Here is a 72089-nt window from a genome sequence, read left to right as displayed (position 1 = left end):
GTCGGATAAAGGATGGTGGGGAGAAGGTGCAGAGAACTTCTGCAGGGAAACAAATCCTCTGTCTGATAATGCAAACAACAATCTATTCCTGAAAGAGTTTCGGTAGTCCAGAAAATTTCTCGAAAACAGTAGAAACGTACACGCTTGGAAACAAGAGTGGGCCGCTCAGACCTGTTCAGCTGGATATGCTGCCTGGGATAGATTTTACTTTGAGAATCATTCATTCAGTCCCTTCCCCTAGGTCACTTCACATCTGAAATCTCGTCGATCTCTCTAGCTTTAGATATTATTTTGATATTTCAAGTAAAGATGCACAGCTATATCTTGTTCGTAGTTGACATATCTTTGCTCTCTTATCTTGCTCATTCATTTATTCATCTACAGATTGAAATCACAAATAGCCGTTTGTTATTTCCGGGAAGGGCAAATTCACAAGAGTAGACCAAGCAACACACAGAAAATGTTGGTGGTAAACAGCAGGCCAGGCAACATCTATAGGAAGAAGTACAGTCGACGTTTCGGGCCGTGACCCTTCGTCAGGACAAACCGAAAAAAAGAGATAGCAAGAGATTTGGAAGTGGGAGGGAGACGGGGAGGTCGAAATGATAGGAGTAGACAGGAGGGGGAGGGATGACGTTAAGAGATAGTAAGTAATTGGCAAAAGGGTTACACAGCTGGACAAGGGAAAGGATCATCGGACAGGAGGCCTAGGGAGAAAGAAATAGGGAACGGGGCACCAGAGAGAGATGGAGTGGAGGCAAGGAGTGGTTGTGAGAGGGACAGCGAAGAAGAGAGAGAAAAAAATAAAAAAGGGAAAATAATGAATGAATAACAAATAAATAAATAAACAAACAAACAAACAAACAAACAAATACATACATACATACATACATACATGCACACATACATACATACATACATACATACATAAATAGATAGATAAGTGATGGGTTAAGAAGTGGAGGAGGGACATTAACGGAAGTTAGAGAAATCAGTGTTCATGCCATCAGGTTGGAGGCTACCCAGACGCAATATAAGTTGTTCCTCCGATCTGTGGTTTCATCTTGGCAGTAGAGGAAGCCATGGATAGACATATCAGAATGTGAATGGGACGTGGAATTAAGCGTCCAGTGCTCCCGGTTCGACCTTCTATATATTGGTGAGACACGACGCAGACCGGGAGACTGTTTCGCTGAACACCTACGCTCTGTCCGCCAGATAAAGCAGGATCTCCCAGTAGCCACACATTTTCATTCCACGTCCCATATCGTTTCAAGCTTGTATGATTATTTGCTCGCACTGGAGAATGCCCTGTGCAACAAAAAAAATAGTGCTCTCTAATACTGAAGCAAAAGGACATGTGTACTGCATTTATACGAGAAAATCAATACAGTCTAATGAACAAAGTAAATAAACACAATAATATGAACGATAACGGGTTCAGGGATTTTCAATATCTGCAAACTTAAAAATTTCTCTGAATCATCCCAATCAAGTGCATTCTGTCACCACAAGATGGCGCCATTTCTGATTGCTTCGATGTTACGACGATACCTACACACCGCCTCTCTGCCCCAATTCTATCGCTTTCAGCTATTATAATCTACTTAGAAACACCCATCTACTATCAAAGAATACAATAAACGATAAACTATATCTTATTCGCTAAACACCAGACCTGATTTTGAACCTCAGTTTCTCACTTGGGTTCATTTCAGAATTAGAGGACGAAATCTCGGTTTAAAATGCTCCGGAGAATCACTGAGGATGCATTACACGCAAAATGCGTTTTATTAAACATCTTAAATAACGGTCGCTTTGCACTGCCGACTGAGCACCATTAATCCCATGGTATCGTTTTCTTGGATGATAACGATTGGTCCCATTAACTGTTCAATAGATATCTTTTAATCCCTCTTAATAAAACATGTTTGTCTCGACAGTTATTATATGTCTTTACAGGAATCTGCAATGAGCAAATTGGATCAAATTCTTCTCGCTACGTTGCCAAACACTCCACCACTCCATTCCACTGTCACCAGGTTCGGATATGGCTCAAGTACGTGGTGAGAGACATGGAGGTGGGTCGATAGTTCACAATATTTTAACGCGAACAGTGTTAAAGGGAAAATAATACAATAAACGCTAGGCTAAACAGGGCCGTTAACTAAAGCTCTCAAACGGGAAACGAATCCTACACTGCGGCTGAGAAGAGCATCAGAATATTAAACGAAGACCGCTAGTCTTCAGAAACAGTTGACTCGAAAGTCCAATTTCTCAGGGAAGACCGAATGCCAACAGACAGCGAAGCATTGCTGTGCTCTGTCCGAGTCTCGACAAGCACTACGACGATAAGTATGGAGTAAAATACAATCACGATTAGATAATAATTAGCTGAAACCTGTATATTCACAAGCGCAATTGCCGTATCTACTGTGCTACTGAATCCGTGGTTGTGACACCCACGAGCTTAGTTCCATCTATCACGGGTCGCACACCTGCTTTACACATTTATATACTGCGCAGCTTCCATCCACAAGCTAAATTCCGAGTCTCCAGCTCAAAATATTAAACACCCTTATGCCTTTACCGGCATTGCTTGGCCCACCGGATTTGTCGAGTAATTTCCTTTCATTTGAATTGTTATCTGACATTTTCAATGATGCTTGTAAGTATTCCGAGGAACAATGAAGTTGATTCGTAATTTCATGCAAACACGGTATATTTTTCTCAAAAGCTTTACTATAAAGCTTTGGGAACTTCCGGTAAGATGGCGATTGTATAGCCGCTTCAAACTTTCACTCCGTTACATTTCTTACCTTTGCACTATGTACCTCCTTTTTTAAAATTTCAGTTTGTTAATTTATTTGTCTTCCTTATCTGCCTGCGAATACGTCTATTTCACAATGACTACTAAATTTCCTAAATCTGGGAAAAAAAAGAAGCTTCTACTTCTCTGTCTGCCGAGATTGTCTCTATTCTGGAACAGAATCGACAGGACATTTTAATTGATATTAAGACTGAATTTAGGGCTTCTATTAGTCATTTGGAGTCAAAATTGGATCAGATTAACGCCAGAGTGGATGACAAAGCCGAACAATTACTCGCATCCACCTAACTTCCGAAGATTTAAAGCGCCGCGTTCAGCAGCTGGAAAATCTGTGGTCCAACTTAACGGAGCAAAACAGCAAACTTACTTCCAAAATGGTGGATCTCGATAATCGGAGCAGACGTAATAATTTACGAATTCTCGGTTTGCCAGAGGCCACTGAAACGGGCTGTCCCGTTGATTTTTTCTCTTCTTTTCTATGTGAGATCTTCGGGAAAGAAATTCTTCCGACTCCACCTGAGTTAGAAGGAGCCCATAGAATATTTAATCCTCGAGCTGTTTTGGCCTCTCGAGCACGCCCAATCATCCTGCGTTTTCATCGCTATCAGGTGAAAAATCTTCTGAACATGGAGGCACGCCGGAGAGGTACCTCGACTTACCGAGGCAATACCATTCGTATCGTTCAAGACTTTGCCACCCAGGTTTTGAAGATGCGTGCCGAGTTCAAAGGCGTTATGAGAGAGCTCTTTAATCGTGGATTCAAACCTTCCCTCCATGATTCTGCCGATTTTCGAATTACTCTTACTACTGTGAACTATAAATGGTTTAAGTCGGTCAAGGAGGCCGAGAATTTTATTGAAGGTCTCCCAGCCATTTCGACTTCTTCGGACCTGGTTTGACTTTCTAAAATGTCCGATAAGTACTTGCCATATAAAAGCATTTTTGCGGACTCAGAATTTATCTGAGTATCTTTAAAAATCTTTTGAATATTTTTAGTTACTCAGAACCATAAATTGTTTCAGTCGGTTTCTTTTCGGACTTGGTGTGATTTTCTTAATTAGTCAATTAAAAAGCTTTCCTGTGAACTCAGATTTAATCTGTGTAACTTTGTTTACTTTTGAATAACGTTATCTGCTGAATCTATAATTCGTCTCAGTTTATTCAGGAGGCTTAGAGTTTTTACTGAAGGTCACCCTGTCAATTTATTGTATCTGACTTGTTTTTTTTTTCAAACGGCTGCTATGTACTTTCTTTATATATAAAAATTCCCTTCTCTTTTTTCCCCTTTGTTCTTTTTTCTCTTAAATTTACCCCTTTTTAATATATTTTCTTATATTTTCTCCAATGATATTGTTTTTGTTTGCAATTCTGATTCGTAGTGCATAAGTTAGCTAGTTTTTGCTATATTATTTAAACGGAGCTTATGTCAATGCATGGAACTGGAAGCTGGTTTTTGGGGTGTCTTTTTTTCTTGTAGAGCTAGCTGCCTTTTTCGGTAGCAATCTAGTTTGGGTTGCGAGGGTGGGGTGGGTTCTGCAGTACCAACATTATCTAATGTTTTTATTGATTTTCCCTGTTATTCAGGACTTGTCTGTGTCCTGGTCTTACTGATTTATGTTTCTATTTTTGCTCCCAAACTGTTATTTCAATGTCTGACCTTGTATATGCCCACTACCTTTTATGTTTTTACAATTGATAATGGCTAGTCCATTGAAATTTGTGAGCTGGGATGTAAAGGGATTGAATCATCGTGTTAAAAGAAGGAAGGTCTTCTCCCATATTAAGCAACTTAAAGCTGACATTACCTTCCTCCAAGAAACTCATATTCGTAGTTTCGCAATTCCTGTCTTATGTCAAGGTGGGTCAGCATTTTCATTCATCCTTCCCGGCTAAAGCTAAGGGAGTTTCTGTTCTTATTAAATCAAATGTTCCTTTTGAACTCCATAGTAAGATATCTGATACAAATGGCCGTTTTATTATTGTTTCTGGCAAATTATATAACGCTAAGGTAGTACTAGCTAACTTGTATACTCCTAATTCCGATGATGTTAACTTTTTTGAATGTTCTTGTTCTTCATTACCAAATCTGTATTTATACTGTCTTATACTGGGTGGTGACTTTAATTGCTGGTTAGATCCTGCTTTGGACCGATCGTCCTCTGTTCCTAGATTACCTACTAAATCTGATTTAGCTATTCATTCCTTTCTTTCTAACCATGGTATCTCCGGTATATGGCGTTTCCTTCATCCTACTGAGAGAGACTATTCTCTTTTTTCACATGTTCACCATACTTTTACTAGAATTGATTATTTTTAATCGATAATCAACTTATTTCATTTGTTCACTCTTGTGATTATCAGAGTATATTGATTTCCGATCATGCTCCAATCACTTTGTCTTTAAATCTTCCTGGTCTCCCTCAGAGGAATAAACATTGGCGTTTTAAATCGACTTTGTTATCGGATGATGACTTTGTAAAATTTATAAGGATCAGATAACTTTTTTCCTAAACACCAATACATCATCTGAAATTTCATCTCAGATTGTCTGGGATGTTAAGAAAGCATACTTGAGGGGTCAATTTATTTAATATACAACGAATCATAATAGAGAGTCCTGTTTAGAGCGATTAGCTTTGATGAATCAGATTAAAGTATTAGATCAACTATACGCCCAGACTAAAAACCCCGAATTGTACAAGAAGCGTGTAGAACTCCAAACTAAATTTGACCTTCTCTCTACTCAACCAGTCGAACGTCAATTTCTTGAAAGTAAGAGTCACTTTTATATACATGGTGAAAAATCTGGCAAGTTTCTATTTAATTAGTTGAGACGTTCTAAAGTTAAACAACATATTACAAAGATTCAGAAGGAGAATGGGGATAGTACATCGAATCATTCTGAAATTAATGACCTATTTAAGAATTTTTATTCTTGGCTTTATTCCTCTGAATTCCTAAATGATAATATTTCTGTTGAACTTTTTTGAAATAGCTTGAATATCCCTTCGTTTCCATCTGATTTTAAAGCAAAACTTAATGAGCCTATATCATTAGAAGAAGTATCTTTTGCTATTTCTGCACTGCCGACAGGTAAATCTCCCGGACCTGATGGGTTTCCTGTAGAATTTTATAAATCATTCTCCTCACTTCTTTCATCTTGGTTACTCTCAGTATTATCTGATCCGTTTAATCATGCCAAATTGCCACCTTCATTTAATGAGGCATATATTATTCTTCTGCCCAAAAAAAGGCAAAGACCCAACAGAGTGCTCCTCTTACAGGCCGATTTATTTCCTAAATGTTGATGTCAAAATTTTGGCCAAAGTCCTGGCCCATAGATTGGAAAATGTTATACCCTCTATTATTTCTGATAATCAAAACGGTTTTATTAAAAATTGTCTTCCCTTTTTTAATATACGGCTTTTATTCAATACCATATGCTCACCTTCAGTTTGGACTCCTGAATGCATTATTTCTCTTGAGGCGGAGAAAGGTGTTCGATCGTATAGAGTGGAATTAACTTTTTGCGGTTTTAGAAAATTTAACCTCGGTCAAAATTTTATCTCTTTGATTAAATTGTTGTATTTTTGTCCTATCGCCTCTTTTCTGACTAACTCTCAGCAATCCCAGTCGTTTAGCCTTAAGCGTGGCACCCGTCAAGGAAGCCCCTTAAGCCCCTTCCTTTTTGATTTGGCTGTAGTACCACTGGCTATTGCATTCCGAAGCTGTCCTGAACTGAAGGGGATCTGCAGGTGGGTGTTGAGCATAAAGTTTCTGTTTACGCTGACGATTTATTACTTTTTCTTTCAAATCCATCCGTGTCCTTACCCCCAATGTTTTCACTTCTTGATCAATTTAGACAGGTTTCTGGCTATAAACTTAACCTACATAAGAGTGAACTTTTTCCAATTAATAAAGAAGCACAAGCATTAGCATTGCGCGACCTCCCCTTTAAAGTAGTCAATAAGCAATTTATTTATCTTGGTATTACAGTTACAAGGAATTTTAAGGATCTTTTTTGTGAAAATGTTGCCAATCTTTTGAACTCTACTAAACAGAGTTTGTCACAATGGTCACCTTTATCTATGCCTTTGGTAGGCCGTGTAAATGTTATTAAAATGTATATCCTCCCGAAATTTTTATATTTATTTCAATCTATTCCAATTTTTATTCCTAAAACCTTCTTTGATTCCTTAGATTCTATTATTTTATCCTATCCATGCAAGGGTAAGCGTTCTAGACTTAATAAAGCTTATCTTTAAAAATCTAAAAAGAAGGTGGCATGGCTTTACTTAATTTTCGTCTATACTATTGGGCAGCTAATATTCGTTGTCTTATCTTCTGGTCCTATTTTCATAGGCAGTCTGACTGCTATAAATGGGTAGCAATGCAGCTGAACTTTTCTAAACATCTCTCTATTTCTGCACTTCTTGGATCTGCACTCCCTTGTAGTTTGCCGAGACTAATTGTTAACCCTCTTGTCAGACATACTCTGCGAATATGGGTCCAGTTTAGTAAATTTAATGGTTTGCGTGGATTTTCCCTTTCTAGTCCTATTTTACATAATCATGTTTTTTTTTAACCTTCTATACACGATTCAACATTTTATGATCGGTACAGAAAGGACATTAGGCATTTCGAAGACCTTTTCATTGATAATTGTTTTGCATTTTTTCAACAACTCTCTGCTAAGTTTAATCTACCTAATGCCCATTTCTTTAGGTATCTCCAAATCAGACACTTCATTAATCCTTTATTACCCAACTTTCCTGAGATGCCTGAGAATAAACACCGTGGACTTGTTTCTTTCTATTAATCCACTGGGTAAGGGCTTAATATATTTTATTCGTGATAAATTAGTGCCTTCACCCTTTGATAAAATTAGAATGGCCTGGGGGCATGACTTAAGTATTTCCTTATCCGATGTGGTCTGGGTCTCAATTCTCAAGTCAGTTAACTCAACTTCTCTTTGTGCTCGCCACTGTCTTTTACAGTTTAAGAGTGTACATAGGACTCACATGTCCAAATCTAAATTGTCCCGATTTTACTCTAACGTAAGTCCTGTTTGTGACAAGTGCAAAAGTGGCGAGACTTATATTATTCATATGTACTGGACCTGTACTAATCTAGAGAAGTTTTGAAGAGATGTTTTCCAAACCTTATCCCATATTCTGAATTGCCACCTAGAACCTAACCCTCTGATTGCTCTTTTTGGTTCCTTGGCTGAGACAATCTGGCTGCTGTTTATTATGTCCATATCTGGGTTAAAGCTTCAATGAATTCTGGAAATTACTGGTCTGATCAAAATCCAAACTGAGCACGGTTGAGCAATTTATTGCTGAGAAAGTGCAACACTATTAGTTCATATCAGCAAAACCTTCCACAATTTTCTGATACGAGTAGTCTGATTGAGCAATATTTGACCAGATTGGATTCGCCTAGTTAATTTGGACAAGGCATGCCCAAGCAGTTGTCCACTGTGTTGCAACTGTTTTACTTGAGGTGAATATACCTCTGGGGCAATGGTCTATAGCACTACAGTCAAGTCTTTGAAATTACTAGAGGTGAACATTCCTCTGGGGCAACACACACAAAATGCTGGTGGAACGCAGCAGACCAGGCAGCATCTATAGGGAGAAGCACTGTCGACGTTTCGGGCCGAGACACTTCGTCTGGACTAACTGAAAGGAAATATACTAAGAGATTTGAAAGTAGGAGGGGGAGGTGGAAATGCAAAATGGTAGGAGAAGACCGGAGGGGGTGGGGTGAAGCTGAGAGCTGGAAAGGTGATTGGCAAAAGTGATACAGAGCTGGAGAAGGGAAACGATCATCGGACGGGAGGCCTCGGGAGAAAGAAAGGGGGAGGGGAACACCAGAGGGAGATGGAGAACAGGGAGGGTGATGGGCAGAGAGAGAGAAAAAAAAATACAAACAGCTGAGTATGTCAGGGATGGAGTAAGAAGGGGAGGAGGGTCATTAACAGAAGTTAGGGAAGTCAATGTTCATGCCATCAGGTTGGAGGCTACCCAGCCGGTATATAAAGTGTTGTTGCTCCAACCTGAGTGTGGCTTCATCTTGACAGTAGAGGAGGCCATGGATAGACATATCAGAAAGGGAATGGGACGTGGATTTAAAATGTGTGGCCACTGGGAGATCCTGCTTTCTCTGGTGGACAGAGCGTAGGTATCCAGCGAAACGGTCTCTCAGTCTGCGTTGGGTCTCACCAGTATATAAAAGGCCACACTGGGAGCACCGGACGCAGTATATCACACCAGCCGATTCACAGGTGGAGTGTCGCCTCACCTGAAAGAACTGTCTGGGGCCCTGAATAGTGGTGAGGGAGGAAGTGTAAGGACAGGTGTAGCACTTGTTCCGCTTACCAGTCTAAGTGCCAGGAGGGAGATCGATGGGTAGGGATGGGGGGGGGGGGGACGAATAGATAAAGGAGTCGCGTAGGGAGGGATCCCTGCGGAAAGCAGAAAATGGAGGGAGGGAAAGATGTGCTTGGTAGTGGGATCAAGTTGGAGGTGGCGGAAGTTACGGAGAATTATACGTTGGACCTGGAGACTGGTGGGGTGGTAGGTGAGGACAAGGAGAACCTTATCCCAGGTGGGGTGGCGGGAGGATGGGGTGAGGGCAGATGTGCGGGAAATGGGAGAGATGCGTTTGAGAGCAGAGTTGATGGTGGAAGAAGGGAAGCCACTTTGTTTAAACAAAGGAAGACATCTCCTTCGTCCTGAAATGAAAAGCCTCTTCCTGAGAGCACATGCGGCGGAGACGGAGGAATTGTGAGAAGGGGATAGCATTTTTGCAAGAGACAGTGTGGGAAGAGGAATAGTCCAGGTATCTGTGAGAGTCGGTAGGCTTATAGTAGATATCAGTAGATAAGCTGTCTCCAGAGATGGAGACAGAAAGATCAAGAAAGGGGAGGGAGGTGTTGGAAATGGACCAGGTAAATTTGAGGGCAGTGTGAAAGTCGGAGGCAAGGTTAATGAAGTCAACGAACTCAGCATGCATTCAGGAGGCAGCGCAAATGCAGTCCTCGATGTAGCGAAAGAAACGAGGGGAACGGATACCTGTATAGACTTGGAACATGGAATGTTCCACAAAGCCAACAAAAAGGTAGGCATAACTGGGGCCCATGCGGGTGCCCATGGCTACACCTTTGGTTTGGAGGAAGTGGGTGGAGCCAAAGGAGAAATTATTGCGAGTAAACGGAGAACTTTGAGACCTTCCTGGTGGGGGATGGGGGCATATAGGGACTGGACGTCCATGGTTAAAATAAGGCGGTGGGGGCCAGGGAACTTAAAATCATTGAAAAAAGTCAATGTGTGAGAATTGTCACGAACATAGGTGGGAAAAGATTGAACGGGGGGGGGGGGGGATAAAACATTGTCAAGGTATGCAGAAATGAGTTCAGTGGGGCAGGAGCAAGCTGAGACAATGGGTCTACCTGGACAGGCAGGTTTGTGGATCCTGGGTAAGAGGTTGAAACGGGAAGTGCGGGGTGTGGGGTGGTAGTGGATGGGAGATCCCCAGAACTGATAAGGTTGATGATGGTATAGGAGACAGTGGCCTGGTGCTCCTTGATGGGGTCATGATCAAGGGTTAAATAAGAGGAGGTATCAGAGAGTTGTCGCTGTGCCTCGGCCAGGTAGAGATCAGTACGCCAGACAACAACAGCTCACACCTTATCAGCGGGCTTTATAGTGGGGTTGGGATTGGTGCGGAGGGAGCGGAGAGCAGAGCGTTGGGAAGAAGTGAGGCTGGAATTGGAACAGGGTGTGGTGAAGTCGAGACGGTTGATGTCCCGTCGGCAATTAGCAATAAAGAGATCCAGAGCAGCAGAAGACCACAGCGGGGTGTCCATGAAAAAGAGGAGGGTTGAAGACGGTAGAAGGGGTCATCGGTGGGGCTAGGAGAGACCTTCTCAAAGAAGTAAGCTCGGAGACGGAGCTGGTGGAAGAAGAGTTCGGCATCATGGCGTACGTGGAACTCGCTGAGGTGTGGGCGAAGGGGGACAAAGGTGAGGCCCTTACTGAGAACAGAGCGCTTTGCCTCAGAGAGTTGAAGGTCGGAGGGAATGGTAAAGATCCGGCACGGATGAGTGATGGGATCAGAGGGGGGCGTGAGGCTGGTTGTGTCGGTGGAGAGGGAAGGGTTGGGGTGAGAGGAAGATGGAGCTTCTGAGCGCCCAGGAGCTGACGATGGGATCTGAGGGAGAGGGGATTGCAGAGTGGTGGTGGAGGAAGGGGAGACGGGAGTCACAATCGCAGCATGTGAAGACCAGGCCTCGTGTTCAAGGCTGGAGTCGCAGTCGGTGGTTGCGCAATCGCTTTGAAGCTGTCCATGGTCGTTGGAACACGCGGTGATGGTGCTGTAGTCCGGGTTGTGAATATGCCCTGGGTTGCTGGGGCAGCCGAGATCGACGGCCGGGCCCGTGGCCGCGATACGAATTCCATACCTGCTAGTGGTGGAGCCAACAGGTTCTGTGGTCTGCAGATGGAAGATCTTGCGATACTTACAGGACGTGATAAAGTCAAAGAAACGGCGATTGCACGCATGGATCCGACGGAGGATGAAATAACGGACAAGTCCATTGCAAACGGAGAAAGAGGTGTCCTGGAGGCGTGGAAGGGATTGTGATAGGGACGCCAGGTACCTTTTCATGGCGGAGAATGTCGCCCTCAGAGCTGGACGGGAGAAACAACGGGAGGCAGAGTGAATTAATTGTGAGTACCTGGGATCCTCAGAATGTCCAAATTGAGAAGCTCGAAAACGGATTCCGAAGCCAACTGGAGTCAGCTGGCGGCAGAAACACGTTCCAAGGAAGGATATATGGCTGTAACAGTGGGTCTGGTCAAAATATGATCGAAAAGTTGAAGGGCCGAAGGAATTATAGATGGGGAGCAGCTAGAGAAGGATTCACTGAAATCCCGTCGAAGAGAAATTTTAAACTTTTTTAGTGTAGGTATCACTGGCAGAGGCTTCGCAATAGTGAATTTAAAGAGCAACCACGAGGAAATCTGCAGATGCTGGAAATTCAAACAACACACACAAAATGCTGGTGCAACGCAGCAGGCCAGGCAGCATCTACAGGGAGAAGCGCTGTCGACATTTCGTCAGGACTAACCGAATGAAAAGATACTAAGAGATTTAAAAGTAGGAGGGGTGGGGGAATTGCGAAATGATAGGAGAAGACCGGAGGGGGTGGAATAAAGCTAGGAGCAGGAAAGGTGATTGGTGAAAGTGATACAGAGCTGGAGAAGGGAAAGGATCATGGGATTGGAGGCCTAGGGAAAAAGAAAGGGGGAGGGGAGCAACAGAGGGAGATGGAGAACAGGCAGAGTGATGGGCACAGAGAGAGAGAGAGAGAAAGCAGGATCTCCCAATGGCTACACACTTTAATTTCACGACCCATTCCCATTCTGATATTTCTATCCATGGCCTCCTCTACTGTCAAGATGAAGCCACACTCAGGTTGGAGTAACAACACTTTATAAACTGGCTGGGTAGCCTCCAAGCTGATGGCATGAATATTGACTTCTCTAACTTCCGTTAATGCCCCTCCTCCCCTTCCTACCCCATCCATGACATATTTAGTTGTTTTTTTGTTTTTTTCCTCTCTCTCTAACCATTACTCTGCCTGTTCTCCATCTCCCTCTGGTGCTCCCCTCCCCCTTTCTTTCTCCCTAGGCCTCCCGTCCCATGATCCTTTCCCTTCTCCAGCTCTGTATCCCTTTTGCCAATCGCCTTTCTAGCTCTTAGCTTCATCCCACCACCTCCGGTCTTCTCCTATCATTTCGCATTTCCGCCTCCCCCTCCTACTTTCAAATCTTTTAGTATCTTTCCTTTCAGTTAGTCCTGACGTAGGGTCTCGGCCCGAAATGTCAACAGTACTTCTCCCTGTAGATGCTGCCTGGCATGTTGCGTTCCACCAGCATTTTGTGTGTGTTGTTTGAATTCCCAGCATCTGCAAATTTCCTCGCAATTCCTCGGGGGCAATGGTCTACAGCACCACAGTCAAGTCTTTGTTTTACTGGAGGTGAACGTTCCTCGGGGGAAATGGTCTACAGCTCCACAGTCAAGTCTTTGTTTTACTGGAGGCGAACGTTCCTCGAGAGCAATGGTCTACAGCACCACAGTCAAGTCTTTGCTATATCCAGTGCATCCAACTATTTCTTTCAACCAAACTGGATGAAGACCTGCTTTTGTGATAGCACAATCCTCAGGTAGAGGACAACCATATATCATCTAATTAAATGAAGAAGACTGCAAATCATTTTGGACTAGCCTTTTGTGTTCTGCCACTATTAAAGTTGATTATGTATAAGAAGTATTCTCCTCCCATCACCTATTCAGTTGTCCAGCACTGGGAAGAAAGATGTGGCTGGACAATGGAAATGTTCTCAATGCTTTATCTTTCTCAAGAAGAAACATTCATGTGGTTCTCTGCCAAGGCTGGTATTAACTCTAGCCTTATCTCAGTATTTCAGCTGCTAAAACCCTCTTCCTTGCCTTTGATTAGATTAAGGCTTGACTATTAAAGTGTTTTCCTTGATGTTCTACTCTCTGCCAAACTGAAGTAATCTGGAGGGGCTGCCCTCATCCTAACTTGTGCCTGGTGTCAGGCAGGCACCTTCCACCCTCCATGCAGCCAACAGGAGATACCAGTCATTCAATTCCAACTCATCACCTGCAGCCTATTTAAACTCAGCTCTCATCCACAGCCCTTATTCACTTGTCGAACCAGCCAGCTTCCACCAGTTGCTCCTAGTCTTCAGTTACTTTGTTACTTTGTTTGTGTTAAATGCCCATTCCCTTTTGTTTTGCAACCCTTGTGACTTGCTATTTTGCAGTTTATTACTAAAGAGATTGCTCACTGCTATGTCAGCTCCACTGCACTGCACTTGGATCAAGCCTCCTCTGCATTTCCTGACAGGTTGGACGAACCAATGACAGACTCAGCAGAGTTCTCTCGCCTAAAGGAAGTTGTCCGTTAACATGAGGACGCGATCCAAAAACGGAGGAAACTCACTGTCCATCTGTCTGCAACTCACAACCAACTCTGTGCCCGACAGCCTCCTCCCTCGGAGCCCCGGAGCCCAGTGACAGATTTCCAAGCTGTTGCTGCAGCACGCTGACCCAGTGCATCTTCCACTTCCAGCTCTGCCCATCCGTGTACTCTATGGACCGATCCAAGATTGCCTTCATCATCTCCCTCTTGACTAGACGAGCTCTGACCTGGGCTGCTGCTAACTGGGACAATAAAACCACCAGTTATAATAAATATGAGGAATTTACTGCGGGGATATACTGGATTTTTAGCCATCTGGGGAGTGGAAGGGAGGCAGCAGATTGTTTACTTGCCTGCATCAAGGCGTACTTTTGGTGCTGGGTTACACTGTGGAATTTAGGAACGTCGTGGTGGAGTGCAGCTAGAATGCACAAACTCTGTTGGGCCATTTTTATCACTACATCTGGAGAGCTTGAAAGACAAGCTTTCTACCTGAGCGCTGCCCACTGGCTTTGAAAACCTCATCACTCTGGTCCTCCATATTGACAAGAACCCCACGGAGTTAGGGAGAACTCCTTAATCCCCCCACCCCCCCCCCCCCCACACACACACATTGTTGGTGGGGAACCAATCTGTGCACTAACTGTGCAGCAGCAGATCACCCATGCATCAGATGCCCTCGGTTCCTCGGAAACAGCACCAGCAGGTAGAGATGATGGGCCTTCTATCTGGTAATCTTTCCCCAGCACCACAGCCTGACTCACTCTCTCTGTCCTTGCCCATGGCCCAGCAGCTCTACACACTCCAGAGGCTCTGATGGATTCCGGCGAAGAAGGCAACTTTCTGGACCGGGCTCTCTGTGTGCAGCCTGGACTCCCTACCAAGCCTATCTTTCTCCCTTTCTGTGTCATGGCCATTGATGAATATCCCTTGGGGTCTGGGATGGTCAGAGAGGACACACAGCCTGTGCACTGTAGAGTACTGCAAGTCTATCTAATCCCTCCTTCTCGACTCACCCAACACTCCTCTCGTCTTGGGTTACCCCAACTCTCCACTCATAACCCTCATTTTACCTGGGCATCTGGTTCACTACTGAGTTGGGAATCCATGTGCCAGACAACCTCAGCTGACTTCACCCTGTAAGTCCAAGGAGATGGAGGAAACCCTTGACCTCACCGAACTCCCACAGGAATAACAACCGAGCCATCACTTTCAGTAAAGGGGAAGCCAGTACCCTGTCACATCAGACCACATGACTGCATGATTGACCTCCTCCTAGGCATCACCCCTCCACGAGGTCATCTGTTCCCCCTCTCCCCTCTGAGACACAAGCCATCCCTGAAGTGTTACAGAATGGCTTCACTCAGCCATCCCAGTCTCCAGTGGTGCAGGATTCTTCTCCATCAAAAAAAAAAATAGAGCGTTCTGTCCCAACATTGAATACCGTTGACTCAACGAAATCACCGTTAAGAACAGCTACCCACTCCCCTTGATGCATTTGAAATACAACATAGGCCCAGATTTTCACCAAACTGGATCTACGAAATACCTACAACTTAATCCACATCCACTGGGGGAATAAGTGGAACAGAATGTTCATAACACTATGAATACTTGGTGATGCCTTTCAGGCTTTTGAATGCTCCAGCTGTTTTCCAAGCTTTCATTAAAGAAATCTTCCGAGACATGCTACAGAAGCCCGTGTTCACCTACATTGACAACATTCTCATCCTCTCCAGGGACCCCCAAGACCACATCTGTCACTTCTGTTCAGTCCTTCAGCATCTGCTCAAAAACCTACTCTACTGCAAGTTGGAGAAATTCCAGTTCCACACCCCAGTCATTTCCTTCCTAGGTTACGACCTTTCACCCAAAGGCCCAGAGAAATTGTGTGCCATTGTTGAATGGACCCGACCACACTCCCTCAAACAGCTACAGTACTTCCTGAGCTTCTCCAGCTTCTACTACCATTTCATCAGAACCTACAGCATTCCTCACACCTTCCTCACCAAATCACCTATCTGACAGACGACCTGGTCTACTGCCATGCACCACACTTTCAAGGAGCTCAAGAGATTCTGCACCACCGCTCCCAATCTCTGCCATCTGAACCCCTCTGGACCTTTCGTGGTAGAGCTGGACTCACCAGGTGTGAGCGCCGGAATCATCCTCTCCCAGCAACGACCCAACGGTAAGGCACACGCTTGTGCCTTCTTCTTGTGCAAGTTCAACCCTACACAACACCAATATGGAGTAGGAGACGGGGAGCTACTCACCATAAAATGGGTCTTGGAAGAATGGAGACATTGACTGATGGGAAACACCAACCTCTTCCTGATCTAGACTGACCACCAGAACCTCATATCCATACAACAGACCCACTATCTCCATCAACATCAGGCTTGGTGGGCCCCCTTCTTTGAGCAGTTCAATGTCCCTAGCTCCTACTGACTGGGCTCTAAGAATGCTAAGGTGGATACCCTGTCATGACAATGTGACCCAGCTGAAACAGATCATCCCTCAGCCCCTCATTCCATACTTGCCAGAATTGTCTGAGATCTTGAGAACTGCCAGTTCCTGCAGGTCTGGCCAATACACCTGACAACCGCCTATACAGGCTGGCAGCTGTGCTCACCCATCTTTGGCCATCCAGGCACATGGCGGTCTCTGGACTTTCTGCAACGCCAGTTCTGCTGCCTGACCATGATCGCAAAAGTTTCTCAGTTTGCCTCTGCCTGTCGTCAATGTGCTTAGTCCAATTCCTCCAAGCAGTGGCTCTGCAGGCACTACCAGTCCCTCGATACCCATGTCCCACATCACCATGGATTTCATCACAGGCTTGTCAACTTCCGATGGGACCACAGTGATATTGGAAGTGGTGGACCGGTTCTCTAAGGCAGCCCACTTTATTGCCTTCTCCAAACTTCTGTCAGCTGCTGAGACGGTGGACCTGGTTCTCCAACATGTAGTTCACCTTCACGGTTTCCCTCAGGACATTGTGTCAGACTAGGACCCACAAATCGTCTCCCACTTCTAGCCGGCCTTCTCCTCCCTCTTCAAGTTAAGTCAGCTTTTATTGTCATTTCGACCATAACTGCTATGTACAGTACATAATAAAAATAAGAGTTTTTCCGCACCTCAGTGAGATTGTCCTCTGACTATCATCTGCAGACCAACGCTCAGTCAGAAGGAGCAGTCAGGGAAGATTCTGAGATGCTTCACCGCTTCTGACTCTTCCACATGGAAGAAATAACTGCTGTGGGCTGAACTATCCCACAGATAACCTTCTTTGCCATGGGTTTGTCACCCTTTGAAGTGCTTCATGGCTGCCAACCCCTGTTTTTCTCCACAGAGTAGCCAATGGTGGAGGTCCCGTCCACCAGTGCTGTGGTTTGCCACTGTCAAAAAGCCTGGAAGAGGGCACAGAGAGCCATCCTAGCTTCTTAACTGCACCTACCGCTAGGAGTGCCCAGCCAGAACCCTCCGACCTGGGGAACAGTGTCTGGCTGTCCACCTGAAATCTGCCCCTGCATACCAACTCCCACCAGGTCTCGCACTAGTTCATCAGACCCTTCGGGATTCACCCACTGCATCAACCTCATCACTGTCTCCAGCTGCCACCCTCATGATCACACCTACCTTCCACATACCCTGCCTCAAGCTTGTTATCTGTGGACCACTCAATCCACCTGAGCCTGCACCTCTGGAACCTAGGATGGCCAAGGTAGTCCTGTGTACACGGTTCACCAGTTGATGGATTCTCGTCTTCGTGAACAGGGTGTGCAGTGCAGTCCAGAGGAGTGGTCTTGGATCCATCTCTCATTGAGGAGTTCCACTAGACCTATCTGGATCATCCTGAGCAACAAGGGGTCATCTATAGGAAGGGAAGTACTGTCAGACCTGCATAGACTGGCAGCTCCCAATGTCCACCCAGCTAGGAGGAGTCACCTGCCACTCATTTGCAACTTAACTCATCACCTGCAGCCTATTTTAACCCAGCTGTCATCCACAGTCCTTGTTCACTAGCCAGCCAGCCTCAGATCGGTGCTCCTAGCTTCAGTGACCTCATTGCCTGTGTGTTTACTAAGTGACAGTCCGCAGGATTGATCTACAATATTACAAGTGCTCTATAATCATAATTGTTGTTATTATCATTTTGCCATTTATAGTCAAAATGAATGTTATGATTGTTAGAACAATAATTATCCTTTTAAAATGTACTTCATTGACAGTATAGCATAATGGAATGACCAGAAGACATTAAAAAGCAATATATGAGCATGCATTCAGTGGCCACTTTACTAGGTACCTCCGAGTGTGTGTTTGTGGTCTTCTGCTGTGGTAGCTCACTCACTTCCATGTTTGACGTGTTGTGTGTTCAGAGATGTTCTTCTGCACACTACTGCTGGGACAGGTGGTTATTTGAGTTGCTGTCACCTTCCTGTCAGCTTGAACCAGTCTGGTGATTCTCCTCTGACCTCTCACATTAACAAAACATCTTCACCCACAGAGATGCTGCTCACTGGATTTTTAAAAACATTTTCGCACCATTATCTGTAATCCCTAGAGACTGTTGTGCATGAAAATCCCAGGAGATCAGCGGTTTCTGTAATACTCAAACCACCCTGCCTGGCATCATCAATCATTCCATGCTCAAAGTCACTGAGATCACATTCCTTCCCCATCCTGAAGTTTGGTCTGAACAACAACTGAACCTCTTGAACCTCTTGACCGTGTCTACATGCTTTATCCATTGATTTGCTGCAACATGATTGGCTGATTAGATAATTGCAATAACGAGCAGGTGTACAAATATACCTAATACAGTAGCCACTGATTGTAAGTCTTGTTTTTTTTTTTTTGACAAATCCTGATTGGTCAGAATTTCTTGCCAAAGTCAACGTTTTACATTTTTTTTTCTTTTTGAGCATTGACTAATCACAACACGTAATTAACCCCGTGACTGTGATTCTGCACCGCATTGTACAGTTACAGAAGGGTTCTCATTGCAACCTACACAAGCGTCTTTATGCCTGAAATTCCAAACTCTCAGCACATTAAGCACTGCTCTTTCCTCCTGAAAATTGTGCATGAAAGCATAAAATTGGGTACAAGTTGGCCTGTTTATGTAACAGTGAAGCAATTGCTGAAGAGGTTAATACTGGAAATGCTAAAAATGAATTGATTGACATCTTGGCAGAATATAAGTTAAAATATGTAAATGATATAGTATAAAGCTCCGAAAATAAAATACTATTTGATTACTAATTAAACTGAACTCCAAAGCAACATCAGTTTTTTGGAGCAATTTCTCTATTTTCGTTAGTCAGGCTGTGAGCTATTACAGTGAGCTTAGCTTTTGTTACCGTCTGACCATGGGAAACATTGTATCACTGACTTACTAAATTCAATTCTGTTCCTTTTAGAGTCATAAAGTTACACGGCTCAGAAATAGGTCCTTTGGTCCAGTTCATATATGCCGACCTGTGCTCATTACATTGGACCTGTATCCCTGTAAATCTTTGCTACCCATGTTCCTGTCCAAATATCATTTAAATGTTATTGCACCTACTTCTACCACTTCCTCCGGCAGCTCGATTCAGATAGCCACAACCCTCTGTGCAAAAAACCTGACCTTTGGGTCCTCTTTAAGTTTTTCCCCTCTCAATCTAAACCTATACCTTCCAGTTTTAGACTCTCCTAATCCTGGGAAAAAGTCAGTGACGATCAATTTTCTCTATGTCGCTCATGATGTTGTAAATCCCTATAAGGTCACCTCTCAGCCTCCTTCACTCCAGGAAAAACAGTCCTAGCTTCTCTAGTCTGTCTTTGTAACTTACACCCAGCAACATCCTTTTTAAACTTGTTCTCTTTCTCTCTCACTCTCTCTCCCCCTCTTCTCTCTCTCTCTCTCTGTCTCTCTCTCTCTCTGTACCTTGATTAAAGTCTTCCCACAAACATCTTCTCACCAACATCTTCTACAACTGTACCACGGTCTCAGCTCTGGTATTCCATTCCCTGATGTGAGCAGGGTATATGCCATCTTCACCTCCCACTCTAACTGTGTCACAGTACGTGTTACATTATTGAAGGATATGATAACATTATAATGAAATATTATGTGCTCAGTTAAGACAAGTTGTCCCATTTCATTGTGAGAGTTGTGCACAAAATGTCTATCCCAAATTGAATAGCACACACTCAAGTAGTGCTTCAGTGAATCAAGCGGAGGCGGGTTATCAGAGGGGAGAAGTAAGGTGAAGGGTCGGCTATTGTCCCATTGAGTAGGTGAATTGCCCTACTCCTGCCTTTATTTATGATGCTGTTATTCAGTCCTGTCATCATTTACCCAGTTATGGCCAAGCATCCCCTGTAGTTTCCTTTATTGCATTACTGCTCAGTTACTTCTGCTGTTGCTGCCAATTAACTGGACTGAAAACACATTCACACTTACTCCTCAATCGTACTTTATTTTACCTGTGCACAAGGAGAGCAGCATAGGCCTTGTCACCACACTGTTCTGAAAATAGGACAGGAAAATGCTATTTTTATATAAAATTGGCTTATCAGTTACAAATATTGCCCACCTGGTAAACTGTATATGTTTGAATTCCTTACTTGCAAAGATCAATTGCTATTCACAACAGAGGTGTTAAAAGTCAGTAGGAGCTATAAGCTGGCAACCACTGATATTTTGCAAATTGTCTTAGTTATTGGGTGTGTTTGTTATCCTTCTGTATATTCTTATTTTGTCAGTCTCCATCACCCTCTACTGTGTAGAGAAAAGTTATGTTCTTCAAGGATGTTTCTAGAAAAGGTTTCTCTTTTGTTTGCACACTGCCCCTGGCTATTCTTGGCTGGACATTGTCTTTTACCCTTGCCTTACTGTAACTCTGACACTGGTTCCCCACCTCCCCACCCCATGTCGCATATTTTGCCCCTTGCTGTTTATTTTAGCTACATGCTACCCTCATCTGCAGTACATGTTAAGAAGTTACTAATCCATTTAATGATCTGGATGTTGATTATTTATTTTCTAACCCTAAATGCCTTTGAGAAGATAAAAAGAAACTATAGATGCCAGTGATCTGAAGCATAAAAAAATACAGCAACATTAAAAAAGGTCAAGCCACATCTATGGAGTAAGAATGTGTAAACATTTCAGGTTGAAGCACCTGATCTTTCTGACAGAAGGCTCTCTCAACAGCAACAGAACAATTCCAAACAAGGTTGGAGGCGGAATCGGATGCACGTCATTTCTGGGAAGGTTTGCAGGCTATTACTTCCTACAAAGCAAAACACCAGTGGCAGTGATGTTTCACACCCTAATGAGCTCAATGCCCTTTATGCTCGCTTTGAAAGGGAGGATAAAACTACAGATGTGAGGATCTTTGTGGCACCCAGTGATCCTGTGATCTCCGTCTCAGAGGCTGAAGTCAGGCTGTCATTCAAGAGGGTGAACCATTATAAGTTGGCAGGACCTGGTAAGGCCCTAAAAACCTGTGCCAACAGCCGGCAGGGGTGTTCAAAGACATTTTCAATTTCTCGTTGCTACAGTTGGAAGTTCCCACCTGCTTCAAAAGGGCAGCAATTATACCAGTGGCCAAGAAGAGCGGGGAGATCTGCCTTAATGACTATCCTCCAGTAGCACTCACATCTACAGTGATGAGGTGCTTTGAGGAGTTGTTTATGGCTAGAATTAACTCCTGTCTCAGCAAGGTCCTGGACCCACTACAATTTGCCTTTCGCCACAATAGGTCTATGTTGGATGTGATCTCATTGGCTCTTCACGCGGCCTTGAATCACCTGGTCGATAACAATACCCACGTCAGGATGCAGGACCTGGCATTGACTACAACTCAACACCTAACACAACCAATCCTGCACTTCTGATCAAAAAGTTCCAAAAACTGGACCTCCATACCTCCCTCTGTTACTGTATCATCAACTTCCTAACTGGAAGACAACAAATTGTGATGATCGGAAATAGCATCTCAACCTCGCTGACAATCAGGGATGTGTGCTTAGCCCACGTTCTACAACAATGACTGTGTGGCTAGGCACAGCTCAAATGCTATCTACATATTTGTTGATGACACAACTATTATTGGCAGAATTTCAAATGGTGATGAGAGAGCATACGGGAGTGAGATGCTTCAGCTATTTGAGTGATGTCGCAGCAACAACCTTGCACTAAATGTCAGTAAACCTAAGAAATGATTATAAACTTCAGGGATGGTAACATGAGGGAACACACACCACTCCTCATAGAGGGATCAGAAGTGGAAAGAGTGAGGAATTTCAAATTTCTGGGTGTCAGTATCTCTGAGGATCTGTCCTAGGCCCAGCATATCGATGCAGCTACAAAGAAGACATGGCAGTGGCTATATTTCATTAGGAGTTTGAGGAGATATGGCATGAAATCAAAGACACTTGCAAATTTCTGCACATGCATTCTGGAGAGCATTCTAACTGGCTGCATCACTGTTTGCAAAGGGGTTGGGGTGGGGCTACTGCACACGATTGAAATAAATTGCAGAGTTGTAAACTTAGTCAGCTCCACAATGGGCAACTGACTCTGTAGTATCGAGGACATCTTCAAGGAGTGACGCCTCAGAAAGGCAGAGCCCATCATGAGGGACCCCCATCACCCAGGACAGGCCTTCTTCAAATTGCTATCATCAGGAAGGAGGTACAGAAACCTGAAGGCACACACTCAGCGATTTAGGAACAGTTTCTTCCCCTCTGCCATCCGATTCCCAAATGGACATTGATCACATTAACACTACTTTTCTACTTATTGATTTTGCACTGATTTAATTTAACTAGTTTATATATATATATATTATATATACACATACTTACTGTAATACACATTTCTTCTATTACTATATATTGCAATGTTCTGCTGCCTCAAAGACAACAAATTTCAAAACAAAAGCTGCTGATATTAAACCTGATTCTGATTCTGAAAGAAAGTCAGTTTGAAGTTGCAAAGAGGATAATGGCAGAGGGGACAAAATAATCTCTCTGGCCAGTTGAGGCCTAGGTAGGTGTGCTGATAAGCTGCTGAGAAAGTCGTCCAGTTGATGGGTTACTGAAGGAATGGGAGAAGTAAAACAAAGCAACATGGAGAAGCTAAGTCATGCAGGTCAGGGATTAGGAATTGCCCAGCAGGTCAGGCAGTGTCAGTGGAGGGAGAAGATCTGAGTCAATATTACAGCAATGTAACGCACAGCAGAACTGGTCATCTCTGCAGAAAGTGAGCTCCCTAAAACTCGATATTCAATATTAAGCCTGGAGGGCGTAACACTCCCCGTCATTGAGGACATCTTCAAGAGGCAGTGCCTCAAAAAGTGGCATCCATCATTGGAGATTCTCACTATGCAGATATACTCCCTTCTCATTATTACCATCAACATGGAGGTCCAGGAGCATGAAGACCCATGCTCTGGGTCTTTGACCAATCTGGACATCGGAAGCTTGAGGGCAGGAGGGCATTTCACACAGATCCACTGCCTAAGTAGAAAAAGGGAGCAATGGGTTGCAGCCGCGTAATAGATCTTTAACCAGTGACCAATCCACGTTTGAGATTGATTAACAAGAGCAAGTTAAAGGAAGGCAGGGCCGTCGTCTGAGCGGACAGAGTCAGAGTGGTGATCTTGAGGCTTTTGCTCTTCGAGGCTTCAGCCAGAGAAAACAAAGAAAAGGAAAGAGCTAGGTTAAGTTTTTTTTCCCTTCCCTTCTTTTTATCTGTTCAGCTAGGACAGTAGAAATGCCAGGCAGAATAGTGCAAAGCTCCTCTTATGATGTGGGGAGGCAGGGAGACATCCAGTGTCCCTTACAACTACAACTGTGAGAAGTTCATCCGGCTGCAGCTTCTGATAATCCATCTTAAGGATATAGAACTGGAATTGGATGAACTCTGTACCTTTTTCAAAGACTGAAGAGGTGATTGGACATATAGAGACGTAGTTACACCCAAGGTACAGGACACAGAAAATTGGGTGACAGTCAGGAAGGGGAAAGGGTTAAGGAGCCAGTGCAGAGTACCTGTGAGGCCATACCACTCAGCAAGAGGAACATCGCTATGGATACTGTTAGGCGGGTGGGTTTGACCTAACAAAGGAAAGTCACAGTAGTCAGGTCTCTGGCACTGGGTCTAGCTCCGTGACTTAGAAGGGAAAGGGGGAGAAGAGACACGGTCCGGTGAAAGGGAATTCATTAGTTAGGGGAACAGACAGGAGGTTCTGTGGGTGTGAATAAGATTCACTATTGATATATTGCCTCCCAGATGCCAGGGCCTGCGACATCTCGGACTCAGTCCTCAGCAATCTTAAGTGGGACGGTGAACAGCCAAAGGTCGTGGCCCATGTAGGTACCAATGACATGGGTAGGAGGAGTGACAAGGTTCTGCATAGGGAGTTCTAGGAGTTAGGTGCTAAGTTAAAGGGCAGGACCTCCAGGGTTGTCATCTCAGATTGCCACCCATGTCATGTGCTGGTGAAACCAGAAATAGGAAGACGATACAGTTTAACACGTGGCTAAGGATTTGGTGTAGGAGGGAGGGTGTCAGATTTTTGGATCACTGGGCTCTCTTCCAGGAAAGTAGTACCTGTACTGAAGAAATGGTTTGCACCTGAACTGCAAGGTGAATATGCTTGCGGGAAGGTTTTCTAGTGCTGCACGGAAAGGTTTAAACTAGAGTTTCCGAGGATAGGAACCAGTGTCAGAACAGATAGTGGAGTCCGATGTTGGTAAGACATCAGATAAAGTCAGGAATCAAAAGATTGAACCCAGTGTGACTAATATCCTGTGTTACATAGATTTCAATGCAAGAGGTATCGTAGGAAAGGCAGATGAGCTCAGGCCGTGGATTAACACAAGGAATTATGATGCTGTAACCATTAGTGGGGCTGGGATGCAGGAGGGCCAGGGCTAGCAGCTCAATTTTCTGGAGTTCTGTTGTTTTAGATGTGACCGAGAGGGAGGGATTAAAGGAGGAGAGGTGACGTTATTCGGCAGGGAAAATGTCACCGCAGTGCTCAGTCATGACAGACTGGAGAACTTGTCTTATGAGGCATTATAGGTGGAGCTGAGGAATATTAAACGTATGACCACAATAATGGGGCTATATTATTAAGCACCCAATAGTCCACGGGATTTAGAGGAACATATTTATAGAGAGCTCGCAGACTGTTGCAAGATCCATAAGGTTGTGACAGTAGGTGATTTTAACTTCCCACATGCTGACTGGGAATTCCAAACTGCTAAAGGACTAGAGGAGATAGTGTCTATCAGATGAAGATCAGGAAAGTTTCCTTCATCAGTATGTTGAAGTCCCGATAAGAGTGCATGCAATACTGGATCTGCTATTAGGGAATGAGACAGGGCAGGTGACGGAGGATTTTTGGTAGGGAGCACTTGGCAGCCAGTGACCATAAAGCTGTTTCTTTCAAAGTAAATATGGAAAGAGATAGGTCTGGCCAGCTGCTTGAGATTCTAAATTGGAGAAAGGTCAATTTTGATGGATCAGAAATGAGCTGGCAAGTATGGAATGGGACCAACTGTTTTCTGGCAATGGTGTACTTGGTCTTCAAAGGTGAAATTTTGAGAGTACAAAGCTTGTATGTGCCTGTCAGAATAAAAGGTAAAGATAACAAGTGAAGAGATCCTTGGTTTTCAAGAGATATTGACGCCCAGGCAAAGAGAGAAAAGGAGATGCTTGGCAAGTGTAGGCAAGATCGGAACAAATTAAACACAAAGTACACTGCAGATGCTGTGGTCAAATCAACACGTACAAAAGCTGGATGAACTCAGCAGTTCGGGCAGCATCCGTTGAAATGAGCAGTCAATGTTTCAGGCCGAGACCCTTCATCAGGACTGATGATGGAGGGGGCAGGGGCCCTATAAAGAAGGTGGGGGGAGGGTGGAAAACGAATCAGAGGAAAGTTCAAGGGGTGGGGGAGTGGAAGGAGGGAGGGGATAAGCCGGAGAGGTGAAGAAGGAATGTAAGGGGAAAGCACTATGGGTAGTAGAAGAAGGCAGAATCACGAGAGAGGTGATAGGCAGCTAGAAGAGGAGGCAGAGAGAAAGTAGGATGGTGTAAGGGAGAGGGAGGGAATTATCGGAAATTGGAGAATTCAATGTTCATACCAAGGAGCTGCCCGACCTCCTGAGTTATCCAGCTTTTGTACGGAACAAATTAAATGCTTATGGACTACAGAAAGTGCAAGACAACACTTAAGAAAGAAACCAGGAAGGTTAAAAGAAGGCATGAAGTTGCTGCAGCAGACAAGGTGAAGGAGAATCCCAAGAGATTCTACAGATACAATAAGAGCAAAAGGATTGCTCGGGGCAGAATTGGTCCTCTCGAAGACCAGAATGGAAATCCATGTTTAATGCTAAAACAGATGGGGGAGATCTTAAATGAGTTTCTTTCAACAGTATTTACTTGGAAGACGGATATATTGTCTTTAGAAGTGAGGTAAAGCAGCATCAAATACATGGAAGAAGAAAAGAACATCTGCAGATTCTGGAAATCCAAGCAACATACGCAAAATGCTGGAGGAACTCAGCAGGCCAGGCAGCATCGATGGAAATGGGTACAGTCATTGTTTAGGGCCGAGACCCTTCATCAAAATTGGAGAAAAAAAAGATGAATGAGCGGTAGAAGGTTGGGAGAGGGGAGAAAGAAACACGAGGTGATAGGTGAAACGGAGAGGGGAGAGGAGTGAGGTAGTGTTACGGTTTCAGGCAACAATAAATATATGAGTTAGGCAGGGGTTTTTATAACAAATAACACGTTTATTAAACACTGAAAACAAACCCCCCAAAAGTAAACAAATCACTAACGTAACCGGAAATCAGCTGCTGTGCGGCAGCTTAAACAGTTCTTAAAGCAATTAAACTTAGACAGTTCTTTAAGCGATGTTGCAAAAACAGTTCTTCAAAGTAGTATTTCCAAAAGTTCAAAATGCTCACAGTCCATTTAAGGGAGAGACTTTTTAAGACGATTTAAATTCTCTTTCACGTCGTGTTGTTTCGGTTCCCAAGATCGAACTTTTTCCCAGGAAGAATTTATGAAACGAAACGGCTTAAAGGCACTGACCTTTCCTTTACAGAACTATTCCCAATTCTTTCTGCTATTTCGCAGGGATTAACACGAGAACAGTCAACGAATTCCTTCCGAATAAGGATCAAACAAGGTCGAACATGTTTCACCGTCGAAATCGATTTTCCTCGATCTTTAACTCCCGAACTCCGATCTTCACTCTCCACTGATTCTCAACTAGCAGTATTGTAAAGAAACTGCTGGCAATGACCTTTTAAACTTTAGGCATTAGATAAAACTTCATCTTTCAACTAAACTGCGTCATAACATTAAATCACGCAGTGGCATGAAGTCAACATGGCAAATCCAGCCACGAACTGCCCGTCCTCACAGGGAGGGGTCCTCCTTTTATACCCTGTGAAAAAAACCTGTCACATGACCTCTACTGGCGGGAAAATGACGTCACTCCACCATCACAAGACCATTACCTCAAGTCCAGTATAGCTTCAACCCCAGTCACGGGACAAGGGTACCACTGTCACGTGTCACGGGTACGTAACAGGTAGAGTGCTGGGAAGTTGATCGGTGAAAGAGATACAGGGCTGGCGAAGCGGGAATCTGATAGGAGATGACAGAAGACCATGGAAGAACGAAAAGGGAGTGGAACACAAGATGGAGGTGATGGGCAGGAAAGGAGATAAGGTGAGAGCGGGAAAGGGGAATAGGAAATGGTGAAGGGGTGGGGGGGCTGGTGGTATTACACGAAGCTCGAGAAATCGATGTTCAGGCCATCAGGTTGGAGGGTACGCAGATGTAATTAAAGGTGTTGCTCCTCCAGCCTGAGTGCGGCCTCATCACAACCGTGGAGGAGGCCATGGGTTTACATTTCAGGAGAGGGAATAGGAAGTGGAATTAAAATGGGTGGCCAGCGGGAGATCCTGTTCTTTCTGGTGGATGGAGCATAGGCGCTTGGCAAAGTGGTCTTCCAATCTACCTCGGGTCTCACCGATGTGCAGGAAGCCACACCGGGAGCACCGAACACGGTAAATGACCACAACAGGCTCACAGGTGAATTGTCACCTCACCCAAAAGCACTGTTTGAGGCACTGAATGGTAGTGAGGGAGGAGGTGTAGGGGTAGTTGTAGCACTTGTTCTGTTTGCAAGGGTAAGTCGCAGAAGGGAGATCAGTGGGAAGGGACAAATGGACAAGGGAGTCGCATAGGGAGCGATCCATCAGAAAGCAGAAAGTTGGAGGAGGGAAACATGTGTTTTGTGGTGGGATCCCATTGGAGATGGCAGAAGGTACAGAGAGTTATGTTCTCGACACAGAGGCTGTTGGGGTGGTAAGAGAGAACAAGAGGAACCCTATCCCTGGAATGGTGGTGGGAGGATGGGGTGAGGGCAGACGTGCATGAAATGGAAGAGATGCAGTTGAGGGCAGCATTGATGGTAGACCCTGTACAGATTACAGAGGAAGATATATTTGCTACCCTGAGCAAATCAGGGTGGATAAATCCCCAGGGCCTGACAAGGTGTTCCCTCAGACCCTACTGGATGTAAATGCAGGAATTCTGGGCCCCTAGCAGAGATATTTAAAACATTTAGTGACAGATGAGGTATCAGAGGATTGGAGGATACCCAATGTTGTTCATCTTTTTAAAAAGGACTCTAAACAGAAACCAGGAAACTATAGGCCGGTGAGCATGACATCAGTTGTAGGAAAGTCATTGGAAAGTATTCTAAGTGACCGGATATGAACTGATTAATGATAGCTAGCATGTCTTCGTGCATAGTAGGTCATGTCTAACCCAATCTTAGAGTTTTTCAAGGAAGTTACCTGGAGAGTGGAGAAAGGCAAGGCACGCTGTCTACATGGGCTTTAGTAAGACATTGGACAAGGTCCCGCATGGGAGGCTGGCCAAGAATGTTCAGTCGCTTGGCATTCAGGATGAGGTAGGAAATTGGATTAGACATTGACTTTGTGGGAGAAGCCAGAGACTGGTAGTAAAGGGTGGCCTCTCTGACTGGAAATCTGTGGCTAGTGGTGTGCTGCAGGAATCGGTGCTGGGTCCTTTGTTGTTTGTCATCTATATCATTGATCTGGATGACAATGAGGTAAACTGGATCAGTGAATTGTGGATGACACCAAGTTTGGGGGTGCAGTGGACAGCAACGAGGATTATCATGGCTTGCAGAGGTATCTGCAACAGCTGGAAAATGGGCTAAAATGGCAGATGGAATTTAATACAGACAATGGTAGGTTTTGCAGTTCAGTAGGACCAACCAGGTTAGGTCATACACAGTGAACAGACGGGAGCTGAGGAATGTGGTAGAACAAAGGGATCTGGGAATACAGGTCCATAATTCACTGACAGTGTCATCACATGTAGATAGGTTCATAAAGAAAGCTTTTGGCACATTGGTCTTTATAAATCAATGTATTGAGTACAGGAGATGGGATGTTATGTTGAAGTTGTATAAGACGTTTGTGAAGCCTAATTTGGAGTATTGTGTGCAGTTTTGGTCTCCTACCTACAGGAAAGGTGTAAACAATTTCGAAAGAGTACAGAGAAAATTTACAAATATGTCAGCCGGGTCTGGAGGACCTGAGTTATAGGGGAAGATTGAACAGGTTAGGACCGTATTCTTTAGAACGTAGACAATTGAGAGGAAATTTGATAGAGGTATACAATATTATGAGGGCTATAGATAGGGTAGATGTAAGCAGACTTTTTCTACTGAGGTTCGGTGGGACTACAACCAGAGGATATGGCTTAAGGGTAAAAGATGAGAAGTTTAAGGGGAACATGTGGGGAAACTTCTTTACTAAGAGGGATGTAGGAGTGTGAAATGAGCTGCAATTTTAATCGTTCGGAGAAGTTTAGATAGCTACGTAGATAGTAGAGGTATGGAAGGCTATGGTCCGGGTGAAGGACAATGGGAATGGCCATTTACAGCATGGACTAGATTGGCCAAATGGCCGTTTCTGTGCTGTATACTTCTCTATGATTCTGTGACTTCCCTTTGAATTTTAAAGTTATGTAAAAAACTTTGTGATTTAATTCAGCTATGACGGAGAACCAGTAACACATTTCCAAGTTAGCTAGATGTGCTACTTGAAGGAGAGATTGCGAATGGTGTTTCTCTCTTCCTGGCGGTGGAGGTCACAGGTTTGTCGGGAGCTGTCAGGGTAGAGAAGGTGAAAAACGACAGTGCGTTTTGCAGGCGGCATGTTCTGAGGACGCTGCTGAGTTTAAAGTGTCGGGTGCGGCTCTAGGAAACACCTTGATCTGTCACCTCAATCATTGCTTGCCTGGCAGCACCGGAGAAGCGTTGTTTCTCGAGTGAAGGTGTGCAGGAGGAAGTCACCAGCTTAAGGGTGAACAGCACTCGACGGATTGATTTCAAAATAACAGAATACTTCTAAAACTACTTCTTAGCCAGAACAAAATCAAAACTTGCTTTTAACTCTTTGTACAACACACACAAAATGCTGGTGGAACACAGCAGGCCAGGCAGCATCTATAGGGAGAAGCACTGTCGACGTTTCGGGCCAAGACCCTTCGTCAGGACTTTTTAACTCTTTGGAAAGCCATGATCTAACTTTTGAAAAATGAGTTTGCAGTGTGAAACTTCCCAGACTGTGGGGCCCAGTGGAGTCATGCTCCCAGCCGAGCAATACCTTTACTGCCATTCTGACACAGCTCCGTAAATTCATTCCAGTATTCTCCCCTTTGATTGTTCCGCCGCTGTACTTCCTTCAACATTTACAATCTTTCACACAAGTTGTGATTTTAATTATCTCAGTCACGTTACAGGGTTTCTGGCTGGTAAAATGTTATCCCGGCGTGTCTGCACGAGAGTTCTGTGAGTTTCATGTTTAACCGTGTCGTGACCCTGCTGCTTTCATTCCCCGAGAAACAACAACAAAATCCCAATGTATTTTTCTATAGTATTTTAATCAGATGCAGCTCAATGCATCCAGAACAAAGTACAAAAGAGAAATTATTAACATTCTTGATTATACCCCCCCCCCCCCCCAGTGAATAATCATACAAAAGTCCACGTTACAAAGCAAGGCGTGTTGGCTGGTCCCGGATGATGAGCTTCACTGACAGCAGCTGCACTTGTCCCCTTCTCCTTTGCACACGCAGCCCTGGGCGCACTTGCTGCAGCCGACCGGGCAACAGGCGCAGCAGCCTAGACGAAAGAAAGCAAGGGACGAGGTTAGCTTGCAACATCCTACCGACACGGACTCCTGGTACAGTACAGGTTGCAGGCTCTAACGTTACATTACTAACAAGCAGTTGCCATGGTGGGTGGGGGGAGGGTTCGGAGTCAGCTCGCAAGAAAACAGGCCACACATGGCAGTGTTACTGTGGGGAAAAGTACTAGCTAGACAAGGGGAATGTGAAAACGAAATAAATGGCACTGCAGGAAGCCCTCCAGCAACCGGGTTCCAACCTGACCTCAGGTGCTGCCCGTGTGGAGTTTGCACGTTCTCCCTGCGAGAACTCCGCTGGGGTTCCTCGGGGTGCTCTGGGCTCCTCTGACAGCCCAAAAGAAGCGGGTTAGGAGGTTAGCGGTAAACACAAGATATTCTGCAATGCTGGAAGTCCAGAGCAACACATATAAAAGGCTGACGGGACCCAGCAGGTCAGGCGGCATCTATTGAGAGGGACGTTTCGGGCCGAGACCCGTCACCAAGAGGTTAAGTGACCACTGCAATTTGTCCAGAAGTAAAACAAAGTAGGTAAGCGGCGAAAGAATCGGGTGGCAGTAAATAGCACGCGAGCTTGACAATGTTTTGGAGGTACGGGGGAATAAGGGCTGGGAATAATACTCTGATAGCAGACGGTTTGGTCCCGGTGAGCCAACCGGTCGTTATACGTAATTAAAAAAACTTGTCCTTCCTCCCCCCATAAAGTCTTTAAAGCCGGTCTCTAAATTCTGTATACTCACTCTTCTTACACGAGGTGCATTTGCAGTTCTGACACTTGCAGTTGGCTCCGCAGCTACAAGAACCGCCTGTTCAATTATAAGGAAAACAGAATTACTGAAAAGTTCCGTTAGACATTACAAGTAGGGTCCGAGCTCCGTTCGTTAGTTCCCACAACTTACTCTGGAAGCACGTGCACGGGGTGTCAGACATCCTTAATGCTTCCCTCCTTCTTCTCCGCTTCTCAGGTAGTTCGCTTCTATTTGCTCCGAGTTGCTGAATGTGCTCACGGTCGGGGGCACCATACTTATAGAGCAGCGATCGGGATCGAGTGCAGACGGGAGCGGAGTGGGGCGGTGTGCTACTCTTCGGCGCTGAGTGCAAATCAGGGCAGGGTGCCAAGGACAGACTGTATCATGTGTTCCCGGGGCGGATTGATTACAGTACTGGGTGACGGGAACACACGTTAATTCTCACACAGTGACCCCCCCCCCCCCTCCCCGCAGCCACTATAGCTGTCGATAGCGGGGTTTCAGTAAAGATAAACACACCACACGCACATTATCGTCTTGCCAGCCCAGGGACTGATCCGTGATTAGACAGGAGGTGACGGGAGACGGAAATTTTCCACTTGCTCTAAATATCACGACAAAAAGTGTTGAAAACTCTCGACAGCGTCTGTGGACTGTTGCGGACTCTAATATTACTTTAATAACGTGTACGTTAATGTATATATACTGTATAGTAAAGTGTTGGGCGGGTAATCGTGGCTCATTAAAAACCAGGTAGCTGCCCCGAGAGCATCTCTATACCGCGGGGAAACTCCTCAAATGCCCCATATTAGTGACAATGTTATACACCTGTATAGCGTTTAAAATGCGCGAAATTAATCAAATGATATCAACGCCTCGCGTATATATCGTATCAGATATATATTGTGAATAAAGCAGAGCTTTGAAAAACAGCTAGCCAAGGTTCAGGAGGCGGTCCAATCTGCACACGGTGTTGTATACACTGCGAGCAGACTTCGACATTTCAGGCTGAGCGCAATCAGAAACTCCCTTTCAACACGGCCGCGGATTTTCACACCGCCCGGTTACATAGCTTGTGACTCATCTGTGCCTCTGCCTTCGCGGCCGGGAAGCAGTGTTTTTGAACACGGCTTGTCGGACTCGAACAGCAGGCAGCGTCAGCATTTCGCAACTGAAGGGGAACGCTACGTGCAGAATTGTGAATGAAATGAGTGCAAATGGTTTGCAAAGGGCTTCAGCTCTTAAGACAAGCACGCGGGACAGGGCTTTGTGAAAAATTATTTTGCCAGTCTGCAATTCTTAACACTGTCCCTCGCGGGAAACGGGCAAAAATTGAAAAACCTACTGAAAGTCTGAATCGCAAATATATACTATTGAATCAGTTAGGTCAGGATGTAAGAATGAAGGGAGGGAGAAAGCGGGAGAGGGAGAGAGAGAGGGTTGATAAATATATGGTACGTATGTATGTAACAGAGAGATTAATAAAAGATGATCAGTCATCCCTAACATGTGGGCGCTCTTCCGTACGTTGTTCAACAGGTCGCCCCACTTTTACCCAGTGAATTATTTCATTCAGTCCAGAAAAGAAAGAGATGTGAGCGGGAGTTGCCCCCCCCCCACCCCCAGTGTCCGCTCTGCCATTTATCAAAACCATGGCTGAGTTCTACCTCGAGGGAGTGGACCACTGCGTGGAGTTCTTCCGCTACTGGAGGGAGGTGGGTGAGGAAGCCCCTTAACTATCGTAGTCGGGTATCACCCCAGGAGACCATATGTGTAACAATCGTGCAACTGTTTTTAAGCAGTGTAATAGAACACTACGTGCTGCATTGACTATGAAGGGAAGAGTGAAAGGCATCACACGGTTTCTTCTTATAATTATTTTTATTATGAATAAAATTTAATTTTAATATAAAACATCATTTCCCTGTTCGATCCCCACATCCCTTGATTTTGCAACAATCCATAGATCCAGCAACCAGAATATTCCGATGTTCTGCGGCAATAACAGTAACATCGCGTTTTGATCATTTTAAAACCACTCCCTTATTTCTCAGAGACACAAGACTGCTGATGCTGTAAAATTGGAGACATGCGAAATTACTGGAGGAAATTCGTGGGTCAGGCAACGTCTATGGACTGTCGACGTTTTGAGTCGAGACCTTCATCAGAAGTGGAAAGAGTGGAGATAGCTATGATACTATAATAAACTGGGAGGTAGTAGGAATAAGTGACAAAGGACTGAAGATGGTGTCTGTTAGGAAAAGACAGTTTGCAATAAAGGGAAGGAGGTGAGGTGGGGAAGCGGAGGAAGGAATGTGTGAGTGATGGATGGATCGGGAAAGCAGGGGAGGAGAAAGAGAAGGAGTGATGAAATCGGTGTTGTGATTGTACTTTGGGGTACTACAAAACGAAAACATGACATAATTTTCCAGCTGAGTGAGTGATTGTGATTTTCCGACAGTGAATGAGTGGCTCTGGTCTGGCTTTCAGACAGCGATTATAGTGTCACCTGCTGGTCGAAGCCCCATATTACATGATCAAAAATAAATAATCAACTGAAAATATAGAATCGCGGAAACAGGCCCTTTCGCCACAGTGTATACCTATACTAATCCCAATTGCCCACATTAGGGCTCGACCCCTCTATGCCGTTTCAAGTCCAAAAACCTTTTAAATATAGTAAAGTTCATCTGCCTCCAGCACGTTGCCGACACCATCTTTTGTGTAAGGAAAACTTACTGCTCAAAACTCCTTTAACACCCCCCCCCCAATTAAAACTTGTTCCCTCCAGTTCCGCGGGCGAAAACGCCTTGTTAAAGACAGAGGTCAAAGATGAACGGCCAGACTGGATCAAGCTGACAGTAACTCAAATTAACCACACGTTACAACAGTAGTGTGCTAAAGAGCACCTCTGTACGAACAACACCGAGCACTTTGAAGTGGATGGGCTACAGCAGCAGAAGGTCAGCAGAACACTAAGTGCACTTTGTTAGATAGAGGAGGCACCTAATAAAGGGAGTGACCTTTATGTATTTTTTTCTCTACGTAAGCTTCATGCGAGCAAGGAATTTCCTTGCACCCGGGTGTATTTGAAAATATACTATCGATTTTCCCTCAGTTCCTGTGCTGTATCTTTCTGAACTGGTTTCCAAAGCTGAGTATGGCTGAGTATGCATTTAAGAATGTAACTTCAAGTAAACATAAGCTTTATTTGTGGCAAAATTACAAATGTGATGCAAACATTGCAACAGGATTTAATAACGATATAACGCCTTCAAATAATAGACAATAGATAATACTTACTGAACATTTTTAAGTTCACTGAGCAATAATCGCGTTCTGGACTCGAGGGTTCCGGGACAAAGGTTACTATCTATCCTGTCCATGCGCCTCAATATAAACCTTGTCCATAAGAAAAATACCAAGAATAAACGGTTCAATGCCGTTGAATACTTTACATTCATAGTCAATGTTTTCTGTACTGTTCTATTACCGTACATCAATAGCATTTCTGCTCCTCATGTGGGTGGTATACTTCAATAATTAATCACCCAACCAATCAATAGGTACACTTAATGTCAGAGATGTACGGTCAATGCTTTTCATACTGTTCGAACACTGCCGCAGTTCAAGGTTTTTATATTAAATACTGCAGTAATTGAAGGGCGAAGAACCCTACACTGTGGTCCTTCCTCATCGAACCCTTGCGGTGGCTGCACCAAGCTCCTGTGCGCCCCTCACTACGCAACCCTGGCAGCCTGGGATGTGCCAGTCGGCAGCATACTTCCACGGACATCTCGATGAGCTGGTAGACCAAGTTTCGGGCGCGACCAAAGAACGTCTTTCACCGAGTTGATCTGCCAGCAGCACCAGATGTTTGTCTTCGTGTGCGTCCCCGGGCACAGCCCGCAGATCGGGGTCCTCTGCCATGCAGCTGCTCGGGACGAAACGCGACACAAGCCCGTTCATCCTCTTCCGCAAACCCACGGCGTGCGAAGAGGAGGGTTACTGCTTCTTCCCACTGTCTGTTCTCGCACCACTCCTACACGTACAAGCTCAGGTCTCAGCCGCAATTCTTGCCAGGAGTTTAAACCATTGCACTAGCCCGTATCACCCATCCTCCCTCTTTCCCTCCTCCCCTCCTCTTCCTCCTCCTCCAGAGGAAACCCGTCTCCAATGAGGTGGAGGGAGCGCGCAGTGGCTGCTGGGAGTTCCTGCCGGCCAATCGGAGTTGGCGAAGGCGCCTTGCTGTCCACTGAGAGGGCGGCGTGCAGTGGCTGCTGTGTCTGCGCGGGGTTGTGCAGCTGGATAGAGGAGTCGCCTGGTGCCGAGGTAACCATAGCTGCTGTGTTACTTGTGGGACCGGCCGTGCCGGTGGCGGGGGAGAGTTGGGTCCGGCCGGGCTGGTGGCGGAGGAGTGTTGGGTCCGGCCGGGCCGGTGGCGGGGGAATTTTGGGTCCAGCCCGGCCGGTGGGGTGGGGTGGGGGGTGGGGGAGTGTCGCTGGTACACTCGCTAGCACATGGGAAAGCAGACGTAAATATTATAACGAAACGGGGGAATATTTAAAGCCTTATTCGAGTACAGAAGGATCTCTTAACAGTATTAAAACCGAGTTAGAAAAAAAAAGAAAAATTCCGTTAAGTGTTGAATAGTTCATATATGGAATAGCTGATGGATATGGCTTAACATTTTCTACGATATATCATAACGTGATGCATCTCAAGTGTGCCTAAAATTCACTAATTCCTGTTGGTATTTGCTATCTGGTGCAGTGTTTAAGAACAAGGAAAATAGTGGTAATGATGATTGGCAAATGCAGGAGCAGATGACTGCTGAAATTGGTGTATGATGAGAGAAAGTGAAAAGTTTGTCTTATAAGCAACACACAGACAATGCCAGAGCAACTCAGCAGACCAGGCAGTAGCCTGAAACAGCGATTGTAAGACTTGCCAAAGGGTTTTGGCCTGAAATGTCGACTGTACTCTTTTCCTAGATGCTGCCTTGCTCCACGATTTTGTGTGTGTTGTTCAGATTTCCAGTATCTGCAGGTTTTCTCTTGTTCAATCTTGTCTTGCATCCAGCTCATTCTGATAAAGTCCTTACATAATGCATTGAGGTAGAGCAAGATAAAGTAATAATGCAGAAAATAGTGAACAGCTACAGAGAAAGTGTGGTTCAGGTAAATAAAGTGCAAGGTCATAAGATCGATTGTAAGTTTGATTCCATCATCTTATTTTACTGGGGAAAATTTCATAGTCTTATACCTGGGGTAGAAGGTCCTTGAGATTGTTGGTACGAGCTTTTAGACTTTTGCATCTTGGGCCCAATGAAGAGAGAATGTCCATGGTGGAAGTGGTCTCCCTGCTTCAGTCTAAGATCCACTCATGTTTTAAGAAGGTAACGATAATCTCGGTGCCGAAGAAAAGCAAAGTGGCATGCCTGAATGACTATCGACCCGTGGCTCTGACATCAATTGCTATGAAGTGCTTCGAGCGATTGGTTACGGCACACATCAACAATAGCCTACTGGTCAACCTTGACGCTTTGCAATTTGCCTACTGGAGCAACAGGTCAACTGCAGATGCCATCTCTCTGGCACTACATTCCTCCTTAGAACACCTGGAGAATAAAGACGCATATGTAAGGCTCCTTTTCATTGACTACAGTTCTGCCTTTAATACCATCATTCCAAATAAACTGATTCCTTAGCTCCGGAACCTGGGTCTTGGCACACAGATCTGCAGCTGGATCTTCAACTTCCTCACAGACAGGACGCAGGCTGTATAAATAGGGGACAAGCTCTCCTCTATGATTAGTTTGAGCACTGGTGCCTCACAAGGCTGTGTACTCAGCCCCCTGCTGTACTCACTGTACACCCATGATTGTGTAGCCAAGTTTCCATGAAATTCAATATATAAGTTTGCTGATGACACCACAATTGTAGGCCGTATCTTGGGTAATGATGAGTTTGAGTACAGAGAGGAAATTAAGAACCTGGTGTCATGGTGCGAAGACAATAACCTATCCCACAACGTCAGCAAGACAAAGGAATTGGTTGTTGACTTCAGAAGGAGTAGCGGACTGCATGACCCCATCTACATCGGTGGTGTGCAGGTGGAACAGGTCAAAAGCTTTAAGTTCCTCAGGGTCAATATCACAAATGACCTGACTTGGTCTAACCAAGCGGAGTCCACTGCCAAGAAGGCCCACCAGTGCCTTTACTTGCTGAGAAAGCTGAAGAAATTTGGCCTGTCCCTTAAAACCCTCACTAATTTTTATAGATGCACCGTAGAAAGCATTCTTCTAGGGTACATCACAACCTGGTATGGAAGTTGTCCTGTCCAAGACCGGAAGCAGCTGCAGAAGATCGTGAACACAGCCCAGCACATCACACAAACCAATCTTCTGTTCTTGGACTCACTTTACACTGCACGTTGTCAGAGCAGTGCTGCCAGGATAATCAAGGACACAATCCACCCAGCCAACACACTTTTTGTCCTTCTTCCCTCCGGGAGATGGTTCAGGAGCTTGAAGACTCGTACAGTCTGATTTGGGAGCAGCTTCTTTCCAACTGTGATAAGACTGCTGAACGGATCCGGATCTGGGCCGTACCTTCCAAGTATCTGGACCTGTCTCTTGGTTTTATTTTTGTACTACCTTACTTTCTGTTTTCTATTTTTTATTTTTGATTTATAATTTAAATTTTTATTATATTTACTATTGATTTGTACTCCAGGGAGTGCAAAGCACAGAATCAAATATCGCTTTGATGATTGTACACTCTAGTATCAATTGTTTGGTGACAATAAAGTCATAAAGTAAAGTACTGAGATGCTTTACTGAGGCAGCAAGATGTACGGAGTTCCTACAGGGGAGGCTGGTCTCCATGATGTGCTGAGCTATTTGCACAACTCACTCACTTGAGAAAACAGAAAACCTACAGCACAATACTGTACAATACAATACAATACAGCCCACAAAGCTGTGCCCACAAATTACCTAGGGTTACCCATAGCCCTCTATTTTTCTAAACTTAATATACCTATCCAGCAGTCTCACAAAAGTCCCTATAGTATCCGTCTCCACCACCATCTCCGGCAGCCCATTCCATGTACTCACCACTCTCTGCGTTTTACCCCTGACATCTTCTCTGTACCTTCTTCCAAGCACCTTAAAACTGTGCTCTCTCGTGCTAGCCATTTCAGCCCTGGGGAAAAAGCCTCTGACTATCCACATGATCAATGCCTCTCATCATATTATACACCTCTATCAGGTCACCTTTCTAAGCTCCAGGTATCCAACCAGAAGTCCCTTAAAAGACCCTATTGTTTCCACCTCCACCTCCACCACTCGCAGCCCATTCCACACACACACCACTCTGCATTTATTTAAAAAAAATTAAAAAAAACTTACCTCTGGCTTCTCCTCTGCACCTACTTCCAAGCACTTTAAAAATATGCCCTCTCCTGTTAGCTATTTCAGCCCTGGGAAAAAGGAATCGTGTTACTGATATCTACTGTAAGCCCACTGACTCTCACAGCTATCTGGACTATTCCTCTTCCCACCCTATCTCTTGCAAAAATGCCATCCCTTTCTCTCAATTCCTCCATCTCCACCGGATCTGCTCTCAGGATGAGGCTTTTCATTCCAGGATGAAGGAGAAGTCTTCCTTTATTTAAGCAAAGGGGCTTCCGTTCTTCCACCATCAACTCTGCTCTCAAACGCATCTCTCCCATTTCCCGCACATCTGCCCTCACCCCATCCACCCGCCACCCCACTCGGGAAGAATTCCCCTTGTCCTCACCTACCACCCCACCAGCCTCCGTGTTCAACGTATAATTCTCCATAACTTCCGCCACCTCCAATGGGATCCCACTATCAAGCACATCTTTCCCTCCCCCTTCTTTCTGCTTTCTGCTGGGATCACTCCCTACACGACTCCCTGGTCCATATGACCCCCCATCCCTTCCCACCGATCTCCCTCCTGGCACTTATCCTTGTAAGCAGAGCAAGTGCTACACCTGCCCTGACACTTCCTCCCTCACCACCATTCAGGGCCCCAGACAGTCCTTCCAGGTGAGGTGACACTTCACCTGTGAGTCGGCTGGTTTGGTATTCTGTGTCCAGTGCTCCCGGTTGGGCCTTCTATATATTGTGAGAATTGACACAGACTGGCAGACCGTTTTGCTGAACACCTACGCTCTGTCCACCAGAGAAAGCAGGATCTCCCAGTGGCCACACATTTTAATTCCACGTCCCATTCCCATTCTGATATGTCTATCCATGGCCTCCTCTACTGTCAAGATGAAGCCATGCTCAGGTTGGAGGAACTCCTTGTATACCATCTGGGTTGCCTCCTACCTGATGGCATGAACATCGACTTCTCTAACTTCCATTAATGCCCCTCCTCCCCTTCTTACCCCATCCCTGATTTATTTATTTCCCCCCTCCCCTTTTTATTCTCTCACTGTCCATTACTCTGCCTCTTCTCCATCTCCCTCTGGTGCTCCCCTCCCCCTTTCTTTCTCCCTAGGCCTCCTGTCCCATGATCCTTTCCCTTCTCCAGTTCTGTATCCCTTTTGCCAATCACCTTTCTGATCTCAGCTTCACCCCTCCCCCTCCGGTCTTCTCCTATCATTTCCCATTCCCCCCCCCCCCCCCACTTTCAAATCTTTTACTATCTTTCCTTTAAGTTAGTCCTGATGAAGGGTCTCAGCCCAAAACGTTGACAGTGCTTCTTCGTATAAATGCTACCTGGCTTGCTGCGTCCCACCAGCATTTTGTGTGTGTTGCAACGATAAAAAATGGTTTTTGTTTTGAAGCTCCTATCAGAATATATTATTGTGTAAGTTAACAGGCCAGTGTCTTGGCCGGAACTGTCAACTGCTGACTTCCTCATAGTGTTTATGTTCAGTATCTTAAAAGTTTCAATAAAATAACCATCTCTTTACCTATACTGTAATAAGTATAGGCCTTGTTCAACAGTTCTTCAAATCTTAATCCCTGTAATCATGCCCTTGAATCTTTCCTACATTACTTCTAATGCAAGCACATCTTTTCTTAAATATCATTGCAAAAACTATGCATAGATCTGTAGCTGAGATTTCATCTATGCCCTGTAAATTTATAGCAAATTTTTCCTGATTTTTATGCTCAATACCTCTTACAATAAAGGTCATTAATGCAATACCTGTAAAGTATGAAGAGAATAAAAATATGTGGGTGCTGTGTGACCAAAAAACGGTCATCAATCGTTGCAACGCAGTTTCAGTGATTCAGTTTGATCCTGCCTGAAATGTTGTTTTCATGGAGTTCTCCCTGTGACCTGGATCCTTGCTGGTAAGTTAACAGGCTCCTATAAATTGCTATTGGTTGTAGGTTATGGCAGAAGAACAGGACAGTAAATGGGTATGAGAGAGAAATTAGGTTACTGGAGATTTACTTACCACTGTTAAAATACAATGTTAAGAAATCGTTTAAGGCATTCCAGAATCTCTTCCTAATGGTCATATATTAGGTCAGTCTGTGTACTGCATTTTATATCGCTGATAACACCTTCCCTGAGATTTAACTGTTCCATTTTCCTGATATTTGTATTTCCCACCTTGACAGCTTTGCCCATTTTCGTCCCATTGTTGAAATGCAATGTTAGGAAATACTTTAATCTATTTGTGCCTTAAAACAGTTACCTACAATGCACAGAGAATGTCGAACCATAAATTCAATAAACCCATTAAAATCCATAGTGAAAAACACTTGGTATGTTCTCAAATTCAGTGCATGGTTTGTAGCTCACACAATACTAGAGGAACTCAGCAGGTCAGGCAGCATCTGTGGAAAATATCAAACAGTTAATGTTTCTGGCCGAGACACCCCCATCTGGACTGCAGGTTTATAACTGAGATTTCTCTAAGCCATGTGCAATTAGCCCAAATTCTCTACAGGTTTGTGAATTTCTTTTACCATCAGTTTTGATGATAATTTCATAAATTTGGTCAGTATTTTCTTTTGTAATTTACTGTGAATCGTTGGGTGCAAATTAACAATGCACCAAATTATGCAACAAGCTCTTGAGTAATGTGCAAATTGGTCCACATTATAATTAAAATTGGCAGCTGGTTTTGATTGTTTTGTAACAAAAGTATCAGAAATTTCAGTTGTAATAATGAATATTAGATAATTAAATGATAGAAATGTGTGAATTTGAGAAACCATAGTAATAAAAATTATGTCAGTTAGGAACAAAGTAGTTAAGTGCAAGTGTTGCCCATTCAGCCTACACAACCATTTAATAAGATTATACCTGATCAAATTGTAACTTCAATTCTGCAACCTTAAACCTCTTTGTTTATCAAAAAGAATCAGTCTTAAAATATTTAAAAAAAAAACTACTTCCATGGTTCTTTTCAGGAAGAGAGTTCTAAAGAATCATGGTCCTCTAAGAGAGAAAAATATCAGTGTATCTCTCATATGGCCCCTCATTTTTATACCCTCTCCCACAAGAGGACACAGTTTTTGCATTTCCTCTGTCTTCTCGTATATTGTTTATTTTAATCACATTGATTCTCACTCTTCTAAATTACAGCCGATGAAATCTTAGCTTATCCAATCTTTTCCTCATTACCCTATCTGGCCTTTATGGATATTAGTCTGGTATGCTTTCTATGAACTGTTATCATTACATTTATTTCGTAAAGTAAGGAGATCAGTATTGTACCTAACATCCCGGATGGCCTGTATAACCTTAGACCTCTTTTGTATTCCATTCCATAGAAATAAACAATGGGATTTTGTTAACATTCCTATCCATTTGGTGTATCTCTACATTCGGGAAGACAGATCCCTGTATATTTGAGTTTTATAATTTATCAATTTATAATCTTACATAATTTCAGTTTCAGATTTTCTCCACACTGTGTTCCCATTAGCCAGATCCTAGCCTACTCAAACCCCATGCTATTCGATGCTGTCTCTGAGAGTTGATTTCTATGCCATGAGCTTTGATTATCCGTAACACCTCTTTTTTTAAATAAAGCTAATATGATTTTTTTTCCCCAATCTAATGGGACTTCTTCACCAGGGAGTTCTTTTAAGACACTAAGATGAAGTTCCTTAGGATCCAAGGATTTGTCATCCTACAGATCCGATAATTTTTCTCAGTATTATTGCTGTGATAATTAATATTCCTGAGGTTTTCACCTTCATTTTCTTTTTGATGGATGTTTCTAGCATCCTCTTTAGTGAAGGCTGATGCAAAGTGCCTGCTCAATTAATTTTGTGTGCTATTCATATTTATTACAACCACTTAACATATCCATTTTTGGTTTGTGTTAATGCTATTAGAACTTAGATGAATTGCCATCTTCTCGAGTACCTCTGTCTCCACACTCGTGATTGTATCTGAGACCAGCTCAAACATCAGCTATAAATTCACAGATGATGCCGCTGTTATTGTTAATATCTCATGGTGACGAGGAGGCATACAGGATGAGATGGATCAGGTGATTGACTGGTTGCAACAGAATCTCTCACTCAGCACCAACAAGAACAAGGATTTGATTGTGAACTTCACAAAGCAGAAGTTGGGTGGATACACACCAGTTTTCATTGAGGAGTCAGTGCTGAAAGGGTGAACAGCTTCAGTTGCTGGGCATGCAAATCTTAGAAGATCTGTCTTGGTCCCAACATGCACACGGGTTTCTGTAATTCATTAGGAGTTTCAAGTGATTTGGTATGTCACCAAATACTCTAGCAACTTTCTACAGATTTACAGTGGAGTGCTTTGACTGGTTGCATCACCCACCTGGATATGGAATCTCCTATGCATGGGATTGTAAGAGACTTCAGACGATTGTAGAATCAGCAGCACTGTCATGGTCACGGGATCCCACCTTCTTTAAAATGTGATGCCTCAAGAAGGCAGCATCCATCTTTAAGGACCCTTGCCATCCAGCATCCAGGCATGCCCTCTTGATACTGCCATTAGGAATGAGGTACAGGTGCCTCAAACACCCACTCTTCATGGTTCCAAAATTGTTCTTCCCCTCTGCTCTCAGATATTCTGAACTGTCCATGAACAATACCTCTTTATTCTTGTTTTTGGCACTGATTTATTGAATAATTTATAGTAATGTTGTCTTTGCTCTGTGCTGCTGCCACAAAACAACTTAATTTTGTGTCTTATGAGTCACATGTGATAATAACCTTGATTCAGATGTCTAAATGCAGGGTTCCACACTTCACTATTTGATTTTGTATGAGTAATTTAAAAGAATTGCATGTATTTTTGTCTGATTATAAGAATGATGTAGGGCTGTGTATTTTAAAATAGAAAATGCTGCAAATACTCAGGCCTGATGGACAGCATACTTCAGGTTGTTTCCAACTATATATTTGATAACTTCTAACAATGGAACTTGGGACTGTAGCTGCCAAGTGTCAATCTTCCATTGAGCATTCCTGAAGCTTAACTAAGGGACTAATCTTTTTGAGGTAAATAGAAGGTATTAACTAACTCCTTGCCAGCAGTATGTTTGAGGTATATTGTACAAGGTAACCTTTCAGTTTGGAGATTGATTTGTGGTTTCTGGTGAAGTAAGTATATTTAGACTGGTTAAAACCCATAATTGTTGAAGTGGATCACATTAATAGTTTAATAAGCAACTTGTTTTAAGAGTGAGTTGGAAAGAAGGAATTTAAGGCAAGGCAGTTATGGATTTTTATGGAAACAAACAGTACTTTATGATTGACGTGCGGGCTTCAGCACTGGACTTAAGGGTGAGCGGTCTTGAATCTGGCCAGTTCCCTCGCATGCTGTCCATGCACTCCTGGGTTGAGTGTCGAGCTAGCAACTTGACCTCGTAAAAAAAAACCTGGAGATGCATGGGCTTCGTCAGGTTTCAGATTCCCAAGACATACCATACGATGAACATAACACACACGCACGCACGCACACACACACACACACACACCCCTCCCCCCCCCAACTGTTAATTCAGTAGTAGTACAACTGTTCACTGCTCATTGCTTTTACTGGAAGTGTTCATGCCATCTGGGTTGGAGACTACCCAAATGGAATATAAGTTGTTGTTCCTCCAACCAGTGTGTGGCCTCATCACGACAGTGGAGGAGGCCATGAGTAGTCATATCAGAATGAGAAATGGAATTAAAATGGGTGGACACTGGAGGATCCCGCTTTTCTGGTGGAGGGAGCGTAGGTGTTTGGCGAAAGGGTCTCCCAATCTATGTCGGGTCTCACCGATATACAGGAGGCCACAGCAGGAGTGCTGAACACAGTATATAACCCCAACAGACTCACAGGTGGTACCCCTCACCCGGAAGGACTGTTTGGGGCCCGGAATGGTAGTGAGGGGCGAGTGTATGATGTGTTCCCCTTACAAGGATTAGTGCCAGGAGGGAGATCAGTGCGGAAGGCGTTCAGCACATAATTCTTCACAACTTCCACCATTTCCAACGGGATCCCACCACCAAGCACATCTTTCCCTCCCCTCATTTTATGCTTTCCACAGGGATCACTTCCTACATGAATCTCTTGTCCATTTGTCCATTTCCATTGAGCAATGAAATGTTGTATGAAGCACGCAAACCATTACTATTTTGTTGTGAAATGTTGCCAAACATGTATTGAAGTGTTATTTGCTTCTGAACAGTTTCACAAAGTGATTAAAATAAGTAAAGTTCTTGTTTGCTTTATCAAAGTATATTCTGTTCAAATGTTCAAGGAGCCTGGACAGTTTCATTACCTCATTTGGGGGACAAAAAACTTTTTCTCACAACGAACACATTGGCTGCTTTTGGTTGCTTGGTGCTGGAATAATGGACATTTAAGATACCCCGCACTATAGTGTCTACATTCATTTTTGCCTGGTCTGCTTCTGCCATTTCACTCAGGATTAACAACCATGGTCAATTGTGCAATAAGTCCAACCTGAAGTACAGCGATGAATAAACGGGAATGTTGTAATGTCATCATAGCTCAGGCTAAACTCTACCTGAAAATATGCAAAGTGGGACAGCGATCTCTCACTTGAGCTGTGGGTGAGAGAAATGTGATCAAGACTGTTTGGAAGGGCAGGTTATGGACTTTACCCATTGAATCCCGTACCCTAATTTACAGGAATCATGACACTGTGATTAGAGTATGAGAGTTGTACTAGCTAACACTACTAAGACATGAATGGCAATAATGCACGGGCTAGGCCCAGAAATAACACCATATCTATAGTCCAGATTTCTCATGATACACCAAGTAAAGCAGTGTCATGTTGCTTTTCAACAACTATAATGCGCTTTGAGCAAAGTCTAAGGGAACAGGGGTCAGGAAGAGATGAGGTGATCACATGATCATTGTAATCAATGATGAGGCATTGAGAATCAAATGCTTAAAATAAGTAATTTAATTTAAGCCTGTATTCCCTCAGCTGAGTTCCTTCCTTTGAAGCTAACCATTCCCCCCACTGGCCCCTCTACCTTTATCGTCTCTGTGCTGCCTTTATGGCAGTTATTTAGTTTATAATATTTTCGCGTAGTAATTTGTTAGCATTTTTTTTAGTTAAAGTTAGGATTGTTTAAATCAATTGATTTGTCTGTAATACATCGCAGCTGCGATGACGTCACATCCAGGTTCGCCGCGTCTTGTGGGGAATTACCGGTTTGAGATTCACGCAAGGGTGGGGGTCACTCACATGTGCCACCATAACGCCGGCTGGGGTTTCTCTATGCACCAAAGACACAGTGAAAGCAACGCTGTAAGTCATTAGATAATCGATATTTTGAGTTAAAATGTTAACGCCGATTCTGTTAAAAGTAACGACGGTCGGTAAGGTTTACCTTTTCGTCAGTTAAAGAGTCGGGATAGTTTGTATTGAAGTGTATCTAAAGCAGCCAATGGAGCAGCTAGATTCTGACTGTATGCTGCACTTTAATGTAATGTAGTTATTGTAGTTTTACCTTTGCAAGTATTCACAATGTAAATGTGATATTTAGAAGGAAACAAACACTGTACCAATCTTGTATTGTTTTTCAACAGTTTTCACCATGCGTTAATGTGAAGAGTGAACAGTAAATGGTTAATCTTACTGCGGCCTCATTTGCATTGATTCTGGTTTATCTCGACGTTTACCTCGGCGTTACGTCACACCCGAGTGAGAACGTTACAGTCTCCTTAGAAACTCTAACTGCCCCCAGGGGAGTGATAATGCTCACTTTGGAATCAACTGCTTTAAATCTTTCTCATCAAAGTGTCTTTTTAACCACTGTAACTGATTACCTCTCTTGCTCTATGAACTCACTATCCTCTGTTTATCATTTTCTCTATCAAAACCCATCCTGATCTTGATTCACTCTTAGATCTCCAAACACCAAAGATAACTTTTATTTTTCCCATCTTTTCACGTTACTCTAATGCTCATTCCCTGAGCAATTATAATAGATTTCTGCTGCTCCTTTTCAGAGAAGACATTGTTTGGTAAGCTTTTAAAGCCAGAAACTTGTCATCTCATTTGAAATGTCAGCTCAGCAATTTTACTGAGTATTCAGGAAATTACCTGGCAAGATGGGGTAGGATTAATCTGATGAATAGCAGTTGAGATGTAGAATTAAGACATCATTGCAACATGTCTTGCTTATCAGAAAAAAAACACCAAGATTTATGAGCACAATTACAAGTTTGAAAGCTGTTTTTCTTGGAGCAATAGGAGAGGATCATGGTGTACAGCTGTTAGGTGAATGGATCACTTAAGTGCTTTAAAAGTTTCTTCATTCAAATGTGACTTCTGAGATTGGGTGAAGGAAACATGGATGCAGAAAATGCTGGTTGACATGAGCAGGATGTAGAGGGTAGGGGCTGAGTTAATGGACGGGGGAGGCTCAGTTAATTAGGGTGGCCAAGCTTTACAAAAATTTAAACATGAGAATTTGAATTCAAAGTATTGGTAAACTGAAACTAATGAAGATCAAGGGTAGATTCCAGAAATAGGTCATGTGAAGTCTATTCTCTTTTTCATACCTCTTGCTTTTATAATTGACACATCTTTTATTAGTTTTGTCAAGCCTTTATATCTCTGGTCTCATTACTTTTATAGGGTTTTCATACGTATAATTTTAAACCTGTCTGATGAAGCTTGTTTTCTAAGATCAGGATCTTCAGTGGTATATGCAGAAAATTGGATACAATAATATTTTTAATAGTCTGCACCATGGTTAAAATAGGAATGGTTCAGAACTAGTTGCTTTTGTGTTTTTACATTCAGTCAGTTACAATTTCATAATATTCCTGGTAAATGTAGTGTGACAAATGGATCAGTCTTCTACAAATGGCAGTCACAGAGATAAATAGTGGATTCTGGTTAATTGGAGCAGCTGCTTATTTGCGGAAACTCCTAAATATCAAAAACTAAATTGAGAAAATAGCTTGGATTCCCTTTCTTTATTTGGGACACTGTGCTACTTAATTAGGGCAGGAAACTTGCTGAACAGTTTCTCTAGTGACAATTGCATGTGTTTGTGTTCAAAATGCAGTGAGTTTGTCACTGATAGTGAGATATAAGCTGTGAGACAGTTTGGAACTGTCTTGCTCACTTCAGTTTCAAGCATTCAGGTTTGGAGATGCCAGAAATGGCCAGAAGTGAAAATGAAATGATTTTACTACTTCAAGTTAAGAACTATGAAGAATTTGAACTATCGACAATCATCTTGAGTGTTACAATTAAAATGAAGATTTGGAGAATGGAGTCATTGAAAGCATTGTGTGAATGCAGTCCATTATGTATAGTAGAAGAGCTGACTTTTGTTCATTTACAATTAATCATAAGAACATGGCAGATGAGCTCAGTATTAGGAACTAATACACAGGTGTTGTAGTAGAGGTATTAGTAGTGTTCTGATTTGTTTTGTATTTCATTTACATACATAACTTGCATGCTGACAGTATTTTCTGCTCTTGAGTTGTGGATAAAGTGACTAGAAATCTGTCCATTTCTACTTGTCTTTTAATTTCTTGATACATTTTACAAGATTGCCATATGAAATATGAATTAGGACAAATGAAATGCTTGACATTTAAAAGGCGAAATTTGCAGCAGAATTTCTTGCAAATCATATTATCTTATAGAAATGTCTAAATAAGCAAGGACAATTCTTTCATAAGGGTAACCTCAGAGTAAAATAGAAATTTACTGCATTTGTAGCAGCTCTAAAATTCCTAGTCTCTGAGTTCTGTGACTGAAGTGTGCAAGATTCCATGACTTCATTTGTAGCAGGAACAGTCTTTGATTAGTCCACTATACTTTTTGAATCTTTCTATAATCCCATGGTTTTTACTTGTTGTTTTTTGCATTGATCTGTTAATGTACAGTAAAGAAAGATCATTTAATTTTTTGGTTAAAGGGATTTTAGCAAAGATGGTGGAATGGGATCGTCCCTGGCATGAACCCCGTGGGTGATAGAGCCTCCCATGTTGTGATGTGAGATAACACGTGCAATTTCTTACATTTTTATAAGGTATTCCTGAAGATAAGAGAATAATTGGCTTGCTATTCCATATCCCTTTATGCAGCCTTCTAAATTTCCTGTCTGGCTGCTTTAATTTCTTTCTACTTCCCCCCTCCCCCCCCCCCCCACCCCCCCCAGCCTTATATTGATTTTTGTGACCTGGGCAATACAGCAAAGTGAGCATTTATTGCCCATTTTAATTCCTTGAGAAGACAATGGTATGTTGAGAAGACAACATACACCAAGGAGCAGATCAGGAGGCACATTTTGGCAGTGTGCAAAATAACAAGAATGTTGTCATGGATCATTTCAACTTCCCTAATATTGATCAGTATCTCCTTAGTGCAAAAGGTTGAGAAGGTCTGAAATTTGTTAGGCGTGTGTCCAGGAACGATTTCTGACACAGTATGTAAACCGACCCATGAGAGGAGAGGGTGAATTATGATGCTATGAGGCAAGAACTTGGGAGTGTAAATTGGGTACAGATGTTCCCAGGGACATGTACAATGGAAATGTGGAGGTTGTTAAGGGAGCACTTGGATTGGGGTACTGGATAGGTTTGTCCCATTAAGGCAAGGTAAGGATGGTAGAGTGAAGTAACTATGGTGATAAGAGATCTGAAGCATCTAGTCAAGAGGGGAAAACGAAGCATACTTATGACTAGAAAGCGAGGATTGGACACAGTCCTAGAGAGTTGCAAGGTAGCCAGATAGGAGCTGAAAATAGGCCAGAAGGGGTCAAGAGAAGGTCTTGATGAATAGGATTAAGGAAAACCCCAAGGCATTCCAGATGTCTGAATAACTGGAGGATGACCTGAGTGAGGGTAGGACTGGAGTAGGAGGAGGTTGGGAAAGTCCTTAATGAATACTTTGCTTCAGTATTCACCAATGAAAGGGATCTTGACAAATGTAAGGACAGCATAAAACAGGATGATATGCTGGAACATAATGATATTAAAAAATAGGAAGAGGCTGGGACACATTAGAAAAACATTTGGATAGATAAATCCATAAGTGTTGCCATGCTTCTGGTGCCAACATAACCTGTACATCTTTAGAATATGGAGGAAACTGGAACACCTAGAGGAAGGCTATAATGTGTTGGGAGAACATACAAACTCTATACAGACAGCAATGGGTCGCTGCCTTTGTAATGGTGTTACACGAACAGCTACGTATACTACTGTGCTGCTATGGGTATTCACCCCCAATCATTGTGTAAGTGATAACCCACAGCATTTTGTCAAAACTTCTCTGATCGTACCTCACAAACCCAGAAGCTCATCTGTACAGCCAGCCAAGTTTATCAGGTGAATGGAGATATCACCACTCACAAGTTTATTTCTAAGTATATTGGTTTATTGTCACATGTATAAAGATACAGTGAAAAGCTTGTGCATGCTGTCTGTACAGATCGGTAAAAATGCAGAATGAAGTGTGAAAGCTACTGAAGTGCCACACATGATCATAATGAGATTGATCATTCAAAGTAAATTAATTATCAAAGTACATATGTGCCACCATATACAACCCTGAGATTAACCTTCTTGTGGGTGTACTCAGTAAATCCGTAATAGGATCAATGAAAGTCCACACCAACTTGGGTGTTCAACCAGCGTGCAAAGGTGTCAGAAACGTCCTGCCTTGAGTAATGGCAAAGGACAAATTCAAGGAAACAAAGTTTATCAGAACAGGTCTGCAGAGCTGGGTGCCTTTAAAAAAAAAAAGGACCCCGAGCCTTACACAGTTCCAACTTTTATATGTCTCTCTTAACTCCTCCCCTCCCAGCTCAGAAGAGCTGGGAAGTGCACATTCTTGAGCTTAGTACTCAGTACTTTTCCATTCCCTAATTTGAGTTGTCTTTCTTTTACACCCTGCAGTCCACCGTTACATCCTCCATGTTATTATCAGTAGCTTATTTCACAATCTCCATGGTTACACACCTGCAGCTTTAGCGACTACCCCCCTCCCCCTTAGTCATCCTTGCATTAGCAGTTTAGCAGAAGCTCAATATTTAACCCCTTCGGGTCACTGCACATCTTAATAACGTAATTACCTCTCACAAATCCAACCTTTTTCTTTTAAGATGTGCATAGCTCTCATAGGGTTTCCTCCTATGGGATCTGTCGTTCTCCCTCCTCTAGTAGCAACTCAGTATTCCCGTGTAGCAGCATTATTTTTAGCTCGTTAGTGCCGTGCTGAGGTATTGCTTTTGCCTGAAGTTGTGACACACTTCGTCTTATTAGTGCTTGTACACAGGGAATGAGGCAGGGTATAAGCATCAAACTCATTAATCCACCTCCCACCATCCAGAGTGCTGTTCGCCACCAACTGCCTTTATTATAGACCTGATAGTACGGCTTACCATTTTCCCAACACTCTTCTCTTCTGCTTTTATCATAACAACGATCATTTACATATGAGTGGGATACGAAGGATCCAGGGAAGACCCGACTTCCCACCCGCACTGTTGTTCCACACTTATCTTCCCTCCATCCTCCCAACACATAATATACACAGTATAATACAAATTGTCCATATTACTGCACTCTTCATGCAACGCATCTCTGTTGCCTCTTTAGTTTCACCACCAATGGTTTTTCTCCTGGTTCACAGGTCCACTCGTCACCGCTCTCAGGCTTCACAGGCCCCTTTATTCTTGACGCGTGTGTCCACCCTTTTTCTTTTGTCCTAACTGCAGCTTCAGTCATGAGCAGGACCTGGAAGGGGCCTTCCCACTGCGGTTGGTGCTTCTCTGGCTTCCAAGTTTTCACCAGAACCCAATCCCCTGGGGTTACTTGGTGTAGAGCGAAGTCAAGTGGCGGCGTCTGGGCGAGCAGACCTTTCTGGCGTAGCTCTGCAAAGGAACGGGACAAGGCCAGTAAATAGTCCTTTACAAATAAATCACCCACCTGTAGAGTGGGATACCCCTCTATTTTATTCCAATATGGCAGTCCAAAGAGCATCTCATAAGGAGATACTCCTATGTCCTTCCGGGGCGCTGTACGTATTCTCAAGAGAGCGATCGGCAAACACTTGGTCCATGGTAGCTTGGTTTCCAACATCAACTTGGTTAGCTGTGCCTTCAGGGTGCTGTTCATTCGTTCTACTCTTCCTGAACTCTGGGGATGCCACGGGGTATGGTACTTCCATTCGATATCAAGTGCATCGCAAATTAACTGGTGCGTCTTGGAGGCGAAGTGTGTCCCCCGGTCAGAGTCTATGGACCCCACAATTCCATATCTGGGGATTATGTTCTCAAGTAGTATAGTTGGGTATGCTTCCACCCAGCGTGTAAAGTGATCCACAATTACCAATAAGTATTTCCATCTCTGCACTGGGGGCAGCTCGGTGAAGTCGATTTGGATCCTATGGAAGGGTCTCATGGGCAGGGGTTGGCCGCCTCTTAGGATGGATCGCATCACTTTCTAGTTTATTCGCTGGCACGTTGGACATCCAGTTACCTTTTGTTGGGCCAAAGTGTAGATTCCCTTGCATGCATATTCTCTCAGAATTGTGTCACACATGGCCTGCACTCCCCAATGGATTTGTTGGTGCAATCGTTGGAGGATACTCCGGGTAACCTCTTTATTTAGGAGCTGCCTGCCATCGGGGATCTTCCACCTTCCATCTGGGTCCTGTTGGGCTCCCAGCTGATTCATCTTGTCGATTTCAATTTGGGAGAAGACTGGGGGCTTGATGATCCCTTCTTGCATTGGGATCAAAGTCAGGAGTCTTATCGGTTCCTCAAGGGCTGCCCGTCTTGCCTCTTTGTCTGCCAGCCTGTTCCCTACCACCTCAGGGGTTGATCCTCTCTGGTGTCCGGGTACATGCACAACGGCAATCTCTGCTGGCAACCTGAGTGCCTCCAGGGTGGTCTCTATCATTTGCTCATGTGCCAGCCCCTTCCCTCTTGCTGTAATCAGACCCCTTTCTTACCAGATCTTCCCAAATGTATGCACTATTCCATAGGCGTATTTGGAGTCGGTGTATATTGTACCAACTTGTTCTTTTAATAGCGTTAATGCTCTCTGCAACGCATACAATTCGCAAGACTGGGCAGACCAATTTCCTGGGAGTCTCCCTGCCTCCACTACTTCTCCTTTTCTTCCGTCGATGACAGCGTACCCACTGTATCGGGTTCCGTTGATACATCGGGATGATCCATCTATGTACAGGTCCTGTCCTTCCCCTAATGGAACCTCCTGCAAGTCTTCCCTGCTTTTGGTTTGTAAGTCGACAATCTCGATACAGTCGTGCTCCGGTTCCTCATTATCTGAACCTCCATATAGGAATTGGGCTGGGTTACAACTGGAGTCCTTAGTAAAGTTCAAATCTTCACCTACCATCAGGATTGTTTCATACTTTAGGATGCGAGAGTCAGTCAACCAGCGATGTGCTTTCTGGGCTAACAAGGCACTGACAGAATGCGGGGAGTGTATTGTGATCCTTCCCCCAAAAGACATACACTCTTCCAAAAGTCCATCTGCGATCAGTCCTTCTATTACCGGTTGCAGGCCTTCCCTCCCTTCCATTGAAATAGGGTACTGTTTTCTCCGTACTGGTGAACTGTTAGGTAATAGTGAGATTTGCAAGGGGGGACGTTCAACCCCCCCGGTTCCCTTCCATGTACCATTCCTCCAGGCTTATTTTCCTATCGTCTTCTTCCCTGACGACAAACAGCTGTACCATTATCTTCCCGTTCCTGGGCACAGTCCCGATGCCTAGCTTGACTTGCAGATCCCGCCCGAGTAGGTTGAATCCCGCAGAGGGTAACAAAAGTAGGTCCTGTCCCGTTACCCTATCCTCATGTTCAATTTTCATGTTTTCTGTAACAGGTACTTGTATTCTTTTCCCTCCAATACCGGATACTCCCATCCATTTTGCTCTGGTCTGGGTCCCTGATGGTATCTCTATTATACTCGATCTTTCTTCTCCTGAGTCAACCATGAAGGTTGTGTCACACCCTTGGGGACCTAATTTCAAATTTACCAGGGGTTCCTGCCGATGATTTTTCTTCCCCAAGGGTTGGAACCCCCGACCCCCCTAGTACTGTTCTTCCATCATGGCGTACGAGCGCACTTCCCATCGGTATTTGGGGCACTCGCGCCTGAAGTGTCCCTCTTCGTCGCAGTGAAAACATCTAGGGGCCCTCTTGTGTCCCCTACTTCGATCTCGGCTGCCACTTCGTCCCGGCCATGGGTCTCTTCTTTCTATTTTGTCTGCGGTCACCTGTTGGACCGTCTGGACCATTATCCTGGCTGCTTTCTTTGGCTTCTCTTCATCCCTTCTTACAAACACTTTCTGTGCCTCCCTAAGCAGTTCACTTAAGGGTTTAGTATTCCAATCTTCTAGTTTTTCCAGTTTTTTTCCTTATATCTGGCCATGCCTTCGATACAAATCCAACACGAATCAGCTGTTGGCCAACCTCCGTCTCAGGGTCTATTCCCGTGTATTGTTGCATGTTCCTCTGGATTCTATCTAGGAAGTCGGATGGGGTCTCCTCGGGATTTTGGTGGCTCCCAAATGCCTTGGTAAAGTGGTGTCCCTTCGGAACCGCCTATCTTATTCCCTTTATCAGGAATTCTCGCAGACCACTCATATTCTTTCAGCCCCCTTCCGATTGCTTATCCCAGCCTGGGTCCACAAGAGGGAATTTCTGTTGCGCCTCTGCTTCGTGCGGCCTTTCCTTTTCCCACATTACTATGGCCGCCTGTCTTATCATTTGTCTTTCTTGGGTGGAAAACAAGGTTCCCATAATTGAGTACATTTCATCCCAGGTATAAGTGTTGGGCCCTAGGAATTGATCCAACTGTTCGGCCAGGCCCATGGGGTCTTCTAATAGGCCTTTCATTTCCTTTTTAAAATTCCGTACCTCAGCGTTAGTCAGGGGAACATTAACATACCCCGTCCCTCCATTTGCTCCTCCCATAGGCACTTCTCTCAGAGGATATAGTCTGGCGGTCTGTTCGACTTCCTCTTTGTGAGTTTTAGCTGCTTGTGACCTGGTTTCCCTCCTCCTGGCTCCTATACTCTGCGGTTTTGCACGCTCCGTTTCCTCTTCACCCTGGTCTGCATCTTCTCCAGCTGCAGCTGCTGACTCATTTTCACTTTCCCTTGCCTCAAGGTCATCGATTTGCGGAGCGGTAGGGGGCACATATGGGGGCGGCAGGTGGTTGAGCACCTCCCATGTATTCTTTTTCTGTCCCCCTTCATTTATCATTTTCAATTTATAACTATTTGTCGTTGGTAACCAGCATAGGGCATAATCACTTTCTTCGGGTTTAACGTTAGGTTTTAAATTCACGTACAGATTAAGGGCTTGTTGTACCCAATCCTCGCTAGACCCGAACTTAGGCCACCACACAGCCGACCCTTGGATCGGTTGGCGGGACCAGAATTCACAGTACTGTATCATTTTTTTTCCTTTGACTTCCCTTTTCGCCTCCCGTAATCCCAATTTTCTAACATCCGTCCCAACGGACTATCAGGGGGTACCCCGGGGTATTTTTCATCATTGGCGCCTGGATTTCCTTTACCCTTTTCTCCCTTAGACCACTTATTCCCCATCTCGAGGACTTGCCCGGTTCCTATCCACCCGCAGGCTACCCCATGGTTCCGCACTCCTTGCGCACCACGTCACTGCAGGATTTAATTTCTTACCTGGGTCCTGTGCACAGGAATTACTCGATCGCTCACTGCCTCGACAACCCCTCTTTGTTTCCTTGAGTCCGCCGGATATCACTCGCTCAAGCCGCGCGGGGCGACGAGCAAGGAATCAGGGACTGCCGAACTCGGCAGGGTGCACCTTCTCCGATGTCCTTCCTTGCCCCCCCTCACGGCCGGAGTGTGGATCCCGGACGAGACTCCAGGTTGTCAGAAACGTCCTGCCCCTGAATAATGGCAAAGGACAAATTCAAGGAAACAAAGTTTATTAGAACAGGTCTGCAGAGCTGGGTGCCTTTTTAAAAAAAAAGGACCCCGAGCCTTACACAGTTCCAACTTTTATATGTCTCCCTTAACTCCTCCCCTCCCAGCTCAGAAGAGCTGGGAAGTGCACATTCTTGAGCTTAGTACTCAATACTTTTCCATTCCCTAATTCGAGTTGTCTTTCTTTTACAACCTGCAGTCCACCGTTACATCCTCCATGTTATTATCAGTAGCTTATTTCACAATCTCCATGGTTACACACCTGCAGCTTTAGTGACTACCCCCCTCCCCCTTAGTCATCCTTGCATTAGCAGTTTAGCAGAAGCTCAATATTTAACCCCTTCGGGTCACTGCACATCTTAATAACGTAATTACCTCTCACAAAAGGACAACAAACTGTGCAAATACAAAGAGAAAAAAATGATAAGTAAATAAGCAATAAATATCAAGCGTATGAGATGAAGAGTCCTTGAAAGTGATCCCTAGGTTGTGGGAACATTGCAAAGATGGGGAAATGAAGTTTAGTGAAGTTAACCCCTTTGACTCAAGAGCCTGATGGTTGAGGGCTAATAACTGTTCCTAAACCTGGTGGTGTGAGTTCTGATGCTCCTATACCATCTTCCTGATGACAGCAGCGTGACCTGGCTGATGGGGGTCCCTGATGATGGATGCTGTCTCCATGCAACAACGCTTTGTGTAGATGTGCTTAATGATGAGGAGTATGATGATCTGGGCTGTGTCTACTACTTTTAGTAGGATTATCCATTCAAGGACATTGGTGTTTACATACCAGGCTATGATGCAGCCAGTCAATATATTCTCCACCGCACATCTACAGACAATTTAGATGTCATGCTGAATCTTCACAAAATTCTAAGGAAGCAAAAGTGTTTCCATGCTTTCTTCATATTTATACTTGCGTACTGGGTCCGGAACAGGTCCTACAAAATGATAACAGAGGAATGTAAAGTTGCTGAACCTCTTCACCTCTGCTGCTCCTCCTGAAGTCAATAATCAGCTCCTTGGCTGATTTTCCATCTCCCTCTATATGATTATTTGCCCTGCAACAGTGGATGTTGTCAGCAAACGTGAAGATGGCATTGGAGTTGTGCTAAGCCACATAGTCATAAGTCTGAAGTGGGTATAGAGCAGGGTGCTAGGCATACACCTGTGTTGATGGATATTGTAGAGGAGATGTTGCTAATCTGAACTGGCTGGGGTCTGCAAGGATGAAATTAGGATCCAATTGCACAAGGAGGTATTGTGGCCATTGTCTTGAAACTTATTGGTTAGTTTTGAGGGGATGATAGTATTGAATGCCAAGCTGTAATAAATAAAGAACATCCTGATGTATGTATCTTTGTTGTCCAGATGTTCCAAGGTTGAGTGAAGAGCCAATAAGTGCCATCTACTGTGGACCTGTAGTGTTAGTAGGCAAATTTGAGTGGATCCAAGTCACTTCTCAAGCAGGAGTTGATGTTTCATTACCAACCTCCCAAGATACTTCATCACAGTGGATGTAAGTTCAACTGGTGATGGTCACTGAGGCAGGTCACCATGTTTTTCTCCATCGTATATTGAATGTCCGGATATATACTGTTCAGTTGGTTGTGGAACTGTTGGGAGTGCCTGGAGTCTATGAGGCCACACTACGCAGGTGTTTTCAATGTATCTGAAGAAGCAAGGGTGAGGAACTCAGAGCACTCTCAAAGTCTTCCATGTAGAAATTAGCAATAGCTGGTAACAAGGGCAATCCCATGGCCACTCCATCCATTTGTTCATTCAGTTTACGATTGAGGTGGAGAAGAATGGTTGCCTCCCATTCTGGGACATTCTAATATGCAAAGCGGATGGTAGTCTGTTGGAAACCCACTCACATGTATTTATACCTCAACAATAAAAACTACCATCACACCTCCCAACATGGACTGCCTCGTAAAGGAAGCCATTGAAATCAAACTAGAAGAAAATAATTTAACAAAGGCAAAGGTCTTGCTCCAAGTAAGAACTGGAATTCAACTTTAAACAAGGTGGGAGAATGAAAATATGATTGGAGGAGCATTAACCAATCAGGAGGCATGAACTATGGGGGGTATAAATACCACCGGTCTAGACATACCCACACATCATCCCTGAAGAAGATAGCATCGAAACGTTGGTTATTATCTGTACCTGTGCCTGACTGGAAGCCCAAGAAGAATTTATTTGAAAATATTTACTTTAGGAAAAAAAAATTAGCATCAATAATTTTTCAATGCAATGAAATTAATTACCAAGTTCAATTTATACATGGAATAACAAAACTAATTTGGTGTGCAATAAAGTATAATTTGCAGTGCTTGTTAAACATTCAAAATAGTCACAGTTCTGCAAGAATCTGCAATGCAGTAGATTATAGGCAGTGCACAGTCCAATCACGTGAACATGGGCCAAACCGGATATTAAATTCGGCATCAATTTCTTGATGCAACATACTCCATGTAGCGCATCAGTTGCATTTGCCCAGCGGAGTAGAGAGAGCAAAATGCAGATCCTATTCCAAAGTGAGCCTCTGACAAACAAACAAATCTGTAATTATCAATTAAAATTGCACAGTGTTCCTATTTCTTTTTAACCACTAAATTAAATAATGACAGAACAATCGTTTAAAGGAATCTGGTTTTTGTTCTGAAAAACCCACTTCCTGTTTTTTAAAAAAATGTAGTAAATGACAAGGTGAAATAGGTTGCACTCAGTGTGACAGTGTCTCTGAACTGCAAACTGTCATTTGATGGAGCTCATAATGCAGGATTACTAAAGCAACATTTACCCACACAAAAAGAAATTGCTGCTAGTAGCTTGAGATAGGTGAAAAATACTCAGAACTTTTCTTTTAAATATTTACAATATGAACTGCCATGCTATTTTTTGCATCTAAGCAGGACAAATCAATAAACTTCAATACATTTGGGCTATAGTCCTGAAAGCTGAAATAACATTGGTCTAATATTCATTCTCAATGTCCGCTGATTGTTTTCAAACTCTGCTTTGTGATCAATGTATTTCTGTCAAGTTCAGCACGTATTTCCGTTTTAAATTGTCCTTAAGCAGACAGTGGCGAGCTGCTCTACTGTATACTCAGCGATGAAGGCATTGCCATGGTGGTGTTAGTTTCCGTATTTTGAGCCTGCAGATTAAAGAGAGCACATCATTAAGTGCTTCAAGAGGTTGATCATAGCACACATAAACTTCAGCTTTCCGAACAATCTCAACCCATTGCAATTTGCCTACTGCCAAAAAAAAGTCTATGGTAAATGTTATTACTAAAGCACGTGGACAGTAAAGACTCTGGTTTATTAATTACAGTTCTACCTCCAAGCAAATTCATCAACTCTGCACCCTGTGAGTTAATGACTCCCTCTGCAACTGGATTCTTGATTTCTGACCAACCACAACTAGCAAGGACAGGCAGCTAGATCTCAGCCACCATTCCAAGCAGTGGTTCTCCACAAGGTTCTCCTCAGCTTCCTACTCTACTCACTGCGCACTCATTACTGAGCAGTCAGATTCTGCTGTAACTCCAGCTACAAATTTGCAGATGATATCAACATAGTGGGCTGCATCTCAAATGATGATGAGTCAGAGTACAGGAAGCAGTTGAAGAGCTTAGTGGCATGGTGTAATGACAATAACCTCCCCTCAAGGTCAACAAAACAAAACAGCTGATCATTGCCTTCAGAAAGGGTACTGCACACGCTCCTGTCTACAAAGTTCAAAGTAAATTATTAAAATACATATATGTCATCATACACAACCTTTGAGGGCATTCACAGTAAATACAAGAAACATTGTAGAATCAACGAAACTTGCAAAAATCTGCTGTGCAAATACAAAAAGATATAATAATAATAAATAAGCAATAAATAGTGAGAACATCCTTGAAAGTGAGTCAATAAGTTGTGGGAACAATTCAGTGATGGGGTAAGTGAAGTTCAGTAAAGTTATCCTCTCTGGTTCCAAAGCTTGATGGTTAAGGGGCAATAACTGTTTCTGACCCTGGTGTTGTGGGTTCTGAGGCTCCTGTAGCTTCCTCCTGATGGCAGTAGTTATAAGAGAACATGACCTGGATGGTGGGGGTCCTTGATGATAAATGATGCTTTCCTATATCAGTGCTCCATGTAGATGTACTCAATGGTGTGGAGGGCATTACCCATGATGAACTTGTGGAAGTTGAATTTGGATAAAATCACTCAGAGACCGTATAAGTACAAGCTCTTTCTTTATTCAAGGGGCTTACTCAGTCACTCAAACAGGAACAGTCTGTAACTGTTTCTGCCTAATCCACCAACTAACTCACCGTTCCCCTTACAAATGGATCTATTCGTTCAGATACTCCCCACACCTACCAAGCTGGAGTCAGACTTATCTATTGCTTGACCGTACCGAGAGACAAATTACAGAATAGGTATAATAGCCTAATACACAAAAAAGACTGGAGCTGTCCTATCTCTATGCATGACTGCACAAGGAGTTAAGCAACCTGAAACCCTAGCTAGCTACCTTCAAAAAGAAATATTGCTCAGCATTGAATAACAAAATTAGCACATCTGTTGATCACCAGCGGTTTCTTGCAGAAAAACAGGCTGCTATTTAACGAAGTGTTAACCCTTTTACATACTTTATCAAACTGGCCTGTATCTTCTCATTTTGTAGGCTTTTCTATTCATACCAGATTGTAACGCAACCACACTTGAAGCTTATTGATTAGTTTTGAGGAGATGATAATATTGAATACCAAGCTGTAGTCAATGAAGAGCATCCTGATATAAGCATCTTTGCTCTGGATGTTCCAGGGTTGAATGAAGAGCCAATGAAATGGCATCTGCTGTTAATGTGTTGAAATGGTAAACAAATTGGAATGGATCCAAGTCACTTCTCAGGCAGGAGTTAATATGTATCACCACCAGCCTTTCAAAGCATTTCATCATAGTGGATGCAGGTGCTCCTGAGGCGATAGTCACTGAGGTAGTTTACCACGCTGTTTTTAGACAACACGGGTATAAGTGATGCCTGCATGAAGTAGGTGGGTATTTCAGACTGCTGAAGCAAGAGATTTAAGATATTGGTAAATTCTCCAGCCAGTTAGTCAGCACAGGTCTTTAGTATTTGGCCAGGTATGCCATCTGGACTGGATGCTTTCCACTGGTTCACCCTCATGAAGGATATTTTCACATTGGCCTCCTGTTCCTGGACATTTAATGCAGTGCAAACTGGACAGTAGCCTTGGACATGGCATCTATCAGAAACCCACTCACACACACATATATATATATATATATATATATATACACCTAAACAATAACAATCACCATCCACCTCCCAATGTGGAGTGGTTCTTTCTACTTTGATTAACTATTTCGGACCCGGAGAGTTTCCCTAAGGAAATGAGATCATTATACACGACGTTCCTACAGAATGGCTACAAGGTGAAGGAAATCAATCAGGCCCTTAAAAGGGCTGATGGAAAAACCAGGAAACCTAACAAAAAGGAAGAAACTATCGCTACCTGTATTTCCACAGTTTCTGGAAGGATTGACAGGTTCCTGAAGATATACTGGATTAATACATTCCACAAACCCGTAAGGGAGCTTAAGTCCCAGCTTGCTTATGCGGGTCGAAGATGACTTGGCACTCAGGTTGGCTGACATTTACAGGATTCCCTGTGAATGCGGAACAGCGTATATTGGCCAGACGGACACATTGTGGAAACCCGCATCAAGGAGCACAGGAAGTGTATCCATTTGGGTTACCTGGAGAAAGTGATGGTAACAGAACACTGCATTCACAATGGCCATAGGATTGACTTTGGCACAAAACTACTGTGCTGTGCCGATGGCTTTTGGGGCCACCCGATGATGGAAGCTAGTGAAATAAAACTAGGGAAAAAGAATTTTAACAAAAATGAAGGCCTCACTGTAAGTAAGAACTGGAGTTCAATTGTAACCAAGATGGAAGAGTGGACACATGGTTGGATGAAAACTAGCCAATCAGGAGGTATGGACTATGGGGCTATAAATACCACCGAACTAGACATACCCAAGCATCATCTCTGAAGAAGGTGGCAGAGTTTGTCATTAAAATGTCTGTTACAATTGATATCTGTGCCTGGCTGGAAGCCGAGAAGAGTTTATTCATCATATACGTGGGGAAAGCATGAGATCCTTTTAAAAATATTTTCAGTTCAGCAGCACAGAATGTATCTGGGATCACACATTTAGCTGACATTTTGTCCAAATTCTGCAAATCAGAAGATTATTTGGATGTCTTCCGTTTCAGTTGATTTTATATTCAAGCAGATCATTGAGAGAACTTCATTTCTATTGTTTTTGTTTGTGTATGCAACTTGGCATTACATTAGGTCCTTCAAGGATTATAATTGGTATAGAAGACGCTACAATAAGAGAAGAAATAAAATATTTTTTGTGAAACATTAACTGGATGACATAAGAATATCTTGTGGCTGTACTCTAAACAACCACTGATCTCCATCTGTTTTAAAGACTACACACTAGTTCACAATAAATTGGAATATGCATATGTATATAAACTTATTTCTTAATGATTGAACATACCTATTCTTACAAAGAAACTGTGCCATCCAAGTTGAGGTGAATTTGGATTGAGTTGATGTGGAGTTGGTAAAATAGGTTGGTGAAGAACAGGAAATTTGAGGGGAGAGAGAAGCATAAGTTGGAAGCTGAAGAAAGGAATCGAGAGAGGGGACTTGAAGAGTTAAGGAGTAGCATAAGATTTACAGACAGGTTTAGAATTCAAGAGAAGTTTGTTTAATTTTTCTAATTTAGAAAAAAATTGAATAGAATCTTAAGTACCAAAGTGAAACAATAAGAAGGTGATAAGAGGGAGATAAATGGAAATGGGGAAAATTGGCAATTTCTTGTGAACTTCACAGTGAATTTGTGTAGGGCAAAACACTGAAATTTGGTCATGATCAAGTCCTATTCATGTTTCACTTTCAACCACCAAGCTGTCCTTAAGTCATCTTTTCATTAAAGGCCATACATGGTATTTCGGGTCAGGAAGTCCACCTGGTTTTAGTTTTCTTTTCAGAGCATCATGTTATTGTGATCATTGTTTCACCTGATGTTAAATATAGAACTAAATTTGAACCTAGAATGACATTGGCTTGACTGGTGTAGTTGCACATTGGGGAGGGTTATATAATTTAATGATTGTTATTTTGTCTTTGTGTTTTTCAATAAACTCCAGACCAGTGGTTCCCAACCTGAGCTCCATGAACCCTTGCTTAATGGTATTGGCCTTTGGCATAAAACAGGTTGGTAACCCCTGATCTAGATCAAAATATCCTACAAATAAAAGTAATAATGCTTTGTTATTTCATTATATGAAATATTTTTAAATATTCCTGACACCTGTGGTGAGGCATAGATGAATATTTAATTCCTTTTAGTTATATACAGTGAACTGGTCTGAAATACAACTTATTTAAACAAATGTGACAGTAAAACTAGTTTTTAACACTGTTTTTCCAAGACTGACCCAGGGTAGAGCATTTGTTGAATTTGTACAACTGAGGATTATTGTCTCCTGCATATGTTGTCTCATCAAGTAATAATATCAAGTCACTTTCATTAGTTTGATTAACTGAATCTCCTGAGTGATTTAGTTCTGCCTTTCTGTAAGGTGACATTTATCTCAGTCATTAATATACATTAAAAAGAGCTGTTGGAGTAAATGCAACATTCGATAGACTCCAGGAGCCTCTCCTGATAAAAGCAGGGTTATTTGTGGAATTTGGTGGATGGTTATATCAAATTGATATTCACTTACGACAATGTGGTAGGTAAGTCTGACTGTTGAATGGGAATAAACCCTGGTAATTCTGTCTATGAATGATATTAGTATATTGTAGAATATATAAGCTGTAGTGATCCTTCTTGCATTCAGTGCATTACACAAAGAACAGCAGCTGCATACTTGGATGTTGGAACTTGACAAATGAAGGTTGATGTTGGTTCTCAACCATTTAGGATATAGGCCTATTGTTGGCAGTTTATTTAGGCATTTTCCCAGTTAAGTAAAGTAATTTTAAGTGATTTCCATGCGTGTCTAGTCACACACAAATCCTGGATTTGTGAATCAACCTTGGTAAGCCCAAACATACTAGGATTGTCCAGAATTTGTTCCTAGTTTAGAATGTAAGATTTAATTGTTTCAGTGGTATTCTGGGGCAATGGAGTAACAAGGTAACTTGAAATATTTTGGATTTTAATGAAAATCATTTATTTACAAAGGTTTTGCTTCATTTAAATTATTTTAAATTTTTTTGAAGGTTAGCAGCAATAAAAGAGCAAAATATTTTTCTCAGCTTTTGCATCTGGCAAACCAGTAACTGGGGTTCATTGACTGTCAAAGCATTCAAAGACAGTTTCTCCACTGTGCTGCCAATTTCCCCTCAAATGTTCACTCTACATTACTGGATCCTTTGGTAAAGCTATAAATTCTCCACATTTGGATATGGTAAATGAGAACGCAAGGAGGTTATAGATGTGGATTCTAGAAGGGAAGGGGATAGGAAGACAGGGCAACAGATTAAATAATTATTCTGCTTAATATTCTTATTTATTTCTACCCCTTTCAACTGTCTGAAATCTTCAGATCAGTCCTCAGTCCTGGCCAGGACGTTATCAACTTACCCTTTCAGAACCAGCCAAGGTCTTTAGTAGTTCCAACTACTGAATAGACCTAGTACTAAGATAATACGTGCCTACCATAGCCATCTACTGTACCCATTAGATTTGTTCTGTTTTCTTCACTCTAACCTGTTATAAGTTCTGAGTCTTTTTTGTTTAAGTTGGTGTATAAATGCAGACTTTTCTGTATAGTTTTCCTATAAAGGAATTGTACGTAATGTTTGACTTTGATCTCTTTCTGCAGACCCTGTAGAATATTTACCATGGACATGGAGGGGTTTGGAGAGCTACTGCAGCAGGCTGAGCAGCTTGCTGCAGAAACTGAAGGGATGTCAGAGCTTCCACATGTTGAAAGAAACCTGCAGGAGATTCAGCAGGCAGGGGAGGTCTTGCGTTCTAGGACTCTGACTCGCACATCGCAGGAAACAGCAGATGTCAAGGCGTGAGTTTAAGTGCTATATTATGTTTTGAATATCATGCTTAATTGTGCTATTTAACATGTTTTTGTAAAGATATTACTTATTCGTAATACAAATTGAACAATTGAACTGACACATTCAATCTCCACTCTTGCACTTAATTAGCATGGCCATTTCTATAAAGTGTAACGTCCATCTTTTGTGGTGCTGTTGTAAGCCAGCTGTATCCATCTTTGAAGACAGCACATTTGAACATTTTCATGAATATTTCATTAATTTTGGGCTAAAGTGTCATTTGCCTTGATTATAAAGTTTAAGTATTAAGTGAACACCATTGTTGATTAATGTTTAATTTGAGCAGAAATTTGAAGATTGATATTAAGTGCTGGAAGAAGACTTTCAGATCAATCTATATCAGTAATAAAGTATGATGATTTGAAGAAATTACATTGTTCTGGAATTGTGCTTTAAATTGGGAGAATGTCTTCAAATATGGCTAGGGGAAGAAGCTCTTTCCCATCCTAACACTTGTCCTAATACTGTGATACCTCCTGCCTGATGGTAGAAGGCCAAAGAGATTGTGGGATGGATGGGAGGGATCATTGACAATGCCAAGGGCCCTGCCCACACAGTGGTCCTGACTAATATCTCTAACGGATGGAAGAGAGATGATCCTCAGCAGTTCTCGTAGTGTTTTGTAGGGACTTGTGGTCAGATGTCTTGCAATTCCCATACCAGATGGCGATGCAGCTGGTCAGGGTACTTGATAGTGCTCCTGTAAAAATGTGATTAAAATCAGGAGGGGAGGGTGCGTGAGGGAGTGGGGGGTGAAGACTCAATTGCTCAAGAAGTGGAGACACTGCTGTGCTTTCTTGACCAAAGAGATGGAGTTGAGAGTGAGGGAACAGGTGTGATCGTCCATTATGGGCACTCACAGAAGGTTGGTGCTTCTCATTCACTTTGTGGTGAAACTGTGTACTTGCAGCATGCATCTTCCTAATGTCCACAGCCATCTCTTTGGTCTTGTCGACTTTGAGACTCTCGTTATTGCACTCACACCGTTCTACCAGCTACTCTACCTCCTTTCTGTACACTGTCTTGTCATAGATGATGAGGTCAACCACTGTTGTGTCATCAGCAAACTTAATTCAGTTTGAACTGGATCTAAATGTGGACTTGTGCATCAGCAGTGTGAAGAACAGTGGGTTGAGCATGCAGCCCTGAGGAGCTCAGTGTGATGGAGCTAGAGATGTTTCTGCCAATACTGACTGATTATTGCCATTCTGTCAAGAAGTCCAGGATTCATTTACAGCGAGAGGTGTTGAGACCCAATGAGGACAATTTACCTGCTAGCTTCTGAGGGTGATCATAGTAAAAGCTGAGCTGGTCAATAATCAGCATCCTGACATGCGAGGCACTATTTAACAGGTGGGACAGGGTGGATTGAAGTGTAGGAGTTATGGCAGTATCACTGATTTGGGCAATAAGTGAACTGGAAAGGATCCAAAGTAGCAGATGGGATTTAATGCAGTCCATAACCAACCACTCAAAGGACTTCATTATTTTTGAAGTCATTGCTACTGGACGGTAGTCATTGATGCAGGTTTTTGTCACCCTCTTGGGCACCGGGGATAATGGTGGCTGCTTGAAGTCTGAAGGGACAGTGTACTGTTCCTAAGAGAAGTTGGAGATGGCTGTTAGGACCTCAGTTAACTGACTGACATAGTCCACCAGCACCCAACCAGGAACGTTATCAGGCCTCGCTGCTCTACATGGGTTGATCCTGGCTAGGGTTTTCTTCACTGGCATATCATTCCATGCATCAAACCAAGTGTAAAAGACATTCAGCATATCAGGTAGAGAAGTATCAGTGTTGTTGTCACACAGGGTGGACTTGTACTCTGTTGTGGACTGAATGCCCTGCTGCATGCACCACAGAATGGGTGTATCTTCTCTATTATTAAACCTGTTTTGCCTTCCTAATGGCGTGGAATAAAACAGCTCTGAGCTGCGCTATCCCCCGATCTAAAGGCAGGATCCCGATCACCTAGCTATCTGCGAGCCTCTTTGGTTCCTGATTTTCCCTCTGATACTGTAGATGTGTTTAATAATGGTGACACCCTCAATGCTCTTCTCTATGTAGCCAGTCACAGATCTCTCATATTCACCAATGTTAATGTGATGGTGGTAGGTAGCTGCCTCCCTGTATAATATAATAGCCCAATTGTGAAACAAATAGCTGAATGCCAACTTTCAATTTTAAATGTATTAAATGATGGGTTTACTTGTGTCTGCATCTTATAACTTCTAGGTACTCTGATTTTCATAGATTGATTATACTGGGGCGTTCTTATTTTGAAATGGCAAACATTGTCTAGGATCTCATCAGTATTGCTTCAGATGTTGTCCAGAAGTATATAGGAGACATCTTCATTTAGCTGCTTTTGCACATACAGTTAATGAAAATCTTATATTCTTCATATTTGTCATGCCAAAACTATCATCCTGTATTATTTGATTTTTAGTGGTGTACTGTCAGCCGTTCATTCTCCTTGTGTGTTTAGTAGTTAAAGGTGTTTCTCACTAAAGGATATTTTTATTTTGGTCTGGCCCCATAGCTGATGTTGATTGTTGATATAGAGCTTGCGAATGATCAATTTGTTTTTAATTTCTTCCCTCTTTTGAAATAGGTCGATTCTGCAAGGGACTAAAGGGTTGGACATATCTCATATTTCTCAGCGACTTGAAAGCCTGAGTGCAGCTACTACCTTTGAACCTCCAAAGCCAGTCAAAGATACAGATATACAGGTAAATGGACGTCTACTGATGTGCCTGTATGTTCTGAATTTACTGATTTAAATGCATGGAGAATTAAATCAAGAGTCTCTTCAAGATGTCAATAATTTGTTTTTTTCCAGTGACGTCATCATCGAGAATGGCAGCTTAAGTCACCAGCTCCTCCGGAAAAACGTGTGTTAAGCCCCATTAACCTGTCAAATATAATATTTTTCGAAAAATATTTGAACTGAAAAGAGGGGCAAGAATGGGGAGAAGAAATGGAAATAAAAAAAGCGACACTGCAGAGCCTATGTCCAAGAGGAGTGCAGCGAGCGGCTCTCTTACCCGACCACGTGCTAGCGAGGTGGCTGCTGGGGCTTGTTCAGATGAAGCGGTGAATGTCTTCAAAATCCTGAAAGAAATAATGGAGGTCCAGAAAAATATAAAGCAGCAGCTCTGTGATATTAAGGCAGAGCTCACCAGCGTTAATCAAAAAATAGCGGTGGCAGAGACTCGCATTGAGCAGGTCGAAGTTGCGTTCAAAACATGGAACGGATACTGAGTAAGACAATAAATATAATACATCACCAAGAAGGTAAACTGCTTGACCTGGAGGGAAGATCACGGCGGAAAAATATCAGAATCTACAATGTTCCCGAAGGAGTGGAGGGCTCGTCTACAACAGAGTGTGTCGGAAAGTTACTGTGGGACGCACTGGATCTTCGCCCGGCTATCGAGCCGGAAGTTGAAAGAGCGCACCGCGCGTTAGTCCCAAAACCTACACAGGATACAAAGCCACGCTCAATTATAATTAAATTTGTTTGGTACAGCACCAAGGCGGAGGTTTTACAAGGGGCCTGGGGTAAGAAGAGAGTGTTTTCCGAGGATAAATTAATATATTTCAACCAAGATTACCCCCACCACCCGCGGTCCTCCAGAAACGCAAAGAATACTCTGATGTAAAGCGAGTATTAAAGCAAAATAAGATTAGGTTTCAAACTCCGTACCCTGCTAAACTTTGAGTGTTTTATGACAACGGGACGCAGTTGTACCAGACAGGGGAAGAGGCGACTACAGACATGAAGGCGAAAGGGTTGCCCGTCAGCATGACCAAAACGAAAGAAAGAAAGTCTGGCTGAGGAATTGTCCCGCTCAGCTTGGGAAATAGTGTGAGAAACGAGAAGGCAGAAGACGGGAGGAGGCTGAGAGAAACATATCAGGAAGAGACCTGGAGTTTCCCAAAGACAGTCCTCACCCCCTTCAGAATAGCCATAAGGTTTGGCTAACTTTAAAAGTGTTGAGAAGCTAAACAGATGCAAAAGTAGACGGTGATATACCTATCTCAAGAAATACTTATTATAATGTGGATTTTATATTACTTAGTTGTTATTCTTTATTCGCTCACTTACTCCTTTTTCCGCACCAAAATGAGAATATATATATATATAATACGTGTATGTGTGTAATGTGTCTGTGTGTATGTGTGTGTATATATATATATTTGTGTGTGTATATATAAATAAACTGAAAAATCTTTTCTGTATAATGGATTTGTTCACTGACTTTTATGAATACTGCAATGAGGGTCCTCAACTCACAAGTTGGAGGGGTTATCCCCCACAGCTAGACATTTACTCTAGCTCAACGCAGAGTCATTTACTAGAGACCTCAGCCTTGGAATCACACGTTCATTGCCATTTTTGTTATTATTTGAGTTTCTTGGTTGTTACTTGTTCAGGGAGTAGATCGATTAAGTTTTATTCTAATTTCAATGATACATTGACAGATAAATACAGATGGCTAAGAACAAGGTAAAATTCATTTCTTTTAATGTAAATGGGCTATTAAATCCAATCAAACGTAAGAGAATTTTATCCAAAATGAAAAAAGAACAAACCCATGTAGTATATTTCCAGGAAACTCATTTAAGTGATAATGAGCATAAAAAACTAAAGAGAATGGGCTTCACTAATCTGGTTTTCTCCTCATGTAAATCAGGACATAGGAGAGGAGTTGCTATTCTTATTTCAAGTAATCTAAATTTTGAAAAAAATATTTGAAATGGGAGATAAAGAAGGCAGATATATTGTAGTAAGGGGGAAATATGGATGGCAATTCAGTTACTCTATTGAATATATACGCACCCCTGGGAAGTGATATTGGTTTCTTTCAGAAAATTACTGGTATTATGGTAACAGAAACAGAAGGTCTCCTGATGTGTGGGGGAGACTTAAATTTACAATTACAACCAAACTTAGGTTTTTCTAATTGAAGAGTCTATGAAACAAAATCTTTACATAAGAAAGTTAATACACTTTTTGAGGATATTGGTTTAATTGATATATGGAGGGACCTTTTCCCTGACAGAAGGGATTACACTCATTATTCTGCTCCACATTCTGTATATACTAGAATAGACTATTTCATAACATTTGGAAAAGACAAAGACAAAATAAACACCTGTGGAATTCGGACAATTGATGTAAGTGACCATGCACCTACATATTTATCTGTTGATTTTTGACCTACGACCAAAGAATATTATTTGGAAACTAAAGTCAAGTCTACTCAATGATCCATACTTTAAGGAACAAATTAAAAAAGAAATTGGTCTCTAGTTAGAATTTAATGATAATGGAGAGGTTTCACCTCCCATTTTATGGGATACTCTGAAGGCGGTCTTAAGAGGGAAAATTATAACAACATCTTCATATAAGAAAATAAAAGGAATAAAACATTAGAGGAATTACAAAATAGGCTGACGGAACTAGAGAAAAACACAAATTGAATTTGGCACAGGATACATTAAGGGAAATTAAAAGAATTAGGAATGAAATAAATAATTTAGCTACGCAAGAAATCAGGAAAAACAATGTTTCTGAAACAGAGACATTATGAAAGTGGATCGAAATCTATGAAAATACTGGTGTGGAAACTGAAAAAAAGAAAGCAGAAAAATTACAATTCATAGAATTAGGGACCCAAGAACGAAAATGATAAAAATAAGCTAAGTGAAATTCAAGAAGCTTTTGAAGTGTTTTATAAAACGCTATATTCCAAAGTTCCAGCAGGAAGCATAACCAAAATTGACACCTTCTTGAATTCTCTAGAGTTACCCACTTGAAGCGAAGAACAAAATAGAAGGATGACTGCTGACATAACTGAAGTTGAATTAAAAGCTGCAATTAGTAGGCTTAAATTAAGCAAGTCACCAGGATCATATGGGTAGACGGCAGAGTGGTACAAATAATTTAAAAATGAGTTAATTCCTGTTTTACTCCCCACACTGAACTGGGCTCTAAAAGAGGCACAAATGCCACCCAGTTGGAAGGAAGCGATAATCTCAGCTATACCGAAAGAAGGCAAGGATAAAATGGAATGCAGGTCATTTAGACCAAAATCCATTCTTAATGTAGATTATAGGTTATTTACCTCCATCATGGCCAAATGATTAGAGGCATTTCTACCCATACTGATATGTAATGATCAGACAGGTTTTATACGACAACGCCAGACTCAAGACAGTGTATGAAGGACACTTCACATTATGGATCATATACAAAAAAATAAAATCGAAGCTATAGTGATAAGTGTGGATGCTGAAAAAGATTTTGATTCGGTTAATTGGAATTTTCTTTACAGAGTTTTACATAGATTTGGTTTCCAAGACATAATTATTAAAACTATACAGACTCTATATGACAATCCTACTGCTAGGATTAAAATGAATGGGTATTTATCAAATAGTCTTACCATAGAAAGGGGCAGGAGACAGGGTTGTGCATGGTCACGACTACTCTTCGCATTATATCTGGAACCATTAGCTCAATAGAAACATAGAAAATAGATGCAGGAGTAGGCCAT

At 43.0% G+C, this 72089-nt stretch overlaps 2 protein-coding genes across 2 annotated transcripts; one reads left to right on the top strand and one right to left on the bottom strand.

Moving 5' to 3' along the window:
* Positions 1-30845: 30845 nt before the first annotated feature.
* On the bottom strand, positions 30846-32184 carry LOC140740540 (metallothionein-1-like). Its single transcript, XM_073069792.1, has 3 exons — positions 32027-32184; positions 31868-31933; positions 30846-31105 (listed from the first exon to the last, which is right to left on the bottom strand). The coding sequence occupies exons 1-3, from the start codon at positions 32055-32057 to the stop codon at positions 31014-31016; spliced, it is 189 nt and encodes a 62-aa protein (XP_072925893.1). The 5' UTR covers positions 32058-32184; the 3' UTR covers positions 30846-31013.
* Positions 32185-36073: 3889 nt separating this feature from the next.
* Positions 36074-69727, top strand: LOC140740539 (nuclear pore complex protein Nup93-like). Its single transcript, XM_073069791.1, has 4 exons — positions 36074-36208; positions 65273-65470; positions 68138-68255; positions 68366-69727. The coding sequence occupies exons 2-4, from the start codon at positions 65292-65294 to the stop codon at positions 68366-68368; spliced, it is 300 nt and encodes a 99-aa protein (XP_072925892.1). The 5' UTR covers positions 36074-36208; positions 65273-65291; the 3' UTR covers positions 68369-69727.
* The last annotated feature ends 2362 nt before the right edge of the window (positions 69728-72089 follow it).

The sequence above is a fragment of the Hemitrygon akajei genome, chromosome 17, assembly GCF_048418815.1.
Source record: "Hemitrygon akajei chromosome 17, sHemAka1.3, whole genome shotgun sequence".
Classification (NCBI taxonomy): domain Eukaryota; kingdom Metazoa; phylum Chordata; class Chondrichthyes; order Myliobatiformes; family Dasyatidae; genus Hemitrygon; species Hemitrygon akajei.
Note: the sequence above shows the minus strand (reverse complement) of the source record. Positions and strands in the feature narration are given on the sequence as shown.

Coding starts and splice junctions, on each gene's coding strand:
- LOC140740540 (XM_073069792.1), bottom strand. CDS start 32,057: ATGTCTGACACCCCGTGCACGTGCTTCCAGA. Junction 31,934..32,026: donor CCCGTGCACGTGCTTCCAGA/GTAAGTTGTGGG, acceptor ATAATTGAACAG/GCGGTTCTTGTAGCTGCGGA. Junction 31,106..31,867: donor ATGCACCTCGTGTAAGAAGA/GTGAGTATACAG, acceptor TCTTTCGTCTAG/GCTGCTGCGCCTGTTGCCCG.
- LOC140740539 (XM_073069791.1), top strand. CDS start 65,292: ATGGACATGGAGGGGTTTGGAGAGCTACTGCAGCAGGCTGAGCAGCTT. Junction 65,471..68,137: donor GAAACAGCAGATGTCAAGGC/GTGAGTTTAAGT, acceptor CTTTTGAAATAG/GTCGATTCTGCAAGGGACTA.